At 37.6% G+C, this 72,089-nt stretch overlaps 2 protein-coding genes across 3 annotated transcripts; one reads left to right on the top strand and one right to left on the bottom strand.

The window, feature by feature from the left end:
• The first annotated feature begins 18,752 nt into the window (after positions 1 to 18,752).
• LOC149820724 (auxin response factor 2A-like) lies at positions 18,753 to 27,977 on the top strand. The gene is made up of 14 exons (XM_089982027.1): positions 18,753 to 19,087; positions 19,854 to 19,960; positions 20,173 to 20,268; positions 20,627 to 20,683; positions 20,765 to 20,917; positions 21,307 to 21,391; positions 22,147 to 22,237; positions 22,317 to 22,478; positions 23,229 to 23,348; positions 23,422 to 23,497; positions 23,636 to 23,807; positions 24,277 to 25,073; positions 25,259 to 25,449; positions 27,407 to 27,977. Exons 1-14 carry the CDS (start codon positions 18,997 to 18,999, stop codon positions 27,558 to 27,560), a joined length of 2,352 nt encoding a protein of 783 aa, XP_089838153.1. The 5' UTR covers positions 18,753 to 18,996; the 3' UTR covers positions 27,561 to 27,977.
• A 10,372-nt stretch (positions 27,978 to 38,349) lies between these two features.
• On the bottom strand, positions 38,350 to 68,940 carry LOC149820723 (putative mediator of RNA polymerase II transcription subunit 19b). Of its 2 annotated transcripts, none has more exons than XM_089983880.1 (7): positions 68,831 to 68,940; positions 61,465 to 61,506; positions 44,095 to 44,384; positions 43,764 to 43,994; positions 43,631 to 43,690; positions 42,950 to 43,086; positions 38,350 to 38,535 (listed from the first exon to the last, which is right to left on the bottom strand). In XM_089983880.1, the coding sequence occupies exons 2-6, from the start codon at positions 61,496 to 61,498 to the stop codon at positions 43,036 to 43,038; spliced, it is 666 nt and encodes a 221-aa protein (XP_089840006.1). In that variant the 5' UTR covers positions 61,499 to 61,506; positions 68,831 to 68,940; the 3' UTR covers positions 38,350 to 38,535; positions 42,950 to 43,035. The 2 variants fall into 2 exon arrangements, with proteins under 2 accessions (XP_089840006.1, XP_089840005.1); XM_089983879.1 differs by lacking the exon at positions 38,350 to 38,535 and adding an exon at positions 42,467 to 42,868.
• Positions 68,941 to 72,089: the final 3,149 nt, after the last annotated feature.

Genomic DNA, 72,089 nt, shown 5'->3' with positions numbered 1-72,089 from the left:
TTTGGGCCTGGTTGGATCGACCTGTTGAACATTGGCCCGTTGGGCCAATGGCCTGGTTCATGGGGCTGCTCTTGAAATCCAAGCCCGTTAAGAACCAGGCCACACTTAAAACCTGATGAGTCGAGCTCTAAACGGACCTGGGCCGGCCTGATGCCCACCCCTAATATAGATTGCAGCATGATTGGGACACACGAATGGTGCCAACATGTACCCTACCACAAGTGTGCCCAGGGTTGCTATTGACAAGTCATGAGATTTTTTATTTTATATTTTTTGATAATCCAATGGAAAAACCATCCATCACTAATCGCACATTGGTTGGCCTTTGATTGAGTACACCCATCTTTGACCTTGTGGCAATGGACGCCCATCGTGGGTTTCAAAACAAGTCATGGGAGTTGCTCTTCGGGTTTTTTGGGGGGAAATTTTCAAAAAGGCACATATCTTTTGAACAATAATAAAAAGGCGACTAAGTTTTGAATTTTTTTAAAAGTGCACCTAAAAAAAATTATGGTTAATTAAAAAGGCCCAGGAGTAGGGCTGGTAAACAAGCTGAACATGGCATGTTCAGGCTCTGCTCATTTACTAGTGGATTGAGCTCACTCGACTCATGTTCGTATTTAGCCGAGCCGAGCTCAACACCTTGTGTTCATGCTCGAGTCATTTAAGCTAAACGAGTTGCTCGTGGCTTGGCTTACAAACTATATGAACCAATCACAAATGAGTTCGTGATGAGCCGAACTTAGCCGAGTCACAAGCTGTTTGGTTCGTTTACCGGCCCTACCCATGAGTTTACTATCGTCAAAATTGTTGTTAAATGTGATATAGAATTACCATTTTACCCTCAACATCATATTTTAAAAAAATGCACCTAAAAAGAGTATTTGAATGGTTAACTACTAAATTAACTTTCTTAACTCATCTTGGATTAGTGATAACCTAGGTTAAATGGATGAAAGTTTGTTCTTGGTGCCTTTTAAAAAAAACTTTTTTTCTTCTAAAGTTTAACAACAAAAAAAAAACAAGATTAACAATAAAAAAACAAGCACCAGTGACGAGGAATGAATGTAAGTAGTATCCTCAAAATTTGGTGTGTTTCTACAAATATCAAGAAATATGTCAAAATTCTTTGTATATCTAAAATCACTCATTTCAAACTTATTTAAGACCATTTACCCTTCACACTTAATTTGTGAGAACCTTCACTTCAATATCTTGCGAACCTCTTATCCTTCACACAAATATCGTGTGAACCTTCTCAAGATTAAAATTCAATTAAATAGATTCACATGATAGTTGTGCAGACATTCTAACATTCACACAGATATCTTGCGAACATTTGAAAGACTAAAATCCAATTAAAGTGATTCACATGATATTTGCATGGACTTTTTGACCTTCATATAAATATCTTGAGAACCTCTAAAAAACTAAAATTGCAAACTAAAAAAGATTCACATGATATTTGTGTGGACCTCCTAGCCTTCACACAAATATCTTGGAAACCTCTAAAAGACTAAAATTCAATTAAAAAGTTTCACATGATATTTGTGTGGACCTCCTAACCTTCACACAAAAATCTTGCAATCCTCTAAAAGACTAAGATCCAATTAAAAAGATTTACATGTAATTTGCACAAACATCTTGACCTTCACACAAATATCTTGTGAACCTCAAAAAAATTAAAATACAACTACATAAATTTGCATGATATTTGTTGGAACCTATGAACATTCACATAAATATCTTGTAAACCTCTAAAAAATTAAAATCACAAACTAAGGAGATTCACATGATATTTGTGTGAACCTCCTCACATTTACACAAATATCTTGTGAACCTTTGAAAGAAAAAAATGCAACAAAGGAGATTTGCATCATATTTGCACAAACCTTTTGACATTCGCATAAATATCTTATAAACCGCTAGAAGACTAAAATCAAACTAAAAATATTTATATAATATTTGTGTAGACATCCTGACCTTAATACAAATATCTTGCGAACCTTTGAAATTAAAATAGCTAACTAAGGATATTCATATGATTTTTGTGTGTACCTCATAATATTCGCATAGATACCTTGCAGACCGTCAGAAAAGTTAAAAGAGAGATTTACATGATATTTATGCGAATGTATCGACAATTACACCTGAGCATCATTGAGTAAGCACCAAAACACATTGTTATGTGTATTTTCGCCTATTGTAGCCAATCTCACTACATATACAATACTTGTCAGATGTTCGTAAGATATTTATGCAAATATCATGTGAATATCTTTAGTTGGATTTTATTGTTTCAGAGGTTTGCAAGATATTTGTGTGAAGATGAAGAGCTCTGCATAAATATCATGTGAATCTCCTTATTTTGCAATTTTAAAATTTTAGAGGTTCTCTAGATATTTGTGCGAACGTCATAAGGTTTGTACAAGTATCATGTGATTTTTCTTAATTGAATTTTAGTCTTTTGGAGGTTCACAAGATATTTATGCGAAGGTTATGAGGTCCGCACAAACATCGTATGAATCTCTTTAATTGGATTTTAGTCTTGAGAAGATTCAAGAGATGCTTAATGATGTCCTTAAATAGATCTTAGACATTGATTTGCCTAATTAACACTAACTTTTAAAAGCATAATATTTTAAACTCTACTTATGCTTTGAAAAAGTCCAACTATGTAATGAAATCTTATCAGGTAAGGGTGACTTATAAACATCATTAAGTTGACAGAACATCACAAGTCTGAAATCTACATATGTGTGTCCTTTGTCATGAAGGAAAAGCTAGGTGTACTTCTTAGTGAGGAAGAAAGATCTATGGTTTTGAGCGAATAAACTTGGTGATTGAGACAATTTTTTTGCCGACTAAAGAAAAAAATAGTGGGGAGGGGTTGGTTTGGCATGTTAGGTGTAGCACGTGCTTTTTTTTGAGGGGGGGGGATGCTTTGGTTGTACTTTTGCAATGATATTTTCAGTAAAAACTTTAGAAAATCGACAACCAAATATATAAAAACCGACTTTCCACTTTTGTGGCGAGTACGGGTTGAATCTATAGGGAATGAGATAATATTCTAATTAAATCTAAATATTTTACTTTATTAATATTAAAAAATTGTTTACAACTACAAGTTACACTAACTAGGAATTAACTAAAGAAATCACAAAAATCTAAACTACGTTGCTCAAGCACTCCATGTCTGCAAGGGCATTTTCATCTTTTCATGACATATGCATTCACACTCTCAGCATATATGCACCTTTTTAACCTGCAGTATGCTTGTTAACCTATAAAAATAAAAATAAAAATAAAAATACTAAGTCAGTAATTAAAATTATGACAATTAATTCTAAAATTACACTAGAACTAATTCTAAAAAAATAGCAACTATTACTACTTTGTAATTACGATAAAACTAAACTAAAATATGAATTCTAATAAAAGTAATTAATTTAATCTAAACTGATTATGCTAAGCTCTAAAATTTAACTACGAAATATGCAGTAAACTATGAAAAACTACAGAAAATTAATTGATCAGTGAAATATCCGGTTTGCCCTCGCGATAATGCATGAATCACTTTCTGACAGGCTTTTAAAAATAGGAAATTTAAAAATCCAACACAGCTTAAAAAATCATGAAAAGTATTTTGTTAGATTCCTGACACATGCAGAAATCTGACCTTTTTTACGGATTTCAAAAATTCATCTCGAAGCTTCAGATATAAGCGTTTGAAGATCAATAAAAACCCAGAAATTTGACTGTCCCAAAATTTGAACTTCTGAAAAAATAGTTTTTGAAAAACGCTTTAAAATCCAACCAAATCAACTCCAATTGAGCTGAATTTTGGTCTGCAAACAGAGGATGCATGAATGAATAGAATAGAACAAGTTTTGCTTTAAAACTTGAAAAAAAATCACATAAAATAACAAGTGCTACATATTGCAAATTTCAGTTTTAAAATTCAATTCAAAAACAAAGAAAATAAACCAATGCAAGCACTAAAGGCACTAGACTGGTTTAAGAACCAGATATGACAGACCTAATACTACACTAAACTACAGAAAACAACATGTTAATGATGTATGAAAGATTAAATATAACAAAATAAATTATTGCAAAGGAATGAAACTACTTTAGTACACAAGTAAAAATTAACTATGTTAATATTAACAAACCTAAACTACTAAAAAAATTTAACTAACATGAACACACATCAAAGGGAGCGGTCTCTTATATGATATCTTCTTCAAACATAAAAAGAATACAAGACATAAAATAACAATGTGAATATAAGCAACTTAACTAACAATCTTAATTTAATGCAAATGCAAACTAAGGTGAGTCATCCCTTATGTGGAACCTACTTAATATTTAAGCAAGTAATAACATGAAATGAAGCATTTCATATAAATGCCTAACTAACCTAACTAATATGCAAGACTAATTATTAAATGACATGCAGTACTAAAAATGTCTAAGTCAAACTAACCTAAATGCTTAATGTAGGTTGGAAATTATATAAACTAGGCTAATCTATCTAATATGAAGGGTCCTAAATGAATAATTAGGCTACTTTGGAATTAAGGTGGGGCCCATAAATTCCTTAAATACAATTATATTTTTTTTTCAAAGTCAAAACTGCCAGCCTTACAGATCCCACACGATTTTGCATAAAACCCTCTAATTAAGAAGAAATCCTTTCCATTACTCATAAATTTACTTTTCTAAGGAAGGTGATTCAAATTTTAGATAGGAAAAGGATAATCCCAAGCTGGGTTACTCAAGAGGAGTCAGACTTTCCAAAATAGCATCTCATGAAAATTGAAACCCCAGTAAATTTTCAAAAATCGCCCAATACTTGAAAATCCACAATTGTCCTTTATTAACTCCCAGCTATAATCTAATTGAATTAATATCTAACTAAAGGCATGGGTAAACTTGAAAGAAAAGGAAAACAAATCGTGACTAGCTATTACTAAAAAAAATCACATGCTCATTTAGCTGATTATTGACTAACCCTACCCTTCATAAAACTTAGATATTTTCAAAATACATTGCACTAAACTAACTACAACCTATTCTTATTTAATCTCTAACATAACTAATGCTGAACCAAAACATGGAATTAAAAAAAGAAAAATGTGAATAGGTACTTTGACTAATTGAAAGTGCCTATATTAAATTACCTAAGTAATACTTAATAGAAAATAATTATGCCATAAATGTATTAAGGATCTAATTAAGAAATAGTTAAACCTAATTAAGACCTACTAAAACTTAAGAAAAGCTTTCTGAACCAGCAATGTTTGTCGTCCTCTTGGAGAAGATGACAACCCTTGCAAAACATTTTTACAAAAGACTAACAAAAAATGATTTTTAATTAAACTAATAAAATAAATCAAATACCGAATTTTATTTACACTAAATTATTAACTAGACTCGATCTTAGGTGATTGAAAACTGGGATTTGAACTTTTAAACTTGTTGTAAAAAAATCAGAACAAAAAAATAAATTTAAAACATCAAAACCGGCTAGACATTGTTTAGCCGATTTATGCAAAATAACAAATATGCAAAATAAAAACAAAAGCAATGAATCTTACTAGTTGATCCATGCTTGGTCCACGAGTTGAGGCCTCCCACGATCTATTCTAATCTTACTTAATGTTTGCAACTTCTGGCAGCTCAATGAACGAAACACTGGCGGTGGATCGAAGAATGGTAGATGTGAACGAAGCGTTAGCCTAGAAAATTTCTCGGCTCACATGAAGGCTCGAAAAGCTCCTCGACCGGATAACACCCAGAAAGCTCTTCAGTGCAAAGAGTAAGCTCCGTCAATAGCGCTGCCTTGCTGCTGTACACAAAAACCAGAGTTTAAAATAAACTTGACATAAAATAAAAAAAAAACTACAAAAAGGAATGAAGAGGAAGATGGTGACGCTCAGAAAACTCCTTGACGACGTAACACCCAGAAAACTCCATGGTGCAACGAAACAGAGGTGGAATGAAGAAGATGAAGGTGGCTGGTGCTGTAGATGTTTCTCAAAAATTTGGACAAAAGCCAAATGAGTCGGGCATCCCCTTTTGTTTGTTTCATTTCTGACAATTTTCAAAAACACTCTTATGAACAAAATATTTTCGCAAACACTCAAATTTTTTCAAAAATAGCTGGGCGCCCCCTTTTGGAAAATGTGGATGGATATTGGGTTGGTTCAGTGTGATCCAACCCTGATCCATGATCCAAAAATTGTTATGCTCATATGGGTCTGGATTTGGATCTCGCTAGAATTTGCTCTATTTCACGAAAATGCTCATAACTTCGCCAATTTAACTCAGAATTGGACAAAATTTGAAACGTAGATTCCTATGACTAGAATCAACATAAACATGAGTTTTAACTCTAAAAATATGAATAATAACATACATATTATGTTAATTATCGAATACATTTCATGCATTATCAGATTCTCCCAAGCTTGAATGTTGCTAGTCCTCGAGCAACACTGAAACTAAAAACACAGGAAAACTAACTAACTACTAATCAATTCTAGCTTTTATTTTATGTAAATGTAAGAGATAACATATGAAAAGAAACCACACCCCCACAGTACAAATATTTTTCTTAAATTTTTCAAAAATTTACGATCATTTACATTCCTTTTTCAGAAATTCGAACACCTTCATGTCATCATCTTTCTCTCCTTACTTGTATGATTTCTGCATAGTTAAAAAATTTTCTTTTGTTTTCTAAGCAATGATTTTTTCTCTTTCAAGCTCTTTTTTTTTAAATCAATTGAGCTTTACATCCATCATCAGACTTCGTAACCCTTGTAATGAGCATTGGGGTGATAACTCCCAGACCAGAGGACCTTAGGGTACCAAATAAACAGATTCCTTGGCCTTAATAGCTTGAGTTACTAGGTCCTAGACTTTTGTAGTATATGTAGCCTTTGTTGTGTGCAATGCCATCGCCTATTGGATTTTCTATTGGGTCCGTGTAGCGAGCTTTAGGTCGATGACTACCAAGCTAGGCAGCTTTAGGGCATTAGGTGTAAAACACTCCTCAGACTTACTTACTCAAACCCAACATGCCTCACTGACGATGTCTAATCAAAGTGTTCGACCTCCCAAGTTGCCCTCTTTCGTAGAAACGAAACACATCAACTGGTGTATGTCTCCACTACTCACGTGACAACTTAAAAGGCTTAGAACAACTACATTTGCTCCTTACATATATTTCTTTCAACAACAACAACAACTACACCTTCATCTCAAAACAATTGGGGTCAGCAATATGAACCAAAAAAGAAAATCATTCTGGGTCTTCCACATGAATCCTTCTCCTCCAATTATTTCTATCCAATGCCATGTCCTTGGTGAGGTTCAAAGCATTCATATCCTTTCCTATCACCTCCATCCATGTCTTCCTAGGCCTACCCCGACCTCTTTTAACTAATATATTTTCCCACTTCTCCATCCTTCTAACTGGAGCATCATTAGGCCTTCGCCGAATATGTTCAAACCACCGTAAACGATTCTCTATCATCTTATTTTCAATGGATGCAACGCCTACCTTCTTACGTATATCCTCATTTTGAATCTTATCTTTTATTGTATTTTCACACATCCATCTAAGCATATACATCTCATCTACACTCATTTTTTGAATATGATGTCTCTTGGCAGCCCAACATTCCGTACCATATAGTAAAGCGGACTTAATTGTCGTCCTATAAAACTTTTCCTTCAATCGCAATGACATTCTATGATCGCACAACACTCCAGTTGCACCTTTTCATTTCATCCACCCAACCTTTATCATATGATTTACATCTCCATCAATTTCTCCATACTTTGGAATGATAGATCCCAAGTATTTGAAACAATCATCCACCGGTATTTCTTGCTCACCAAGCTTCACTACACTCCCATCACTACTTCGTTGCTTACTAAACCGACATTCCATATATTCTGTCTTACTCTTACTCAACTTAAAACCTCTTGCTTCCAATGTTTGTCTATATAATTCTAACTTAGCATTAACCCCAGCTCTAGACTCATCAATCAAAACAATATCATCAGCAAACATACACCACAACACATTTTATTGAATTAATCTTGTAAGCTCATCCATCACTATAGCAAATAGGAAAGGGCTTAATGAAGATCCTTGATGTAACCCAACCGTTACAGGAAAATTGGTTGTCACCCCTCCACAAGTGCGAACATTGGTTACTACTCCTTCATACATATCTTTAATTATACTAATGTACTTGAGAGAACCACCTTTCTTCATCATTGTCCACCAGAGAACGTCCCTAGGTACTCTATCGTATGCCTTCTACAAATCAATAAAAACCATATGCAAATATTTGTTCCTCTTTCTATTTCTCTCAATAAGTAGTCTAGGAAGATGTATAGCTTTCATAGTTGATCTTCCAGGCATAAAACCAAATTGATTCTCCGATATCATGACAACCTTCATCAACCTAGACTCAATCACCCTCTCTCAAAGTTTCATAGTATGACTCATGAGTTTTATACCACGATAGTTTGTGCAATCTTGTATATCACCCTTATTCTTATATAGAGGCACCAAAGTACTCTTCCTCCACTCATTAGGCATCTTATTTGTTCGCCAAATCTTGTTAAAAAGACTTGTCAACAATTCTAAACCTTTCTCACCCAAGCATTTCCAAGCTTCGATAGGTATACCATCTGGGCCAACTGCCCTTCTTGATTTCATTTTCTTCAAGGCCTCTGCAATTTCTTTCTTTTGAATCTTGCGCATGAAGTTATGATTCATCTCATGAAAAGGAATGGAGAAGTCTCCAAGATCCTGAGCATGACTTTCATTAAATAGTTTATCAAAATAATTTTTCCATCTCTCCTTATTGTCCTCATCTTTGACTAAAACTTTTTGCGTTTCATCTTTGATACATCTGACCATACCCAGATCCTTCAATTTCCTATCTCTCATCTTTGCAAGCCTATAAATATCCTTCTCGCCCCTCTTTGGTATCCAACTTGTCATAAACCTCCTTATATATATTATCCCTTGCGTTTCAAACTACTTTTTTAGCTTCCTTCTTTGCTATCATATACTTCTTCAAATTCTCATTATCACGACTCTTACTTAGATTTCTATAACACTCTCTTTTAACCTTAATAGCTAATTTGACATCCTCGTTCCACCACGATGTATCCTTACCTAGCGGTGCACCGCCTTTAGACTCACCCAATACCTCCTTAGCCACCTTTCTGATGCCACCCGTTATCTTATTCCACATTGATTCTGAATCTTCCTCGAGACACCAATCAACTTCCTTAACTACCTGCTCTATAAAAATTCCTTGTTTAGCTCCTTTTAGTGCCCACCACTTAATTCTAGGATCTATCCTATGTCTACCCCTTTTGCGGCATTATCTAATTCTAAGATCTAAAATTAAGACTCTATGTTGTGTAGCTACACTTTCTCCTGGTATAACCTTACAGTTGATTTAACAACCCCTATCTCTCTTTCTAAGTAGGAAAAAATCTATCTAACTCGTATTAACCCCACTTTTAAATGTTACTAGGTGAGACTAACTCTTCCTAAACCAAGTGTTTGCCAAGATCATATTTTAGGACAAACCAAAATCTAAAATCCTTTCTCCACTTTCGTTGCTTTTTCTTATACCATAGCCTCCATGGATACTCTCAAATCCATCTCTACTAATGCCTACATGCCCATTAAGGTCACCGCCGATGAAAAGCTTTTTTCCATAAGATATCCCTTGTACTACTCCATCTAAATCTTCCCAAAATTGACGCTTAATGAAATCATCTAAACCTACTTGAGGTGCATAAACACTAATAATATTAATAATATTCATACCTAATACTAATTTAATGAGTAAAATCCTATCACCCTTTCTACAGACCTCAACTATATTATCTATAAACTCACAACTCATAACAATCCCTACTCCATTCCTATTCCTATTTATTCTTGTATACCAAATCTTATATCCCCAAGGTTCTATCACTTTTGCTTTCTCACCTACCCATTTGGTCTCTTGTAGACATAAAATATCAATCCTTCTCATACACATAACATCTACTAACTCTACCAACTTACTAGTTAAGGACCCTATGTTCCAAGTGGCTAACCTAATTTTATGGTCTTGGACTAACTTATTTACCCCCACCCGTCCAACAAAGTGAGGGAACCCTTGCCTATTTGACACCACACCCGGGCGCCGGTGTGACGCATTGCTTCCGGGCGACGACCTAGCAACCCTTGCCCATTTATCACTGCCTCCTGGTCTATAGAGTACAATGCGTCGCTAAGTAGGGAATGCCCCAACGAAATTCTCATATTGGCTCATATTCATAGGGTATGACTAAGTTTTTATGCTGGCTGTCATTGGCCTACTGCAACCCTCCTCCTTTATCCGGGCTTGGGACCGACAATGTATAACTAAACAGTTATACACAGGCGGAGTATAACTAACAATCTTAATTTAATGCAAATGCAAACTAAGGTGAGCCATCCCCTATGTGGGACCTACTTAATATTTAAGCAAGTAATAACATGAAATGAAGCATTACATATAAATGCCTAACTAACCTAACTAATATGCAAGTCTAATTATTAAATGACATGCAATACTAAAAATGTCTAAGTCAAACTAACCTAAATGCTTAATGTAGACTGGAAATTATATAGACTAGGCTAATCTATCTAATAGGAAGGGTCCTAAATGAACAATTAGGATACTTTGGAATTAAGGTGGGGCCCATAAATTCCTTAAATGAAATTAGATTTTTTTTCAAAGTCAAAACCGCCAGCCTTAGAGATCCCACACGATTTTGCATAAAACGCTATAATTAAGAGGAAATCCTTTCCATTACTCAATAATTTACTTTTCTAAGGAAGGTGATTCAAAATTTTGAATCACCTTACTTAATTAGATAGGAAAAGGATAATCCCAGACTAGGTCATTCAAGAGGAGTCAGACTTTCCAAAATAGCATCTCACGAAAATTGAAACCCCACTAAATTTCCAAAAATCGCCCAATACTTGAAAATCCATAATTGCCCTTCATTCAACATTTGAATTTGAAAAATTTAATAACTCCCAGCTATAATCTAATTGAATTAATATCTAACTAAAGGCATGGGCAAACTTGGAAGAAAAGGAAAACAAATCGTGACTAGTTATTACTAAAAAAATCACATGCTCATTTAGCTGACTATTGACTAACCCTACCCTTCATAAAACTTAGATATTTTTAAAATACATTGCACTAAACTAACTACAGCCTATTCTTATTTAATCTCTAACATAACTAATGGTGAACCAAAACATGGAATTAAAAAAAGAAAAACGTGAATAGGTACTTTGACTAATTGAAAGTGCCTATATTAAATTACCTAAGTAATACTTAATAGAAAATAATCATGCCATAAATGTATTAAGGACCTAATTAAGAAATAGCTAAACCTAATTAAGACTTACTAAAACTTAAGAAAATCTTGTTGAACCAGCAATGACTGCCGTCCTCTTGGAAAAGATGACAACCCTTGCAAAACATTTTTACAAAAGACAAAAAAAAAACAATTTTTAATTAAACTAATAAAACAAATCAAATACCAATTTTTTTTTACACTAAATTATTTACTAGACTCGATCTTAGGGTGTTGAAAGTTGGGATTTGAACTTTTAAACTTACTGTAAAAAAATCAGAACAAAAAAAAAAAATTAAACATCAAAACCGGCTAGACATTGTCTAGCCGATTTATGTAAAATAATAAAAATGCAAAATAAAAACAAAAGGAATGAATCTTATCGATTGATCCATGTTTGGTCCACGAGCTGAGGCCTCTAACAATCTATTCTAATCTTTGTTAGTGTTTGCAACTTCTGGCAACTCAACGAACGAAACAGTGGCGGTGGATCGAAGAATGGTAGATGGGAACGAAGCGTTAGCCCAAAAAATTCCTCGGGTCGCATGAAGGCCCAGAAAGCTCCTCGACTGGATAGCACCCGAAAAGCTCCTCGATGCAAAGAGTAAGCCTCGCCAATGGCTGCCTTGCTGTTGCACAAAAAAACCAGAGTTTAAAATAAACTTGACAAAAAAAAAAAACTACAAAAAGGAATGGAGAGGAAGAAGATGGTGACGCTCGGAAAACTCCTCGACAGCACAACACCCAAAAAACTCCACGGTGCGACAAAACGAAGGTGGAAGGAAGAAGATGAAGGTGGCTGGTGCTGTAGAGGTTTCTCAAAAATCTGGACAAAAGCCAAATGAGAGGGGCGTCCTTTTTTGTTTGTTTCATTTCTGACAAATTTCAAAAACACTCTTATGAACAAAATATTTTTGCAAACACTCAAATTTTCTCAAAAATAGCTGGGTGCCTCCTTTTGGAAAACGTGAATGGATCTTGGGTTAGTTCAATGTGATCCAACCCTGATCCATGATCCAAAAATCATTATACTCATATGGGTTTGGATTTGGATCTCACCAGAATTTGCTCCATTTCACAAAAATGCTCATAACTTCGCCAATTTAATTCATAATTGGACAAAATTTGAAACGTAACTTTCTATGATTAGAATCAACATAAACATGAGTTTTAACTTTAAAAATATGGATAATGACATGCATATTATTTTAATTATCTAATGCATTTCATGCATTATCATGCTTCATAAACACTAACCATGGGTTAACCCGCAACCAGGAATGTGCTTTTAGTTCAATGTTGATGTTTCAATTTTAATACTAACCTTGGTTAACGAGCATGCTCATCTTAGAGAAAGACCAACACCTCTAACAAACGGTGTTAAGATTTTGTTACGGGCGATGCGAGTGCCCTCTCTGAGGGTTCAATAACGATTCTTAACTATCGGTTTTTCCCGCGTGAAATTGTCACTTTCAGTTTTTAAAATTGGCGAGTTTAATGAGGGCTAATTTCTGAATCAGGGATATGCAACACGCTAGTCTGCAAATAACATATGAGGAGACATGACACAAGAGTCTATTGCTGCCATAGTATGTCAACTGAGCTCCCTACCCCACCCCAAGGGGTTTGGTGTAGTGGGAAGGGGCCTTGGCCACTAGATGGGTGGTTCAAATTCCATTCATATGGGCATCCTCTTTGCATATAAGAAGTGACAATGACATTATGTCCCTTGCTTATGCCGAAGCAAGTGGGTAAAGGGTGCACCACAAGTTTACACTATTGAGAAAGTGATTGAAGGGTAAGGGGTACACCACAGGTTTACACTATTGAGAAAGTGATTGTAAGTACCACATGCATAGCCAGTGTCACCAAGGATGAGGGTCAATAGCAGCATTTTTTCTCATCGCTATTTTTTTTTCTTCTGGTCGCTATTGACCTATAACATCGAGAATTCTTGTCGTTAAGTCACTGTAAAGAAATGACCATTGGTAACCAATAACAACGATATTTATAGGTCATCGTTAAAGGTGACCCAACATCAGCGAGATTACTCATCGAAATTGGAGAACACTAATAACAATGAGGTAGCCTATAATGGCGACGAGATCTTTGGATCACCATTATAGGTTACCTATAGGTTATAACATTATTGTGTTTTCGTTATAGCTTATAGCGGTGAGCATTATTATTGGATCACACTGCTTTTGTGGGCCTTTTATAATAATGGATCTGATTGGATATTGGATCAAACGATTTTTGTGGGTCTATTATAATAATGGGTCTAATTGGATAAGCACAATGCATACATAACAGATACAATTTGCAAGGCAGAAAATGGTGAGGCTGCATTATTCAGCCTTTTCATGATCTACTTTGGCAATATTTCTCACAGCACAAGATGACTGCAAAATTCGTCCTAAAGGGATACCTGTCAAGAGCCAACTGGGCCCCTAGTGGCCCCATGTTTGCCCTCCAAGAAGTGGGGCTCTACGAAAGGTTCTCATATAAAAGCCCTGTAGGGGCCCATAGTAGGCAAAATGAGGCCTTTCATTTTCCATAGAGAACCGTTTATTTGATCCATCATGGAACCACGAACTATTTTCATACGAAACGGGTCATTGCACAAGAAACAAGTGGTCCTAGTTGGCAACACATAAAGTTTATACAAAAGAAAATATAATCCCCCACCAAAACAGGCAAAGACATGCACAAAGTTCAAATATGACACTAGTGTGGACATGGATACAAGGATACAAGACCTCTCCAGCCTTGAAGTAAATGGCATATTTGCTTAAAAACAAAGCCATGCCATGTCTATCCTGTAACAACATAAGAAAACTTGTCTTTCACAAAATTGAAAGAAACAAATAGGGGAATGTTTCAACTAATGAAAAATCACAGTCAATCAACATTTGCAAATCATTTTTTTTGTGCTCTACAAATCACAAGTCACGAAGAGTATGAGCATGAGGAGTCATTCTTTTGATCTCAATGACCAAGACACCAAATAAAAGCACCTGTGAAGAGTGCATAAGAATAATTTCATTATAGTGAAACATGTCTCATTGCATGGTGAAAACATTGCTGCACCATGATCCATGTTAGAGGACCAATGCTGGTAAGCCCCATAAAAAGCAACATTAAAACCAAATAGGCAAGGAGAACAAAAATGGAATTACAGCAACCTCTAGTTACCTTTATCAACAAAATCCTCAGGCTAAAAGATGGATTTATTTGCAAAGAAATCAAATTACAAATCACTGGCAATCTAACATGTATGCTATATATGCTCATGACCAACTAGGCTCATGCACCAATACAAGATGATCAATGAAATCCTCATGTAAAAGAACAAGCATGACCTGCTGCTATGAATGATCCCATTGTTCCAGTATCATCATTAAGACCATCATTCGCAACCATTAACACCAATATTAACATCACATCACGACCTTTGTTCTCTTCTTCCAACCAGGCTTGACATCAATGGTCAAGATTTCTTCCACAACTGCCACTTTACTGAAAACAAAAAAGCATAACTATATCAAATACTAGGGAATTATAGGAAGCATTTTCATTCTTCTATAAGAAAAGTACCTACTCACTATTTAACCAAGAATAAGTACCTATCTAGTAACATTATAAACTGGCATTCACAACACTCTAATTCCAATGTTATGATGGTCAAGCCTCGTAAGCCCACCAAACAGAATGTCATATTAACTTCTAAGTAGAACCAAATTAAAAAGATACTATGATAACTGCTAAGTGCTAACTAACATCAAATTCTAACATAAGCAAAATAGCTCAAGCAACAAAATGAGTATCTCCAGGTTCACGAATTGCAGGTTGTAAGTTGATAGTATGTAGCAGTTCTACATGTGTGATCCTATGCCTATATGTGCCTGACATGGTGCAACACTCTTTATGTTGAAACTTCAACTGGCATTCACAAGCACATTCATGGGTCCAGGTCACAGGTCATGCTATGTAAAAATATGTATATCTGGCCACTATTACAGTAAAGTTTACATGAATTTTCCTCCTCTGCAGACTTATGTAAACTTCAATTTGTGATTAGTTCAGTCCAGATACAGTGAAAATTAAAAGAACACTTAAAAACCATCAAATGGAAAAAAGGATAAGGCATACATATTCATGCAAGATGAAAACTGGAAAAGCAGAAAGCAAAGAGTTCAATACAAATGCAATCCTACAAATACAAATTCTTCAATACAAATGCAATCCTACAAATAGTTTTTCCTCTGCTTTTTTTCAGGCTGGGGACTGGCATTGGTAACATGTCAATGGCAAAGTTAAAAACTTTTCCTGCAACATGTGTTACTAGAATTCATTTAAATAAGCTTTTGACATTGATGCATTCTTGTGACAACTCTAAGTCTTCATTAGCTATAGACAATTAGTTTTCATTTGTTCAATGATTCACAATTTATCCATTGGGTAAGGGATGAAAGTTTCAGCCCACACATCAGATTTGAATAAGGTTTCAACAACCCAACAACTTTGATGAAACAAACCAAGCTGGGGCCAACTCTAACTGGGCCTGCTAATTTGCCTGGTTAAGACGATTAAAGGGATCCTGACCCCTAGGCCAAAGCTCAGTCCAATTGTTCATTAGGCCTATGTAACAAATAGTGATGTTAAGTGCCAACAAAGCCATGGAGGGAAATGAAGCTTTATTCAGTCATAATGTATCCAATAGAAGAGTAATTAATCAGACCTAATATGTAAATTGCTTTTAAGATTCCAAATTACTATCATATGCAAGGTAATCACAGTTGTCAGTATAATGGAAACAAGTGCAAAGACTAATAGGAGTTTGAATGAAACTTGGTGATTCTCTTATTGACATAATTAGTCAAACATATTTCTATACAGATTTATGGAAATACAACAAAGAACAAATGCAATTTATAGCTGCAAGCAAGCCCCTAAAACAAACTATTGCTTGACAAATAATTTATGGTATTAAGTTTTGTAGGACATGGTCAGTAGGGCTTCAACAAAAATGTTGGCCCAAGTTATATCCCTCATGGAACAGGTATCTGGTTGACTGGCCTGGCTTGATGCATTCAACTCTTGCTGTAATAGACCTAACTGTGGAAACAAATATCATTTTGGACAAAAATTTGATAACCCAAATCTGCCTGATAAACCTCAGCATGGCAGGATGGTAACCTCAACCACTAAAACTTGTTCAAGACATGTTTTCGCATAGGACATATGAAAAATAAACAGTTTTGATCCAGATGCAACACATGTCTAACATGAACATACTGATCAAATCAAGCTCCTAATTCATCAATATATATTTAGATAGATTCAAAACAATTAGCTTCAATTCCACAGACAGATTCAGTTTTTTTTTTTGAAAAACCGATTGGATTCAAAAACCGATTATTAACATATCAACAAGGACAAAAACAAAACCAAAAAAATTGTCGAGTACCAAGGAATTCAAAATCAAAGCTACCAAAAGAGCACAAACAAAGAAAAGCCTAGATCATAACGGAACATCTTAACCTAAAAAAAATAATAATAAAGAAAAAACCCCAAATAAAATAAAGAAAACCCCCTAACCATCGAGAGAGAGAAAGAGAGTATGAAGCTCACCCTGCCGTCGATGGTGAAGTAATGGTGTTCACAGAGGGAAGACGATGGTGGGGCTGTGGTCGATGGTGTTCACACAAGCAAGACACGAGAAGCATCATGAAAGTAACCCTAATGCCACATTTTTATGTGGTATATGGGTAATTAACGGGGTAAGATGATGAAAAAACTCTCATCCCGCTCTTTTCTACGGGAAGGAGCTTGTTTCTCCTTCCTGAAATCTCAGTCCTGAATCACTGTAAAGATGTGAAGGAGTTTTATTTAAGGCTTTCAAACTCCTTACCATCTAGAAAACGTGACCTAAAAAATGTCATTTGCAAAAAAGCCACAACTTATCAGCTATATGTGTGTGTGCAGGCACGTGCATTTGTGTGAATTATCTCCTCGAATCTCATTCGGTTCATGTGGACTAACTTGAATCCCTTTCGTTAGTGCTCGACATACATAGGCAATGATTTCATTTTATGATTATCTCTATTAAATGGTTGGCTTTAGAAAACAACTTTTATTTCACGCAACGATCTACATGCGACTTATTTTGTAAAAAAAATGGTTTACAAAACGATTCATAACTTATCTGCCATTTATAGAATACTGCCTAACATTTTGATTATTGCATTCATTTGCCCAATTTTTATGCAACTTGTACGAATCCATATAAAAGGCAAATCCTTTATGATACACCTCAGTTATTGATATGTACCCGCTGAAGATATAACAAGACATTTTTATTCTTTTCATACAAAATATCTCATCTTATGTCTAGGGATGGCACTGGACCGGGCGCCCCCTCTCAAAATTTTGCCCTTCATCCACACACCAGTTTTGATTTTAACTTTCATCTTATGTCTAGGAGAAATCGCATACGAGACTGGAGACAACGTTGTCAGCCGTGTAAAATGGCTGACCCTTCTAAAGCTTATTAACCAAAAATTTCAAGACCAGTTGTTGATCAAGACCTTGTAAGTTCCGCTGGATAATGCAACATGTCCCTCTCATCTCTCTAATCTCATAGCATTTTAGGTTCATTTTTACTTGTTATGTTAGTTCTTTTTGCGGATGCACACAGCTCTGGATACAAGGTTGTCATTTTCAAAATATTTTTTAAAGGAAAAGAAAACCCTATATAATCAGATTCTTAGGGGTCATTTGTTTCATCCATTTACACACGAAAATGGGTGTTTTCTTATGAAACCCTTCATTTTCTTATGCAAGTGAAACAATCAGGTCAACTCCCTTTTTCTGTGAGATCCACAGTCATCATGTATTTCTTTTCACTTTGATCATGCATTTCGTATGAAATCCATACGCACCACCCTCCTGTGAATGGATTTACGAGGATATATTAGCAAAATTAGAAAAAAGAGGGTGATCTAGTCAAGTAGGCCGTATCAGAACATCAACCCAAGTCTATCCGAGAATCGGGCGCCCATGAAATCCGGTTCCCTAGAGACAGATGTTGACTTGGGAGAAATTCTAACCATGGTTAATCAGTGGGGTGCCTGCAGATCTGACTCGCGGTTAAGTGGTTTCCGTGAATCTATGATTCTGTGCCAATCAGGACGCGGTACGGTAGTGCAGCAGAGTTTAGAGAGAGAGTCTAGAGAGAGACAGATAGCAGCGCATACTCTCTCTCTCTCTCTCTCTAAAAATGGGGAAGAGTGTCTCGATTGAGGTGGAGGGTGGCAATTGAAGAGGCGTTATGCCACATGCAGGGAGGAGAGAGCTTTGCTTCTCATATAAAAACCTGCGGGACGTTGTTGGTGTAACGGTACTGTTTCCGGGAGTCTCGTCTTCACTCCTTGGCCTTCTCTTCTTCTTCTTCTTCTTCTTCTTCTTCCTTGAATTCCTTCCGTGGTCGGTGTTGGTATTCAGTGTAGAGAGAGAGAGTGAAAGATAGAGAGAGAATAGATAATGGCATGGGGTGGTGGGGAGAGACAGAAGGGCACTGGTTGTGGGGATAGTTTGGCTTCTGAGGGCGTTAACTTTGTTGGAGGGATGAATGGTAAACGTTCTTCCCTTCTGAAGTTTGTGTTTATGTGTGGTTCATTCATGGGTTTTGATTGCTGACGTTGAGATGGGTGTTGTTTGTTTAGTTGGGTTGTTTCTTGATTGTTTGTAGTTTTGTGGGGGTGTGGAAGTTTTGTTGGTTATTGTTTCCCACTGTAATCTATGTATCCTGTTTTCTTCTGTTCTCCTGGTTTTTCTGATAGGCATTTACTGTTTATTATTTGGGCTCTGTTCGATGTTCACAGGAGTAGCATTTCTCACCCTTCTTTTGTCTTTGTTTGTTGGAGGGTGTTCTTGTATGCATTTTCTGGGTTTTTATCTGGTTATTGGAAAAGAAGTGCCACCAGAATCACTACTTTTTTGGGGGTCCTTATAACTCTGTCATGGTTGCATTGTTGGACTTTATCAAGTTTCCTTTTCATGGGTGGCATTGTTGCTGCTTTTGTTGTTGAATGCTGGTGAGGCTATCCTGTTGGTAGCTTAGATTTTGATTTCAGAAGGATTATGAAAATATGTGTTTTCTACAAATTTTCCATCTAATTTGGTTTTCCTACTTATTTTCTCAGAACTATTTTGTTTAAAATTATTAATATATATTCCTTATGCCACCGAGGGCGTATGAACTTATGTCTCTTTTGCTTAAATAATGGTACAGTGAGAACATGCGTTCTTGTCATTTATTTTTAAAATTTTCTCTCATCAATTTTCTTTTTTCATTCAAGTGATTCGAAGTAGTAATGCATATGATTTTTTACATGCAGATGATGTTCTTTACAGTGAGCTTTGGCATGCCTGTGCTGGTCCCCTTGTTTCCATGCCAAAGGTTGGGGACCTGGTCTATTATTTCCCTCAAGGACACATGGAGCAGGTACTCTGTTCACTGGTAGATATTTGTCTATGTTAACTTTTCTTTTAGGTATACAAAAGGCAGAGGATTTTGACAGAATCTGATTCTTGATCTTGCTATTGCCATGTTTTTTCTTACTTTTATGCGTATGCTTGTTGCCCTTCTTGTTTGATCACATTTGTAGCCCATTTTTACACTTTTGTTTCTTTTTCCCTGTTTCTTGATATTTACAGCTAGAGGCTTCTACAAACCAGGGAACAGAGACGCAGTTACCAAAATATGATTTACCTTCCCGAATTCTCTGCAGAGTGATGGATATCAGGCTATTGGTCTCTCTCTCTCTCTCCATCTATCTGTGGTTATTTTCAAACAATGGCTGGACGTTTTGCATGCTTGGCTGCATGCGTGCATAGAAGGATTCACACATAGCACACATGCTTGTACATTATGGTCTTGAAGCTGGTTTAAGTGGATGTATCTGCATGAATGCTTTTGAGCACACACAGTGTGCATGTGCACCTAATTAGTCACAGCCTGTAGTTGGTTTTGCTCCAAAGTTTTTAATTTGTGGAGAAATTCTATTTATGCTTGTTCTTTCTCTTCTTTTTCAATTTCTTGGTGTTGAGTGTGGGTGGTGCAGCTTCAGCATTGCAAATTATGCTTGCTGATTGGAAATGTTCTTTGCAGGCTGAAGCAGACACTGATGAGGTGTACTCACATTTCACATTGATGCCAGAGCCAGAGGTGAGCATTTGTATAGAATATTGTGTTTTTATGTATCTGAATTTCTAACTGATTGTATTTGGTGGTTGTTTCATATAACAGAAAGATGGATTTGTGAAAGAAGAGACTGAAAAGCCACTACCTGCTAGGCCACGCATATACAGTTTCTGCAAGACATTGACTGCCTCAGACACGAGCACACATGGTGGATTCTCTGTCTTGAGACGGCACGCTGATGAATGTCTTCCTCCACTGGTAGTTTTTTTTTTATCGAGGTTACTTGAGCTAGTTTGTTCTATTCTCTCATTCATCCTCATATCATCATGCCCATTGAGATAATCGATTATGTTGAGGCCTTACTCAATTGTCAAGATGAGTAAGGTGAACACTAGACATGCATTTCATGTTAAGTACCTAGTTTTTGAAACCAAAGGAATTTTTGCAACCCATGATTTTCCACTGTTTTTGATAAGACCTCAGCTTTTTCTTTTGTTTTTTTTGATGGGGTTTGGAGGGGTTGTTATGGTGGTATTCCTTGAGGTATTGCAACTGTTGTTCTGGGTTTAACTCAGTCCATCATGAGTTATAGCTTGTTGACATTATATAAATGGCAATTCTAACATCCTAAAACATTGCCCTTACAGGACATGTCTCAGCAACCTCCAGCCCAGGAGCTTGTAACAAAGGATCTGCATGGCATTGAGTGGCGATTTCGTCACATATTCAGGGGTAAAACATGAATCTAAATCTGGTTCAGCAGTTTTATTTCCAAATCAGCTTGCTTGTACAATATGTGCAATTTTGGGCACGTTCATGTAAAAGTTTAAAAGAAATTTGTGCTTGTGGTAGACCTGGTGCTTGAGTTTCCGATCTGTAATATGGATAGACTATGGCCACCGTGGCAATTTTTTTTTTTTGCATTTGTTCACATCTTAATATGCATCTCAGATACCTTATCACTTCCATGTTGATGTGCTTGCATGCGTATTCATCTTGTCTTTGTCTGCTTTAGCATGTACTGAATTGTTCCCTTTGGTGTTTGTTCAGTCTAACTCAGACTAGGTCAACTTTGGCTTGAATCTAAAATAAAATTTGGTGGCATGTTATATCGCTTGCACAATAAGTTGATGATCTATGTGTCCTGGACTGGTCATCCATCAGGCTCAAGAGGTGCCCTGCTTCAAGGCACTGTGGAGTTTAATTCAGAGACGTCGGTCCTTCAACTTTGTGAATTGGTGTCTATAGAGACCTAGTGGTGCCTCTGAGCATTTGATTTCTATTGATAGAATTTTATGAAGACAGGCAGTTTTTTATGTTTGCGATCGTTTGATGCATGTCATAGCCTCCCATACTGATACTCTAATGATATCTCATGATATGGGTTTACCAGCTCCTCTCTATCTTGGCATTCCAGTTTAAGGAATACAAAGTTGTGGAGATCTGAAAACATGGTTATTGTCAATGATGTTATTTTCAATTTCCAGGCCAGCCAAGGCGCCACCTGCTTACCAGTGGTTGGAGTGCATTTGTGAGTGCTAAAAGGCTGGTTGCTGGGGATGCATTTATTTTCATTAGGTCAGTTTAGCAATCTAGTTTCATCAATGGAATTAATTTTCCTTGTATTACAGTGCTAAGAACTGTTTATCTTTTGCAGAGGCGAAAACGGGGACCTCAGTGTTGGGGTCAGACATGCATTACGGCAACAGGCCACCTCTTCTTCTGTCATATCAAGTCACAACATGCACCTTGGTGTACTTGCAACTGCATCCCATGCAATTGCTGCTGGAACCATTTTCAGTGTCTTTTACAAGCCTAGGTAAGTGGTGTCAGATATGTGGCATCATGTTTAGGTAAATTACACTGCTGCTTATCTAGGTTCATAAAACTTTAATTGGCTTTAGATTGGTGGTAACATATGTCTACTTAATTAAGTTCTGAGAACTTTAATCAATCTTGTGAAACCAGCATGCAGTTGTACAGATAACATGCAACCAATCATGGTGTCTTTTTTTCTTCTTTCATTTTAAAAACTGAGCACACAGAGACAGTTATATTTGATTTCACTTGGGGGCATAACGTATTCTATCTAATGTGATGGCTGGGTGTTGTTTTGACAAAATATTCCTAGTTTTAGTATGAAAGTTCACCCAATGTCCATTTCTAAGAATTTGTGTCTTGCTACACACACATAAGCCTTTTCTTTATTAGGTTCCTCTTAGTCCAATGTAATGACAGATCATTGTTTTGATAAGATATTCATATTCCTATGTAACTTCACCTGGATCCCATTGCCTTAGAGTTCATGCCTTATTCAATGCAAAAGCAAAGACAAAGTAAAGTGAAGGTTAAGACAAAAAGAATGAGATGTCACAGAGGATCCTGTTCCTTTGAAAACATGATGCACATCTCTGTATGTTGGAACTGGATGATGTCTTTTGTGCCAAGAATTATCTCCCTCTTTGATATTGAGAGGTCAAACACAGCTCTGAATGTACTATTTTCAAAACATGTAGGCATATTAAAGACTTTTTTTCTTTGTCACATGGAATGTGGTATATCTTGACAGGATGAGCCCTGCTGAATTTGTAATACCATACGGAAAATATGTAGAATCCATGAGAAATGCCTACTCCATTGGAATGAGGTTCAGAATGAGGTTTGAAGGTGAAGATGCTCAAGAGCGGAGGTGCAAAACGCATTTTATTCAAACTTAAAATTTTGATGCTTTTCAACTCATTAACGCATGTTTCATAAAGCAGGTTTACTGGCACCATAATTGGCATTGGAGATACTGATCCGATTCGGTGGCCAGGGTCAAAATGGCGATTTCTTAAGGCTCTCTCTCTCTCTCTCTCTCTCTCTCTCTCTCTCTCTCTCTCTCTCTCTCTCTCTCTCTCTCTCTTTCTCTCTCTCTCTCTCTCAGAGCATATATGGCTAGTCATGATCTGATGGGAATTTTCTTCTTTGGTGCAGGTACAATGGGATGAAACATCTGCCATAGCTCGCCCAGACACAGTTTCTCCTTGGAACATTGAGCCTTCTTTTGCCTCCAATACATTTAACCCTCTGCCAATTCCAGGACCCAAGAAGCCTCGTTTGAATGTAACTTCTTCAGCTGATGATCTTTCTGCCCTTGGTAATGATGGTGAGTTTGTTGCCACTCTTTGATAAGCCGATCTAGTGGCAGATGCGTATTGTTGAATAGTCAATTTCTGGAGTTAGCTTTTCAATTTTCATGCATGTCTAATCTAAAACCTTATGTTAGTAGTAATCCTTTTTAATAGGATTGGTGTTCCTTGCATGTCCTTCGTACAGTATTATGTATATTTGCCCATAAGAAAAAATGAAGAAACTCGGTTTTGTGTGGTTTCACCTTTTTGAAATGTATCATTTCATTATTTCTGCAAACTTGCTGAGCTTTTTTCATTCAAAGAATTGTGTTACCAATCATATTGTAATATTAATCAATGTCATTATCATTGCTGGTATATTATTTTTAGTTCTCTTTGTTGCTGATGCTTTTTCATGTATTACAAGTTAACTCAGTCAAAATGCATATCATGTTTCTGGAAAAGTGGGCCTTGATTTTTTCATGTGTGTTTGCCATGTTTTAGGAATGTCCCCAGCTGAAGGTTATCAAACAGCCTTGCAAGGTCATGAAATGGTGACCTTAGGCCGCTGTTTCAAGGGCCACAATGCTCATGATACAACACAGAAGCTGTTTCCATGGTCTTTGGGAGCAGAAAGCCAAGAAATTGATATTAATGAGAGCCAGAAGGAGGTTGACCTAGACAACCGGGTTCCTTTGGGTCACGATCCTAATAACTTGGGCACCTTTCCTGGTGAATGCTATCATCCAGTTTCTGCAAATATTCCAGAGCTTGCTGGTTTAAATTCCACATCAAGCCCATGTATGGGATCATTCTCCCAATGTCCAGGAGATTCAAGCTTGAAGAGGCCTATGCGATCAGGCGAGGTAGGATTTATAAACAGAGATGTGAACCCAGCCAGAGATCCAAGTGATGGAGGAAACTTGGGGCAACTTTTATTGTCTTCACATTATGAATGTGGTTCTGTGCCCATTGTTAAATTGAATAGTAAAGGCTTTGACAAGTGGAAGGGAAGCACCTCTATAGATGATTCACCAGCGCGATCAGTTGGGTCCAGTACAGTAAAGCTTTTTGGCCAAACATTGGTAGGCTCTCGAGATTTGTTTGGTAAGGTGGCAAGGTCAGAGCTGGCTTCCCCTTGCTTTGGTGCCACTGCTGAAACTCTGAGAACTAGAACAGTGCCTCCATCAGCAGTGCACTTGCCTGCTTCAGACCTTGACCAGTTTTCAGAACGGTCAAAATTGACAAAGTCAGTGGACAGTTGGAAAAATCCCAGAAGTTTGGTTAGGAGCTTCACCAAGGTAAAATTCTTGACTCGATTTGTCATAGGAGCCATGGATAACCTTTCCTTTCATCTGAATTCCATAAATGAGTGTGTCCTCCTTGAGTTGGCCAGATAATTCCTGCTATCCCTTTTATCATGAATTTGATTGGTGACTCTCTTGGTGGTCTTATTTGTTCATATGTCTATTGTTTCTTTTGACAGGTTCACAAGCAGGGTAGTGCTCTTGGAAGATCTGTGGATCTCACGAAGTTTGATGGTTATAAGGAGCTTCTCCTGAAACTTGATCACATGTTCAACTTTAATGGGGATTTGGTTGATCCTAGCAAAGGGTGGCAGGTTGTGTATACCGATAATGAAGGGGACATGATGCTGGTTGGAGATGACCCATGGCCGTAAGTTTTTACTCTGTTTTCTTTCATGCTCTCTAGACTTTTTCAGAGAGGGTCACACAAACAATCGAGTTTGTCATCTCAGGCTAAGGTGGTGCTTCCTTTATTTCTTTCTACTCTGTCTTAGAGAAGAACTAGAAATTGATAAAATTATTAAATTTGAAGTTTACAGTGATGTTGAATCAGGTTCGTTTATCAATAAATTTATATTGGCTAATCCCCTAGTTATCAGACAGCAACCAAAGACCCAGAGCTCTTGGTAGCTTGACCCAGTTCATTCATGGTCTGGTATAACATCTGATGTATGCTCCCATGTGGGACACATCTTCTAATTCCTTACCATAGGTCATCCCATGCCATACTTGAGTCCTCTGAGCTTCTGAATTATTGGTGTGTTTGCCTGCAGTATCATACTTGAGTCCTCTGGCTAATCCCCTAGTTATCAGACAGCAACCAAAGACCCAGAGCTCTTGGTAGCTTGACCCAGTTCATTCATGGTCTGGTATAACATCTGATGTATGCTCCCATGTGGGACATATCTTCTAATTCCTTACCATAGGTCATTCCATGCCATACTTGAGTCCTCTGAGCTTCTGAATTATTGGTGTGTTCGCCTGCAGTATCATTTTCCTAAGGGCATGTTTGGAAGTGAGAAGGATGTAGGAAAAGTGATTCAAAGTGAAAAATCTGTACGGTTTTTCTGACGTTTCCAAACTAGAGAAAATTTCTCTCTGAGAGAATTTTTCTAAAAAGTACACTTTTTGATAGGAAACATTCCTCCCGGGGGCGGAGAAATATTTCCAAGAAAATTTTGTAAGCTTTCTCTCTATCTCACCACCATCACCACCCGTGGTCATCCATCTCACCACTACCAACACCAATACCATCATCACCATCACCACCACTCAACATCACCTACCTGCCGCCTGTTAGGAAAACCGTAAGCAAGAAACAACTGATGGAAACAATAAACAAGAATGATCAAACCAAATACAACAAGAACACACAGATTTACGTGGAAAAACCTCCCCTCAAATATGAGAGAGAGTAAAAAAAAAAACCACGGCCGCCCAGAGAAAAACTTTATTGCTCTTTTTCGACTGTTACAAGAGAGAAAGATAAAAAAAAATTTATAAGGCAAGGGCGATAACCCTAAACCTAAACAAGTCGGGTATAATCCATAAGAAACCGGGTCTCAAACATAAGCCCCAAAAAAATTTTCTTCCACGGGGCGCTGCCCCCACGACCCCCCCGCCAAAGGCGCCCCCCCCTGGACCCCCGCCCTCTGAATGAGCAGCGGGACCCGCACCGGAGGGAGCCCCCGGACCCCCCTTCCTGCAAGGGCAAAAATTCTGAATCAGGCTCCACAACTCATCACCGCCCTCCCCACGATTTTTCACCATCTGTCACCACCACCCCTACCACCCACCTCGCGGATAACCGCACCGGAGAAGCTCCACCACCACCACCACCACCATCACCCACCTCCCAAAAAACCATCCTCCCCACCATCCATTACCACCATTTATCACCACCCACCATCACCCACCTGGAAAACGGCATCGAAGAAGCTCTACCACCACCCCACGATGATCTTTCATGACCACCATCACCACCACCTACCTCCCAAAAAAACGTGCCGGAGAAGCTCCACCACCACCACCTCTCATTTTTTTAAGATTTTCCATTTTATTTTTCTCATGCTACCCAAACAAGTGAAAATTTTTCATTTTTAGAAAATATATCATATCAAAACTTCTCATAGGCAAAATTTTATTTTTCTATAAGAGTTTTTATTGCTTCCAAACGTGCTCTAAAGCTTTACATTATTTTTATGCTAAGTTGAGATGTTTTATCATTAGCAGTTGAAGGCACTATTCGAGTGAAACTGTTATAAGGTTTTTGCTGTTTTCCTCTTTGCTATCTATGTTTTTGTTGTTAAATAATGCCATAAAAGCAGGGAATTTTGTGTAATGGTTCAAAAAATCTCGATCCACACTCGTGAGGAAGTGCAGAACATGAAGCCACGTGCTCAGAATCCAAGTTGTAGTGAGGGGTCGGATGAACTGGCCTCTAAGAAGACACAATCTAGCTCTGATACTAAGAGTTCCTAGCTTCATATTATTCAACACTGCTATTCTAGTATTGGATACTCGCCTTTTGTGTTCAAGGTTGTGCAGTAGCTGTAAGATGAGGTTTCTGGCTTCTTTGGCAGACGGTTTTGGTTGCCTTGCTAGTTGGAACTGCAGCTCCAATTTTTCAGCATATTGGAAGGGAGATGGTGCAACAGCTTGCTCCAAATCCCAGTTTTGCTTCAGTCGACCTACTATTGCATATGTTAGTTCCCATACAAGGGAAATCTTTGTAAATTGCTGAGAGTGCCACTGTATAGGTTATATGATAAATATATGAAAATGGTATACATAGGCATGAATATATGTTTTCAGTTCCATTTTCTTCTGTTGTTTATACATAGTCTGAATAATTTTTGTTCATGTGTCTGTATATATGAAGAAAAGTATTTGATTTCATTTACTCTATTGATTTTTTATTGATCTTGGATGTGTAATGGTATTCTTATGAATATTAATTGATAAAAAATACAGTCCAATTTGAGGCCTTTCATCGTATTCAGTATTTGATTATTATCAATTTAACATGCATGCAAATGTTGCCTCCATAAGAGGGGTAGCTCTGCGCAGTACTAGTTTGATGCTAGAGGTCTGTATGTCTCTCTGATGATTAGAAAAAGGGACTACATTTGGTCATGTGAACATGTCATTACCTACAAATAAGTTTTCTTATTTCCTTTTTTTTTGTTTTTCATGAAACTAACATTACAGATGTGATTTACATGTTTAGGTTAGTGGGAAACAGCTTTTATATAGTTAGACTATGACACATAGGCAGGTTTTTATAAGACTATGTATGCTAATTTCCCAAGTCATAAAATAGTGTTTTTCTATGTCACATAGGTGAGGGTGCAGGTGGGGATGCGGCATTTTAAAAAAGTTTGAGTATGGGGAGGGTATATTAATTTTTAACAGTTTTAAGTTAACACTAATGAAATAAAAACAATTATCATATTATCAATTCATCATGCAATAAATTAAATTAATAATCTATAATTGCTATTCCTCATCAATAAAAAATAACACTACACTGGTGTGGAGGTGCATATATAACTGAAATTCATTAGGGTTAACTGAATCTATTTTTTGATAGAAATGGACCTCAGTGTGGTTGACTTCATCTGACACAAAGGAAGCCGTATCCAAGTGTTGCACCTGCATGGGTGCGAGTGCTGTGCCCTGTTAGAAGAGTCATGTTACATAGGTGTTAGTCATGTTACATAGGTGTTTCATAAAAAAACGTCATCCAAAAGCTATCTCCCACTATTTTGAACATGTTGAATCCATCCATGAGGTCAGGTTGGATCAAAACAACCTGCACCACAGGGATTCAGAGGTATTTGTATGTAATGGTGCCATTACCAAATGTTGTCCCTTTGAAAAAAAAAACAAGATATGCATACTATGCAAGACCTTGGAACACTCCCACAAACACTTTTGTTAACCAAGTGTCACTCCCATCATCTGCTGGTTCTTTTCAAGGTGTCATGGTTTGGTTCAAATCCCAAAGAGGGTCTTACCAAAGGAGGGAATTACGCTGCTAAGGCTAGTGCACTATAGATATCTATTGACTGTTCATAGGGGACTGGGATTGAAGCTAGAATGAGACTTATGGTTTTCTCTATTAAATGTATCAGCACTTTTTTCATCCTCCGTAGTCTCTCAGTAGTGTTAAACAGTGGCACAGTAATGCCTTTTGAATTAGGGCACTTGTACGACAGGCTTTCATAGATAAAAAAAAATCAAAGAAAGAAGCTCTAGCAAGCACAGTTGCCCTGCAAAAGTCACTATCAAACTTTTTTTTTTCTGATGAAGACCATCAAACTAGTTGCGCCTACTTTAGTGAAAGAGGCTTGCGGACTCACAAGAGTCCATCACCATCAACTCATCAGAGCAATTCTGTTGGGGAATGACAATGGTGGTATGTGAACCTAAGATCCTTTGGTTTTGTAGCAATGAACTTGTCAACTTGGTAACTGTTTCATGTTCAAACTCATGTTGCCATGAGCGAGGCTGGTAAAAGAGCTGAATGAACCGAACAGTGGTTGTTCTGGCTGGGCTCTTTTACAGGGAACCATTGGTCCAGCTTGGCTTGTCCGGCTTATGCAAGCTGAGCCGAACTCAAGCTCATATGTGCTTGAGCCTGATTGTTCATAAGAGATCGCTTTTTAGAAGTCCATAGTGCAAATGGAACCCCGGACCTATTGGTTCCAAACATACTCATCCAAGCAATTGAGCTACCATATACTTTTTAACATGATACAAACACCCTTTGATTGTGCTCAGCTTGATTATGCTATACAAGCTGCTCGTGGCTCTGCTAATCAAGCCAACTTGACGATTAGGAATGAGTTTCAGACGAGCCAAACCGAGATGAGCCATGAGCTGATTGGTTTATTTACCAGACCTAGTTTTTAGGCATGCCAGTGACTTCCCTAAAGTTTGGCAAGGACTTGGACAACTAGTTCATTCAACCTGAGCTCTAAGTAAATCGACTTGTGCTCAGTTGAACATTGTGTGGGGCTGATTTAGCAGAGTATGAATGGACCCAGTGAACTCATGCAACTTGCTTCGGGTTTTTTCTTGGCATTGGTTCACTTGTTCAATTTCAGATTTTTTATGAGCTTTCCTTTTCGTCCTTGCTGGTAATTCATTCCCTTGAATGTGACTAGTGTTTCATTAAAGGCGTCAACGTCAGATATCAAGTTACCAAGACTCTTTCTCGTGTATTATTCCAAAGTCTTTATTGTCATTTACTCTCTCTCTCTCTCTCATGATAAAAATGAAGAAGAAAATTTTAATTGGTACAGTTCAAAAGTCAACTACTATTGAAAATTGGGTTTTAATGACAGCTTCTTTTGTGGTGAGGTTCTATGACTGACTCAAGTTTGGTCATGATGAAGTGACCTGAATTTGGCCTATACTTTGGTACCAAGCCTTTTTCACTCACAATGAATATACTGAGTCTTTGCAGAGTCCAGGACTCAGTAGCAGAGAGTATTAGGTCATTGCAGACTGCAGGACTGACTCGTAGAGTGAAAATGGATCGAGTCGGTATCCAAGTTTGATCCACAAATACTGGATTCTGATGGACTATAGGTGGATGTGATAACTCGGGGGTCGGGTTGGGCAGGATATAGTTACTGGACTTGGACTCATGTTGGCTGCCCCGAACACCTAAACCTGCAATGTGGATGGTTTTGTATTTTATTACGGTTGGGTCCAACGAGGCACTATCGTTTGATATGGATCTAGTTTTGGACCCAGCACTCATCTGGAGTCTGATGAGGATCCATCAAGATTGGTCATAGGTTTATGAAATTAAGTCTGGAGGACTCATTCAACTGGTGCAAGTAGATCCAGATTGCAACCTGAAGAGCCTCTTTTTTTTTCCATTCCCAAGTCAGATATCCAGTGGATATTGTGACAGATCCACAACCAGGTCAGGGTACCCAATCAAGGTCGGGTCCAAAAAAAAAATGCAGATTACAACAACCTGGCCCTATAAGGTGTGCTGATCCGGGTCTTAAGCCCGACTCATCAAGAGACTTGGAAGTCCCACCTTTTTGTAGCTTTCCAAACATCAAAACTGTCCAAGATAACTTGCTGGATTTAATCCAATCAAAGGCTCCAACTGAAAGTTTCGGACCAAGGGAGCCCAACCCAGCACCAGACTATTTGAACCGATTCATGGGTCCCAGTAAGAAAGTACCCCATCATGCCACCCGCTCAAATTGGAGGACCCTCCCTTTGCCCTTGGGAGACTCAAGGAATCTCATGAAAATTTGATACCTAAGTAACTATGCTCTCTTTGAGAGCCTTAAATTGGAAAATCCTCTCATGTTTGGGAGGAGTGGTATAGCCACTGCGAGTTGGAATTGGCAACCCCAACATCACATGTCAACACCATTCACAAGAGGATATTTTTGGCAACTCCATTCTTAACGCCATATGTTGGCAACGTAAATGTTTTTGGCTCAACCAATATTGTATTGTGGCTTGAATCGATTTTCCTAACTAACCTGATTCAGACTCAACCAACTCCAGCTGAATCAATCAACTTTTAACTAGCAGATGAAGTGTCAATAAAAATATTAAAATAATGTTAAAAATATTTCAAACTACTTAAAACTTTTTTTAGAGGAAACTGTTTTAAACCTTTTAAAAATTATTTTGAAAAAACAAATCAGCTTGTGAATTGATTTTGGGCTGGCCAATTTGCAACATTACTGACAACAACGGCAAAACCAAATTTTAGCAAGAGTAATGATTTTTTGAAAGATCGAGATTAGAAATTTTTTATTTTTCAGAGTTTTTGTTTTAGTAAATCAACGAAAATGATTTTTCGAAAAGAAAAAAGACAAATCGATACCCTTGAGCGTGTTAGCATAAAAATCTTCATTTTACACTAGATTGAATCCTCGCAAAGCTTTCAGAAAACCATATGCATTAAAAAGAAATAACGAGTTTATACAAAAATGAGATTTCCTGAGAAAACCCTTATACAAAATGCAAAACTTTAAACTGTATCCTGAATGCAGAACGCCATAAGAAACAGTAGGATCTTGAAGCCATCTTACAATCACGTAATCGCCCGTCTCGTAAACCTAATCATCACCTGTACTCATAAAATATGTCATTTTTATGAAAAACTGGTAGGTACGCAAGTAAGATAATATGAAACAAAAATTAAAGCAAAACATATTATTATAATTATGATAAGTAGTTTAATTCAGTCACAGGCTATAACTAGCATGAACAATTAACTAACACTGGATATAAGCATACACAATAAGCAAATCATAAATTTCAAAATGCACAACCAATCAATATTGTGAACATGATAATCTTTGTTTCGATATTAACTGGTCTGCGGATACGCACAAGGCACGAAATATAGAAACAACTTAGACTAATCCGATAGTTTATTATGCTATGTATTTTTTATACCTCGATTAGTTAGTTGAGTCTACTCCTAAGAGGATGATCAATGACAGAGAGAATTTCTCAAAGGTCACTCGTTCAAAGGATGTATCCAACTTCTACAGAAGTCTATGGGATCTACCACCTAGGATAATTTTTGGTAGTCTCGTTCTCTAACTCCGATTACTGGGGACACCGAGTCATTTGCCCGAGGGGTGGTTGTTAACAACCTATCCATCAGAATTTTTGTACCATCACACCTCTCCCTTGACGGAAAACAACAGGTGTGCATCGGGTTTTATTTAACTGCTGACCCATTTTACATGCTTTGGTCTTTAAACTCACTCGAGCATCTTGCCTGTGAAGGCGAATTATCACCATTTATGTGATTTTTATTTCATCATTGTGCCTTTGCACGTTGCGAGGTTATCATAAACCTCTCATCCAATCATCGTAGTAAAACATATCGTAAATGTCTAAAAGTACGACTACGATGAGAGGGGTATGAGTTTCTCAAAAAAAAAAACCCAACTTTAATGTGTTGTGAAAGAAACAATATAATCATTTTAATTTATATTTGACATGCTCTGGTCCTTTAAACCAACACGAGCATCTTGCTTGTGAAGGCGAAACATCACTGTGTAAATGATTTCTATAATGTGTCATCCGCACGCTTCGAGGTTACCACAGACATCTCATCATACTCATCGTAGTACAAATATACTATACTTGTCTAAAGGTATGGCTACGATGATAGGGGCATGGGTTTCCCAAAGGATAACCCAACACAAAGTTTCACAAGTACATGATGTAAGTAATTCAAAATTAGACATGCTTAGTCTTGCGAAACAGAAAACAACTTGCATGATTTAGAATCTTCATGGATCTGAAATGCTTCTCCTAAGTATACTGGCTTGGGGGAAATCTAGTTGCTAATTTGCAACTCACAACATTCTCTAGATTTGCTTTGCAAGACTGCGTACTCGAGAAGCCGAGATCCGTGCAAGAAATCTTCTCCTCGAGACTGTAGCGCTTGTACACAAATTCACATCTTTTCAAAAAGAGCAAAAATGGTACGTGATCCTGTGCGCCCTGCAAGACTTACATTTAAGGAGTCACAGTGCCAAAAATGTAAGTCTACGCGCTAAGTGTGACGGCAAGAAAAGACAAAGAGCAGTAATGAGAAAGCAACAACATGTGCACTAAAATGTGTCGGTAAAGCAAATACAAAAATAGTAAATGCAAAAGCAAGCATGTGCACTGAAGTGCGGCGTCAAAGTAAATGCAGTAAGCGGGAAAGACAGAAAGCAGCAAAAAACAAAAAATAACTGCGAAAGTAAAAGCATGTGCACAAAAAGTGTGATGGCAACAAAAAGCAATAAAGACAGAAAAGTAAATATGAAAGTAAAAGCCTATGTACAGAAAGAGTAGCGGCAACAAAAAACAGTAAAGATAAGAAATAAAAAATGACAAGGATCGCAAAACCGCATTCTTGAGTTAAAGGTATACGTATACATATATATTGTCCTTTCTTTTCCATTTTAATTTTAATGTTTTATTTTAGTTTGTTCATTGTCTTTTGCGTAACTTTTCCCTACCTTGGAGAGTTGCGGTGTTGTGAATGTCTTCGAGTGTATGTGATGAATGTCTCGAGAAGCAGGGTGCGAGCGAGATTCGTCGTGCGAGCTGTGAAAGGTAAAAGGTGAGTATCATGCTTAAAATTTAAAAAAAAGAAGGGGGTTGAGACCTCAAACACGGCAGGGATGCATCCCTGTCGACCAAACAACGAAACAATCGACAGAGAGAGAAGGGATATGAGTGCAACCCCAAAACAGAAAAGGAGAGGGAGAAGCAAGGGAGTAGCCCCTGCCCCACCTGACAGAAGGGCAGGGGCGCAACCCCTGCCCCGCCTGACAGACGAAGACAAAGGGGCAAGGGCACAACCCCTGCCCGTCGTCTAGACGAAAGGAGACAAAGGGGCAGGGGCACAACCCCTACCCATCAGCCTAATCGAAGTAGAGGAAGAGGCAGGGGTGTGTCCCTACCCCAACAGACTGACAGATGAGGGGAAAGGGACAGGGGCGTAGCCCTGCCCCGCCTGTGAGAAGGGGACAGGGAAGGGGCACAACCCCTTCCCCAACATTTGAGAGCCGAGGGAAGGGGCCCCTTCCCTGATGTCGAAGAGTAGAGGGATGGGGTGCCACCCCTTCCCCGACACTGGAGAGCAGAGGGGAGTAGGGAGGGGGCATCACCCCTCCCCTGTTAAACCAAATAAGGGGTGAGAGAATAGGGAGGGAGGGCAGAGGAGACCTCCCATCCGTTGTAACAGAGGGAGAAAGAAGAAGACAAAGAAAACTGAGCTAGAGAGGGGTGAGGAGTTACCTGAGAGGAGGGCATCGTCAGCGAGGGGCATAAACAGCGAGGGGGGGGGGGGGGGTGTGGGGTCGGGGTCGCTGGTGAGATGGGGCTCTGGCAATAGAGGGAACTCGAGAGGGTGGCTTCGAGAGAGAGAGAGAGAGGGTATAGTCGGTGAGAGCCCCGACGAGGTGAACACCGCAGGGGAGAGAGCATGGAGTAGGGCCTCCGGGGGAGCAGGGAGGCTGGAGGGTGGCCGGCATAAGGGGGCTTAGGTAACCAATGCAACTTGGGCAAGGGTCGGGGTTCGAGAAAGGGAGTCACGGTGGGGGTGGCTGCCAATGTGGGGCTGGCCGAAAAAGGGAAGAGAGCTGGGGAGGGCAGCTCTGGTGAGGCTACCGACGCGTCGACGTTGGGTGGCCGGAAAGGGAGAGAGAGACGAGAGAGGGTGTCGAGGGGGGGGGGGGGAGGGGAGGGGGTCTCCTCTTCTACATATGAGGAAACCCCTCCCTGCGTGCGTATTAATACACATGGGGGGAGGGGTGGGGGGTTAAGTGGGGTACCTGGGTATGGATCCGGATCTGAATATTTTTTTTTAAATCACAAGCTTTGCATCCTACCCTCCTTAAAATAATTTTGTCCTTGAAATTTCTTTTAAATGTTACCTTGTAGAGATCATAGTCTAAGTTAATCGATGTCAACAAGGATGCACAACATGTGTGCGTATTCAACATATAAGCTTTTAAAGTGATCATGACTACTCACAATGAGTTTCTGAGAAAGATAAATAACTCGGTTAAACAGAATATATGTGTGATTTCATTGATAAACTTCTGTCTTCATACTAAAACACAAAAAGTCTCAACCTAAGACTATTAGAGTGTCTATTCGCTATTCTTTACGAAGGAATAGACACGGTCTGCTACTTCTCTACCTTGTTTTTAATTTTTTTGAATGGGGGTCTCTGCATTTTATCATTATCAGGTCATTGTTTGTTGCCCTCATTATTTCTAACAGATTTTTTATCCTAAATAACCTTAACTTACTCTCATTTCTCAAGGCCTTGTGCGATCAACTGTCTCCTGTTGTGACTTCGCTTAATGTGTCATTTTTTTTCAGAACAACTCACCTTTCTACAAAAGACACAAACATAAACGCATATCAAGATCTAAAATTAATAAGGATCCGATTCTCTAATTGTGCTATAATAGAAAAGCCAAATTTATAGATTCATAACTGGCTATCTCAATCAATCTCAGAAGATCACCACAACTCACCATAACACTTTATTTAATAAAAATTTACAAGATCCACACCAGATCACCTAATCTGGGAAAATGTACAACCTCACAAGAAGTTACCGCCCTAGATGGTCTACCTGGTCTTGGACAATACACTTCCTCACAGGAATATACCATTTTTGTGGCTACTCGCTCTTGGACAATGTACTTCCTCTCAGAAATTTACCGCTCTAGCCGAATTACCTGATCTGGTCATATATACCCTCACAGATAATCCTTTGAGGATAGTTTCTCAACAAGTACCATATTCAGTGATATATGCATCAATACAAATGATCACTCTCAGGGTCGATAGCCACCAACACGGGCACAAGCATGTATACCATCAATATGCATCACATCACTTCATATGTCACTTAAATCATAAATCACACATTTAACCAATAAGGTTCCATGAACCATAATTCACTATTGAACTTAAACATTTATTGCATACATTCATAATTTCAAATCATGTGTCATTTAAATCATATCATACAGAAACATATTATCCTACGCATCATATCGCAACAAGGAACATTGCATTTCATAAATTGAACCTTGAAGCATGCATAAACAAAGCATGAGTTTTATGCATGCATACATGAACATGCACATTTCATAATACAAAGCAACTAAACCTCAACATACGTAACTTCTACGTAGATCGAGTTATGCACACAGGATTCAAGTCATATATGCATCTAAGACATTCAGATCATTGCATCATTTTCATGTGCATTCATAATTCTTATATATAATAAGTCAAATCACATTCGGTCATTCCAGCGTAAAACACACGCACATACCTTATAAGTAATTTAGTTAGATATTCATGATATTCATCAATCATGCTATAAAGGTATGATATATTCACTCAGATAATTATAATGCAATAATTTGTAATGAAGCTATGTAGGTGTAATGTATCATTCACCTAATAAGTCAAAACTAATCATTTGTAAGTGTGATGTGTCATTCACCTAATAAGTCAAAATTAATCATTTGTAGATGTGATGTGTTATTCACCTATATGCTAACATAAGCATCACAATCATAACGATATCGTGGCACATTTGTCCCGAGAGAGTCTTCCTATCGTCCAGAACTGACAAAACGTGGAACACGGATTACACCTCTTTGACCCAGTTTTCGGCCATATCTGGGTCGATCTTACCAGCGAAAGTCGAATGATCAAGTTTTAGGAACTTTTCATATGATGTTGTCGTATGCTGGCTCAGCTCAAAAAAGGAAGCTTGATCTCATTGCGAGTGAACCTGGCTTTGTATCGCCTCAGCCATGGTACTAAGGGATCATGAATCCCTGTTGTTCTGACCATTCGTCTGTCGGATCATTGTACGTACTCCGCACCATCCTTTATATGTCAAAGGATGCACATATCAGGATTAAAGGAACTCAAAAGAACGAAGTCAAAAGCAGGGTTCATATTTGTATATTTTTTGTAGATAGCATACAAAATCCCAATAGAGCTGGTAGATATGTAGAAAGGGAAAAATTATCTGCAAAAGGAGTTCATAGACTCTTCTTGTGCATTTAGGGGGGCCTTCCACCTTCAACGCACCAAATGCGCCATTGTGGTTGACCCGAACACGTGATGGCACACGACCGTCCTCCCAAAAGTGTATTGTTGCCCCAAGCATTAGTGACCTGTCAACCCAAAAAGTTCGTCCAAGACATCATACGTCCGTTCCTTTCTATTACAGAACCCTTACCCCTTACTGAGCGGCCACACGTCTCAAACATGCCTCTACCTTCGCCACTTCAGGCATTAGCAAGAGGGTTCATATTCTTAAGCAGAAACTTCAAACAGAAATATGAAACTCATTTAGTCTAAACCATGTAGTAAATCAAAAACAAAAAAGGCTTTACTTACAGCGCGATGCGGATGCTCGATGGTCAAGAGTCACTATTTCTCAAAGCTCTAATACCAAGTTGTTTTTACATAAAGACAAATTGGTATCTCAAGATAATCTAATCTAAGCTCTGATACCAAGTTCTAATGCCCTAAAATTTTAAACTTGTAAACCTTTCAAAATATTTGAAAGAGACTAGAAAAACTTTTATTTTTTTAGAGTTTTTATTTTAGTAAATCAACGAAAATAATTTTCGAAAAGAAAAAAGACAAGTCGACAACATTGGGCGCGTTAGCATAAAAATCTCTATTTCACACTAGATTGAATCATCGCAAAGCATTCAGAAAACCATATGCATTAAAAAAAATAACGAGTTTATACAAAAATGAGATTTTCTACGGAAACCCTTATACAAAATGCAAAACTTCAAAATGTATACTAAACGCAGAATGCCATCAGAAATAGTGAGATTTTGAAGCTATCTTGCAATCGAGTCATTGCCCTTCTCGTAAACCTAATCATCACCTGTACTTATAAAATGGATCAGTTTTATGAAAAACTGATAGATACACAAGTAAGACAATATGAAACAAAAATTAAAACAAAGCATATTATTCTAATCATGATAAGCAGTTTAATTTAGTCATAGGCTATAACTAGCATGAGCAATTAACTAACACAGGATATAAGCATACACAATAAGCAGTTCATAAATCTCAAAATGCTCGACCAATCAATATTGTGAACATGATAATCTTTGTTTTGATATTAGCTGACATGTGGGTACGTACAAGGCACGAAACGTAGAAACAACTGAGACTAATTCAGGGGTTTATTATGTCATGTATTTTTAATACCCTGGTTAACTAACTGAGTCCGCTCCTAAGGGGACGACTAATGACCGAGAGAGAATTTCTCAAAGGTCACTCATTTAAATAATGCATCTAACTTCTGCAGAAGTCCATGGGATCTACCACCTAGGATAATTTTTTATAGTCTCGTCCCCTAACTCCAATGATTGGGGATACTGAGTCATTTGCCTGAGGGGTGGTTGTTAACAACCTATCCATCAGAGTTTTCGCACCATCCTATCCTCTCTCTCTTGACCAAAAACAGTGAGCAAATGGGTGCGTCAGGTTTTATTTAACTGCCGACACATTCTACATGCTCTGGTCTTTCAACCCACTCGAGCATCTTGCCTATGAAGGTGAATCATCATCCTTTTGTGATTTTCATTTCATCATTGTGCCTTTGCACGTTGCGAGGCTACCATAAACCTCTCATCCAATCATCGTAGTAAAACATACGTATATGTCTAAAAGGATGGCTATGATGAGAGAGGTATGAGTTTCTCAAAAAGGAACCCCAGCTTTAATGTGTTGTGAAGGAAACAATATAATCATTTTAATTTATATTTGACATGCTCTGGTCCTTTAAACCAACACAAGCATCTTGCCTGTGAAGGCGAAACATCACTATGTAAATGATTTCTACAATGTGTCATTTGCACGCTTCGAGGTTACCACAGACCTCTCATCCTACCCATTATAGTACAAACATACCATATCTGTCTAAAGGTACGACTATGATGATAGGGCATGAGTTTCTCAAAGGATAACTCAACACAGAGTTTTACAAGTACATGACATAAGTAATTCAAAATTAGACATGCTTAGTCTTGCGAAACAAAAAACAACTTGCATGATTTAGAATCTTCAAGGATCTGAAACGCTTCTCCCAAGTGTACCGACTTGGGAGAAAGCTAGTTGCTAATTTGCAACTCACAACATTATCTAGCTTTGCTTTGTAAGACTGCGTACTCGAGAAGCTAGGATTTGTGAAAGGAATCATCGACTCGAGACTGTAACGCTTGTACGCAAATTTGCATCTTTTCAAAAAGAGCAAAAATGGTACGTGCTCCTGCGTGCCCTGTGAGACTTGCATTTAAGGAGTCATAGTTGCCAAAAATGTAAGTCTGCGAGAAAAAGATTCCTGTGCACTAAGGCGCGTAATACAGTAATGCAAAAACAATATCTTGTGCACTAAAGCATGTCGACAAAGCAAACACAGAAATAGTAAATGAAAAAGCAAGCATGTGTATTGAAGCACGGTGGCAAAGTAAAGGCAGTAAATAGTAAAAACAGAAAACAATAAATAACAAAAAATAACCGCAAAAGTAAAAGCTTGTGCATAGAAAGTGCGACGACAACAAAAAGCAATAAAGATAAAAAATAAAAAAGGACAAAGATCGTGAAACCGCATCCTTGAGTTAAGGGTGTGTGTGTGTGTGTGTGTATATATATATATATATATATATATATATATATATATATATATATATATATATATATATATAGTGCTTTGTCCTTTCTTTTCTATTTTAATTTTAATTGCTTTATTTTAGTTCGTCCATTATCCTTTGCACAACTTTCCCCTACTTTGAGGAGTTGCAGTGTTGTGAACGTCTTCGAGTGTATGTGATAAATGTCTCAGGCCACGGGACATGAGCGAGATCTGTTGTGCGAACTGCAAAAGATAAAAGGTGAATAGCATGCTTAAAAAAAATGGGGGTTGAAACCCCAAATAGGGCAGGGATGTGTCTCTACCCACCAAACAACGAAAAAAGAAGTGAAGGGGCAGGGGTTGTGCCCCTGTCCGTCGATCGACAGAGAGAGAAGGGGCAATAGCGCAACCCCTACTTGTAGATCTGATAAAAAGGGGAAGGGGAAGGGGCAGGAGCTGCGCCCCTGCCTGTAGTCTAGTCCGAAAAAGAGGCCGGGGCAGGGGGACATGCCCCTACCCACCAACCTATTGAAAGGGAAAAAGGAGCAGGGGCAAGGGTGACACCCCTGCCCATTGACTGCCAACAAAACAGAAAAGGGGAGGGAGAGGTAGGGGCGCTGGCCCAGCCCCGCCTAAGAGAAGGCGAGAGAGGGGGCAAGGGCGAAACCCCTGCCCCGCCTGATAGACGGAGACAAAGGGGCTCCAGACGGAAGGAGACGAAGGGGCAGCCCCTGCCCATCAGCCCAACCGAAATAGAGGAAGGGGCAAGCACGCAACCTTGCCTTAATAGCCTGACAGATGAGGGGCAAGGGCAGGAGTGCGGCCCTACCCCACCTGCCAAAAGGGGACAGGGAAGGGGCACAGCGCCTTCCCCAACATTTGAGAGCCGAGGGAAGGGGCGCCCCTTCCCTGATGTCAGAGAGTAGAGGGAAGCCCGACACTGGAGAGGAGGGTGTCACCTGTTAAACCAAACAGGGGGTGAGAGAGAGCAGGGAGGGAGGGCAGAGGAGCCCTCACTATAACGGACGGAGAAAGAAGAAGACAGAAGGTGAAGAAGACTGAGCGAGAAAAGGGTTACCTAAGAGGAGGGTGTCACCAGCGAGGGGCAAAAACAGCGAGAGGGCGGGGGGTTCAGGGTCGTTGGTGAGACGGGGCTCTGGCGACAAAGGGAACTCGAGAGAGGGTGTCCATTAAGAATAGTATGTAAGGTAACATGACAGGAAAAAATTGCAGTATCCCTGTGAGATAGTCTGAATGTCCAATCCACGTATAAAGAAGGTAAAAAAGTTCACACTTCAATGTATCTAGAAAGAATGAATCACATCAGGTTAAAATCCAGAACGAATCATTAATGATTTCTGCACTATCCAAAGTTCGTGATTTTTTCCCGTTAGGAAAAACAAAACTGCAATCACAACATTGAGAGATTACATATTTCCAACAACAGATAATGCTCCCCTTTAATTTTTTCAGATGTTTATATTTTTTTATTCTGTGAAGAGGCTTGCCTGCAATGGTAGAACTGAACACACTGGAAACACCATTCCCAATATTCAAACACCACGCTTAATCGGTTGAAATCGTGAGACCACCGATTGGTTAACCAAAACAAGTTCAAGGATTGAATTTATGGTTGTACTTGTCCAATAGAACCCAAAGAACACAAATTCCTTGGCAGGAAGTTTCGGACAGAAGACCAACTGATGGAAGAATTTCTTACATACACAAATCCAATCAATCTTTTTAACCACAAAAAGAAGACTGACCCACTTGTAACAGAGAACATGGTTCACATTAGAGTTCTCATCGAAATTGCTTCCATAAACGGCTACAAAATGACAAAACAAATCTTGATAGTAATGAATCCGTGTAAATATCAAAAATAAAAAAATGAACAAGCAAGTATCTGGAATATCCCAAGAAAATTAAAAGCTGCTATTATTCTCATTACTTGTCAACTTATCTTCAGTGCTGGACTCTTAAAAATAAAATAGAACAAAAAATAGCCTTCAAAGTTTGACAGCTACCCTCTGAAAAAGTTGCACTTAGGCAAAACAGATTTATAGGTAAAGAAAATATATGTTTTCCCGAACCAAAATCATTCAACTAATAAAAAATATATATAATTTTTTAGGTTAATGACCAACTCATTGGAACCCAACAAATGCACCTATGGGCGACTCAAATCTTAAAATTTCACATAGAAAGGGAATAACCAAAGAACACTTGATACATCATTGCAATGAGACTATTTCCAAAGATAACATGGCCATTTCACTTGTATGTGTTACTTATTATAATCAAAAGATGGAACCATGGATATGAGCAGCTTGGGCTACATATGACCAGCCCAATTCTAGATCTCAGGTGAGCCTATGCAAGCTGGACTGAAGTGGATGTGGTTTCTACAAACACGACAGTGAGCAACTTGGAGTACGTATCTCCAGAACGAACAAACATCGGGAAACCAGAGATTGGTTAGTATTCATTAAGCCCAAGGTAATCCCAACTAGCAACACAAATGCACGAGTTGCCTTTGGAACAAAGACAAGCAGAAAGAATGATTTATTATTTCCTGAAAATAAAGGTTATCAGTTCATTAGAAGAGTACATGAAGACTACAACATGGAGCAAAGAATATATACAAAGGAGTTACCTTGAGATTTTTGTTCCAAGACAATCCCTTCTCCCAACCTCCAGTGTTGCCAATATGCATGACGAGAGCCTTCCTACTGAAAACAATCAGCTCTTCTCCTTTGTTAGTCCTACATCATCACCCTTGGAGTCTCTGTGCTGCAAGTTCAAAGTAAAAAAATGTCATGGAAATTGCTTTGTTTATGCAAAGGAAACATATCATTGGTATTATGTAAGATCTACTGGTCAGGTTTGACATGTAAGAACAAACTAGACAGATAAACATGAAGTCTCACAAAAGATCTTCCCAGGGACCACTCAACCGTTTGGTACTGCAACCTCATGTACAAAGCCAGTCTTCCTGGTGCTAGAAATAGTATTGAACTATTTGCGTAAGTTCAACCAAAATTGCAGTGTTGAAGCACAAAACATGACACTAAATATCTGGGCTGGCACAAAAGCAGTTCTATGAATCAAATAATAGGTGCTCATCCAAATTGCAAAGTTCAGTAAAACCAACGTTACATGCTCCAAGTACTGGAACTGTGAACACGGTGAGACCACCAATGTCTACGGTGTATGTCGCTCAGTTTGAACAAGTCCAAAGTAAAAGCATTTGTCTAATAGAAATGATATTTAGATGGACAGTGCAATGAGGATGAACTCTCGCTCTCGCTCTCTTTGTGGCCTAACTGAATGTTACCTTCTTTTTTTTGTGCCTGTGAGCATCGGCAGCATCTCCATTCTCCTCGTGCCTTCTTTTCTGAAGCAGAAGCAGGACTAGCATTTAGACGTAAAAAGACAAAATAAAATTAGAGAATGACCAGCCTGCTAACCTTCTCATGATGCTTCTTAGAGTGATCATCACCACCTTCATGGTTTCCACTTCCATCTTTCCTACTCTTGTCTTTATCTTTGTCTTTACTCCGATCCTTGTCGCGATGTTTGTGTTTTTTGTGCTCCCTGTCTTTCTCTTTGTCCCTGTCCTTGTGTTTTTTATGTTTCTTTTCCTTGTCTTTTGAATCAGTATTCGATTTCCCACCAATAGTAGGAATTCCCTTTTCAGCCTGTCAAAAAGGAGAAAAAGAAGAGGAAAGATGAGTGACAAAGCTCAAAACTATGAAACCCCAAAATGCCAATGAAACCCACATAAATGATGAGACTCACAGCAGGCAGCTCGATTGGTTCAGTCTCTCTTAGTTGGAAGGCCTGTCTAAGGGTGTCCAAGTCAAATGGTCGAATACGTGAATCCAAATTTTGCATATATGATGTATTATAAGAGAGCTGATCCAGTTCCATTCCTTCTCCCTTTCTGATTTCTGTGTCACCCACCACATTGTAAAGGTAATGTGTGTCCGAAACTGCTGAAGGGAGGTTTCTCTTGCAAAAGAAATTGTGGTGAGGCAACAACTTGTAGTGATTCAGAAGATCCATGGCACCCGTTAGTTCCCTAGGTCCTGAAGATCCAAAATAAAATACAAAGTAAAGCATACAAAAATACATTCACGAATAACCTCTTAGAAATACAATGTTTGTAAAGGTAATGTGGTCAGATGCTAAACTTTGTATTGTAATCTATGTCACAGGGATTCGGCTAGCAGGGTGCCGCACCCGCGTCGACGCGACTCGACGCGGGTGTGGTCAACCCGATCCTGGGTGCGTTGACCGCACCCAGGATCATTTAGGTCCATTTTTTTTTGGATTTTTTTTTTTAAAAAAAATTGCCCTATGAAATGGGCTGCGGAATTTAAAAAAAAAAATTCTGCTGACAGCTGCTTGCTGCTGCTCTTGTTTTATAAAGAGGCACTTTTAAAACCATCTAAAATTGAAGAGCCTTTTCAATCCAGATCCTTCTTTTTCGTAAAGGATTTTCTCTCTCCATAATAAATGATAATGATGGTGGTAGCCTTGCTGGCTATTAGTATTCATTGTTCTCCTGACGAGATGGGTGCTCTAGCTGTAGCCTTGTGTAGACGTCTCTTTTCCACATGTCCAATCCAATAAATTTCTTTTAGCTATCGTGCAGCTGTATATAAAATGAAATTTGAAGAATCCTATGGCGTGGCAGTGGAGTTGTAGGCCTCATGAAGACTCTCTCTCCAACAAACCACATCAAACCTTGGGCTTATATTTTTTTTTTCGTGAAGACCAGGGAGTTTCAGACATGATTGAATCATGACAGTCAGTAGAACGCAGCAGGCTGGGTCGATCAGATTGCCAATCCTTTCGTTTCATCAATTTTGTCCCGTTGCCTCAAAGTACACAACAAGCAGAACGTGGGTAACAAGTCTTCAAACAAACACACCAGCAAAAAAAATTGGACCCCCGACCCGTGTCGGGGGAACCCCCGGACCCCCTTATATATATATATATATATATATATATATATATATATATATATATATATATATATATATATATATATATATATATATATTACATTTTTGCCCCTGCCGCACCCCCGCACCCGCACCCATGTGACATAGATTGTAATGTAATATGCTGAATGCATTAAGGGTAAATCAATCTTTTGTCATACCAAATCAATACATGATAACGGAACAAGAGAGAGTAGCTGCCGCAGAAAAATAAATATGCAGGAACCAAGGAAGAAGAAAAAGTGCAGAAAGAGCACATAAAATTTCCAAATAAACCCATATGTAAATTGCACACTTTATCATATTTGGCTCTAGATGCTTCGTATAAGAGAGAAAGAAAGCAAGGGTTCCCTTCTAAGCACAATATCCCACATACAAGTCTCGTAAGACCACAAATCACACACTTTATTATATTTGGCTCTAGATGCTTCGTATAAGAGAGGGAAAGAATCATTTAGCTTGGTATCACCACACCAACCATAATGCCAAAATAAGGTTTTAGTCTATGTCACATGGGTGCGGGTGCGGCGCAATTTCAAAAATTTTGGACACGGGGACTCGGCTATATATATATATATATAACAATAATTCTAGTAAACAATTAAAATTAAGTAGCCAAAACTATATAAGATAAAAGGATATTATCATTGTACAGATATAATTTAAATTGACTTGTAATAGTAAACTTCAAGTCTGCAGTAAATTAAGTAGCCAAAACTATGACCTTAATTTTTTCGAAAGTTTCAATTTGGCACTCCCATTTCTTTATGGTAGTTCTTAAGCTAGCTTTTCTAATACTTGTGAAACTAGTATTTTTTTAAACTGGAAAAGAATTTATTTAGCTACCTCAAATGGTTGGGTTACCTTTTATCGTGTTTTATACATATTTTTACATAAGTTGTGAAACAGTCACACAGACTGTGCACACAGTCTGTGCAATGCAGTCTGTGACTGTGCAACTGCATTGCACAGTCTGGTTATATATTAAAAAAAAAGATATATAAAAAATGTTTTTTTGTTTTTTGTCTTAAAATGGACATTTTTTGACTCGGTCAAAGTTGACCGAGTCCAAAATGTGGATGGACTCGGCCTTGACTCGTTGACCGAGTTCGGGCCGAGTCTGAAGCCGCACCCGTGTCGGGGCGTGTCGACTCGGGTGCGGCACCTCCCTAGCCGAGTCCGTGTGACATAGGTTTTAGTTCAGTTTCCCACCGTTATCCGAATCATGTTGAAGTGTTCCAAAGCCACCACCCATACCTTCCAAATCCTGGATCCTTTCTTCCATTTGTGATTTTCGGACCAACTCCATGGCCAACCAACCAAGTCATACTTTTCCATGTATACTAGGCTAAGATTGTCCTCCCTCCTACATAACCTCCATAGCCATTTTGACAAGAGAGCAATATTGAATTTTTCCAAGTTATGTATTCCCAAACCTCCAACATGTAGAGGTTGTGAAACAAACAACCACTTGATGGGTGGCCTAGATTTCCCTTCAATCAATCCATGCCAAATAAACTTTTGAAATAAAGTATTGAGTCGTTTTTCAACCTTCTTGGGCAGCTTGAAAATTTGGAGGAAGTGTATCACCGTAGGATAGATGTTCAATCAGACAAGATTAATTCTTCCCGCTCTAGAAAGCAAGCGAGAAGAGCATGATTGGATTTTTTGACAAATTCTATCTTCCACCGAGCTCCAATGTGACTCTCTAGAGACCCTCAAATGAAATGGGAGACCCAAATATTTCAATGGAAGGGTGCCTTCTTTATAATTAAAGATTGCTGAAGCAATTCTTTGCAATTCATTGTTGTGGTCATTGAGCACCATGATTTGACTCTTGCCCTCATTCTTACAAAGGCCCGAAATCACTGAAAAGCATTTAAGGATCACACATAAGGCACACATATTCTCCTCCGAAGTCTCTCCAAAAATCAATAGGTCATCCGCAAAGAGAAGGTGATCGATATTAACAGATTCCGACACTTTACATCCACGAAATATCCCTGCCTCCTCCGCACTAAATAACATCACCGAGAGTGCTTCCATATCCATGACGAAAAGAAGAGGGGATAGCGGGTCCCCTTGGCGCAACACCCTCTTTGGTTTAAAAAAGCCACCATTCTCCCCATTGATTGTTACCGCAATTGAAATTGCGGAAAACAACCCATCCGCCCATTGTCTACACTTATCATCAAACCCCATACATTGCATACAACATAACAAGAATCACCAATCTAGGGAATCAAAAGCTTTCTCAAGATCGATTTTGAGGACAAAAAATTTCGTACCTTTATGCTTGATGGAGTGAATGGTCTCATGTGCCATGACACATGCATCATATAGCCGTCTACAAATTGTTAGCTGATTGATTAATGTGCATATGAATTGATATTGATATTCATGTATTGGGATCTCCTCTGTCTGGTTGTGTCTGAAAAATCCAAAATTGAGAGACACTTTACTCCATCCAGATATGCCTGACGACTATGTCACATAGGTGTGGGGGGAGTTTACTCAACCTGATTAAGACCTGGGTCAAAGCAAATCCAGGTTTGAATCAATCTGAGTCTGTGTTGAATCTTTTGAAAGTGTATATATATATATACCCTCCCGCACCCAAGTTTTTTTAAAGTGTCGCATCGTCTCACCCACACATGCACCCGCACCTATGTGACATAGTCGTCAGACATATCTGGATGGAGTCATATCTTTGGCATATATTGGGACACGGTTTTATGACAAAATTGCCTTTAAAGGCTTTCCAATCATTTCTTTTCAAGCTTGGGTTGATTGTGTTCAAGCTTGAAGGGGAGTGTTGAGGAAATGCCATGGTACCTTTTTATGTGATATCATTTTCATTTAAGTATCTTGTACATACATTTCTAATAGAGGGGTATTTTTGTAACATAGGCATTATAGTCAATTGTTTTTCTTCTTGTGTAACCCTAATGAGATGTCCCCTATATGTTGTATTCTAAATCCTTTTGAAACGAATAAAGTTTACTATTCTTCTTTGCTCTCTCTTCTTCTCCCTTGTGTGTTTGCCCTAATCCTTGGTGCTCGTGATAGCCGTGAAAGAAATTGGCAAACAACAGAAGAGAAGGTCGTGGCAGATGCCGACACAATTGAGCCGGAGGAAGAGGCATTCTTCCCCTTCCACAAAATACGCAAAATGCCACGCAAGGAGCCAGTCGAGTTGTTGGTTAGAATAATAATCAACAGAGGAATGCATTGCAATGTCAATTATGCAAGAAAAGAGGACACACATATGATAGTTGTTGGGATTTACTGGCTTATGGTATTGTCGCTAGTGCTAAGAAAATTAATTATAATGCTAATTACGTTCAAGCTCAAGAGGGTCGTGTGCAACAAGTGTAGCAAAGCAACGAGGTATTAACAACCACTCTAGAAGGGTTAAAGTTGGACCAGCATGCTTCCTAAGGTGAATGGTACATTCATTCGGAGGCCAACAATCATGTTACTGGCAATTCAAGTATGATTTTTTATCATGGTAGAATTATCACTGGAGATGTAACTCCTCACCCCATCACTCACATAGGAAATGCCCAAGTAGTGTGTAAAAACGGTCACTTGTCTTTACCAAATACCTTTCTTGTTTCTTGTATTAGGAAAAACCTTATTTTTGTATCCCATTTGTGTGATCAAACTACCTCTTATGTTGTCTTACTCCTTTTGTGCATGTGAAGGACCTTTGAACAAGCAAAACGTATGTTGAAGGAATAAGACACAGGAATTTATATGTCATTAAGGAAGCTCATGGTAGTCCTAAGGAAGCTCATGGTAGTCCTTCTAGTTCGTGTTTTCCTAGTCCCAGTGTAATGGAACAGATAAAGGGCCCACACACCTCACAAGAGGCACAAACACAAGCCACTATGGGCACAAGCACAAGAGCCACTAAAGGCCAAAGAGAGCACACACAAATACTCTTAAAAAATAATATTTTATTAACACACAAATGCACAAATAATGCCTTCGTATACAAGGGACATAGTCCCATTTATATATAAAAGGGAAAGGAAAGCTAGCCATTATAGCATCCTAATGGCTAGAATAACTAGCCGTTAGGTAGTTCTAACAGCTAGTTGGCGAGCCCAACTAAATGACAAAAATGCCCTTCAAAGGACATTAAAAAAATAAAAAGAAAGAAAGAAAAATACATGTATATATATATATATATATATTTTTTTATTTATAGATAAATCTTAACACCCAATCCAAGTTCGAGTTTTGAGGTGTTGATTTCCAAGACCAAGCCCAATTCGAAGGATGTTGATATTTAGCATCGTCGTCTCGCCCATTGCAGTGTTTCGTTTTTTAAGTCATTGTCCAATAAAGGAGTCATATCCAATGTGTTGTAATAAGTTAGTGAATGAATCGTTGTATCCAAGTTGTCAAATTTGTAAGAGTCACCAACTTCCATTCAACAATTAAATAAAAGAGATTTATTTTCTTTTGAAATTATTCATTCTGATGTATGGGTGCCCGCACCCAAAAGTTCCTTTTCATCTAGTAGATACTATGTCACTTTCACCAATGATTACAGTAGATATATTTGGATATTTTTCATGAAATGTAAATATGAGGTATTTAGTCTGTTTCCTCAGTTTTACTCTTTCATTCTGAGTCAATTTGGGCAAAACATAGTCAATTTTCAAAGTGATGGTGGGTGGTGATTATAGTTTTCATGCATTCAAGGATTTTTTGCATGAACACGATATACATCATAAAAAATCATGCTCACATATTCTGCAGCAAAATGGAGTTGCTGAGCGAAAACATAGGCATATTGTAGAGAGTGCACTCAGAATGATACACACAAGTGGTGCACAATTGGGGTTGTGGACACCGCTGTGCATGTCATTAATCGGCTACCCATGAAGATCCTAGGAGAGAAAACACCATGTTACATGTTGTATGGTGTAGATCTATCGTATGATGAGTTAAGAATATAGGGTTGTGTGTGTTATGTCCACAGATGATTCGCAAAGGAATAAATTTTCTCCAAAAGTGCAAATCCGTCGATTTGTTGGGTATGCAGATGGATATAAAGGCTATAGGTGCTGGAATCCAGAGAAGAGGTGCATAATCACATTGAGACACATCATTTTTTATGAAAAGAAATTTGATATTGGTAAAACATTAAAGTGCAAACAGATGCATGATGGTGACTCCCATATATGTGCAGATGAGTTTGAATTTTGGTCGGATATATCGTTGTTGCAGTGTTTGAATGGTGAATGCAGTCTTAATTATGATCAGTCCATGTAAAACCATGAGGAATTATCGAGTGGTACTATTTATGCAGAAATCCCAGCAGCAGAAAAACTGAATGTAGATGACTATGTTCAGCCCTTTGCAGAAAATCCAAATATTAGCAGTTTGACTCAGCAGCCTACAAGTGTACAGCAGCAGACATTAATCAGTATGAGTGAACAAAGTACGGACAGGTATTATGGCCAGACTTACCAAAGGAGAATTCAGCTTGGTAGAGTTGATGCAGGTGAACAGCTGCGTGATGAGCAGACTGATAAAGCTGGACAGATTGCACAGCCCCAAAATTCAAAGGTCAACTAGAATAAAGCATCCGATTGATAGGTGGGTTTCATATTATACCTTTAGCATGGAACATCATGCTTTCTTCAATGAGATTCAATGTGAGCAAGAGCCTATTTCCAATGCTCAAGCAAGCAAGAATTATTGGTGGATTGAGACAATGAACAAAGAGATGAGTGTTGTATCATTGCCAAATGTGAAAAATTGTTGATAGACCACTAGATAAAAATGTAGTTAGGTGTAAATGGATATATAAAATAAAATACAAAGCAGATGGCAGTGTAGAGAGATACAAGGCATCTAGTTGCTAAAGGATATACCTAAGAACAGATATTGGATTATGATGAAACCTTTACTCCATTGATTAAAATGGGGACTATAGGGTTGGTTATGTCCTTGGCTATGATACACAATTATGAGCTGTATCAAATGGATGTAAAGAATGTGTTTTCACATTGAGACCTAAAAGAGGAAGTCTACATGGAGCAGCCACCGGGATATACGGAGGGCGAACCTCATCGAAAGGTGTGTAACAGTGTTATATGTATCGTGTCGTATCGTGCGATACATATCGTTACTTTTTGAAAATATGATACGATACACACTTGTATCGCGATACGAGTGTGTATTGTACCCGTATCAAGTACGATACACCCTTGTATCGCATTGTATTGTACGGTATAGGTGTGACACACTTAAAAAAGACTTGAAACTTACTTTTTAAGTTTTGGGTTTTAAAGGCATCTTGAAGGCCAACTTCTCTATTTGTCTAAAGGCTATTAGAAGGGAACCCATGCACCCTAAGAGTCGTGAGATCGATTTGGAGGCCAATTTGTGCACAAAGGAGAAGGCTTCTGCAATTTTCTCAAGTAAGAGTACATTTTCACTATGTTTTCACTCAAAGAAATGGACTAAGGTGAAAAATCCCTATTCTTTACTTATTATTGAGTTTTTTGGGGGGGAAGATGGCATTAGAGGATCCGACATGGCAATGGGGCACTCAAGTAATGAATGAAAATCGATTAAAAATCATGTGCAACTATTGCCAAAATTCTTTTTTGGGTGGCATCTCTTGGTTGAAGCATCATTTAGCCGGGACACATCATAATGTTGTCACATGCACGTAAAAAAATTTGTCGGATGCCATGAAATGGCAATGCCAACAATTACTTGATGATCTGAGAGAAAAAAGACAAGAAAGACAAATGAATGAGGTAGAAATGGGGTATCCAGAGCCCTGAAAGGATGTGTAATATGAAGATGAGCTCCCTACATTTGATCCTACAGCCTCTAGCATAGAATCAAAAGTCAAAATTCTATAGCGAAGGAGAAAGGTGTGGTTGGTGCCAGCAGTAGTGTCACTGCAGGTACAAAAAGAATAGGATGAGGAGAAAGAAAAAAATAGAGCTCTTCGAGAGAAGGTAAAGTTAGAGGTTCTATTATGAGTTTTTTCCTCTTAAGATTGTCTCTAGGGCGCAACCCAACATTAGTACTGCTATGACTCTTCAGCATTTAGTCGAGCGGGCGAATGTCGCGGTTGAGAGATGGTTTTATGACGTCTGCATTCCTTTCAATGCAGCAAATTCCTTTCATTTTCAGGTTATGGCAGATGTCATAACCAGTATCGGGCCTAGATATAAAATGCCTTCATATCATGATTTTTCATTTTTTTTTTCAGACACGTGGTATGCCAGGTTTGGAAGTGATGTTCCAAATTTGAGAGTTTTTGCCATTCACATTTTTAGCTAAACATATAGTGCAAGAGGATACAAAAGAAACTGGAGTGTCTTTAAGCAAATTCATACCAAAAGAAGAAATAGATTAGAGCACAAAAGGCTCAATGACCTCGTCTATGTTCGCTTCAACTTACGACTGAGGCAGAGATATATAAAATTATAATGTTTATTTATAATTTTCATATGTTTATTTAAAAAAATTTATATGATTCAAAACTCAACTAATTGTAATTTTTTCATGTAATCTTTTTAGGCAAATCAAAAAGTTATCATCAAGAAGGCACAAAGTAAAATTTGATCCATCAGTTTGGAATATTTTGATGAATTTGATGCATGGGTTGAAGAAGAAGTAGGGGATCTTTTGAACAAAGAAGACATCCAGTGGATTAACGTAGAAGGAGCACAAGAGGTAGATGATGAAGACCCCACGTATCTTGGAAAACGATGTAGAGGTCGAAGGAGGAGAAGAAGAAGATAATGATGATGAAGAAGATGATTATGATTATTGAGGTTTTATATAATATATTTTAAAAAAAATGGTTATTTAACTCTTAATTGTTCATAAACTTAGTTATTTTGTTTTTGTTTATGTAATATGAAAGTACGAGTCTTATGGCATATTCTTAATTGCAAGATATTTAATATTTTGCATTGTTCTTATGAGATATGCATGCAATATTATCTATGATTCTATATTAGTTGATGTTTGATCATGTCTTGTGCAGCTCATAGAAACATAAATGTTTCATATATGATATTATGGTTGTATTTTGTGCAATTCATCATTGTTTATGTGAAATGATTTCTTTAGAATTTTTGTTATTTTTTATTTTTTTAGATTTTTTTTAAAAATTTATTAAAAATTTACGATACGATACAATATGGTCTTACTTTGGGCCTGATCGAAACGGGTAACGATGCGATACTTACAACCTTGGTGTGTAAGCTAAAGAGGTCCCTATATTGTTTGAAACATGTTCATGAGATTCGGACATATGGTTTTCAACGAAGTCAAGTGGACTACTCGTTATTCACTAGCATTGGGAGTCATGGCATTACCATTTTATTGATATATGTGGATGACATTGTCATCATCGGGACTTCTATATATCATAAAAATCTCTTAAAAAATTATATGCAAATGTGTTTTCAGATGAAAGATTTGGGAGTGTTGCAGTATTTTCTTGTAGTAGTAGACCGCAACAAAGAGAGGATGTTTTTGTCGCAGATGAAGTATGCCATAGATTTGCTCCAAAGAAGTGGTATAAGAGATTGCAAGCTTCCACACTTGTATCCATTGGTTCAAAACTGAAAATGGATGAAGAAATGCATGTAAGGACCCAAGACAATACAGAAGCATAGTGAGCGCACTTTTGTATTTAACCTTTACGTGGCCAAACATCTATGCAGTCAGTCAAGTATCACAATATATGCATGATCCTAGAGAAGGTCACTTGGAGGCATGGCAGTGAAGCATATCCTGAGATATATCAAGGGTACCATGAATGATGGGTTGAAGAAAATCAAAGAGAGCGATAACCCTTTGATTGTCGTTGGTTTTACAAATGATGATTGGGCGGTGATCCTGATATGAGAAGACTTGTATCAGGATATTGTGTGTTTTTTGGTAAGAATCTTACATCCTAGAGCAATAAGAAACAAATAATTGTTGCAAGACCAAGTGCGAAAGCTAAATACCGATCCATGGCAGCCTTAGCATCAGAAGTAATGTGGATTAAGCATCTACTTGTCATCTTAAGACAAAGCGAAAGTCCCTAATATATTGCGACAACCAAAATGTCATCAAAATATCCATGAATCTCGTTTATCATGCGAAGACCAAACATATTTATATCGACCAACATTTTATAAAGGAAAAAATAGAAGATCATGACACAGAAGCAAGGTTTGTTGGTTCTGAAAATCAGGTGGCTGATATATTCACGAAAGGATTATCGAAGGCGTGATTTTGATTTTTTAAAAGCAAGATGTCCATGATCACGAAGATATGTACAACTTGAGGGAGGCGGTAAGAAATATCGTGTTTGTATGTAAGGGTAAAGTGGTCAGATGCTGCGTTTTGTATTGTAATGTAATACACTGAATGTATTAAGGGTAAGTCAGTCTTTTGTCACACCCTAATACAATGTTTATATGTTAATTAATGAAAACATAACCCAAAAGGGAAATTTGTGGGATTCTTCTGTACACCTTATCTTCTTCCTCTCTTCCTCTCTCACGTATATGCAGATCTCGGTGAAGGCACAAACTGTTATAACCTCCACTGCCCAACTCAAGGTCCTCTTGGAGAAACAAAAACCAGGTCTTAAACATGGACATAAAAAAAGGAAAACATTTTTTGTATCTATCATCTATAGTCCTAAATTCCTTCAAAGCATGTGCAGAAGACAGATGATTCGCTAATCTGAGAACAAAGTTCCCGAAATAGAAAGATGTTCGTCTATTCACCATACAACACAGAGACTATTGTTCTCCACAGGTATTCATGCACAATATATACTGCTGAATAGTCCATACTGGCAAGCAAAGGAAGTGGTTTTCAAATGGCAAATCAAATCAGTACCTCCAAATAGGAGTGCGCATCAGGCCAGCCCGGCCCAGCCCGTCTAGAGCTCAGCCCATCAGGTTTTAAGTGTGGCTGGCCCAGTTCTTAACGGGCTCAGATTTGAAGAGCAGCCCATGACCCGGCCCATTGGCCTAATGGGACAATGTTCAGTGGGCCAGTCAGAGAGTGACCGGAAGCTTCATAGATAAGTGAGAAGCGCACTTCCCAGAAACTCGCATCGGAAGCACGAAACTCCTCGCTTCCGAAACTTGATAGGAATCTCGATTCTCCTACACTTCTCATATGCTTCCCACAGGTTTCTTCCCTGTTTCCCTACATGATTCCTATGTGCTTCTCTCATGCTTCTTTTCATGTTTTTCATGTGCTTCCTTTCACGCTTCCCACACACTTTTCATATACTTTCTTTAAATTGGCAACCATCATTTTAGATTTTGAGAAGAATTTAATTCTTATACTACAAAATCACAAATTTTAAGAAGTCATTTTTATTTTAGTTTTTATTCCCTTCTCCTTTGGTTAGTATTTTGCTTCCCACTCGATCCCATATCACTTTTTTTTTCTATTTTGCTTTTAAAGTGATTCCTCACTTCTCGCTTCTTATAAATATTAAAATATCACTTATCGTTTCGTTTCCCGCTTCTGCTTCATAATCTGGCAACCTCGGTCAGTCCAGCCTAGTCCAAACCCATTTGTAGGTTATTTTCGAATGAAGTTCATAAATTAATTCCTATAATATCAAAAGCAATGAATTAAATAAAATATTAATGCACCCATCTAATTATCTTCATATTTCCCATATCATCAATGCAACTAATTAGGTAAATAATAATAGTTACCAAGTTACTATGCAGCCAGCTACTATAAAATTAATTAGGTAGCTCAGGCCCACCGGGTCGGCCTGGTAGCCTGTGGGCCGACCTGGCCCCGACCCATGTATATAACAGATAGGCTTTTGGACTGATCAAGGCCTAAAACCTTGACCCAAAGCCGGGCCATGGTTGGCCGGGCTGCCCGGCCCAAAGACCACCCTTACCTCCAAATACAACTTGAGAAATGATGATGAATTATGGTTGCCCTTTTTGGAATGATTGGACTAGCTCACAAAAAATGTGCCCGATTACATTTCCTTATTCTTAAATGACTGAGAATACCACTAACTATAGAGCAAGGCAATGTTGTTTGTATCGTACAATACATATCGTATTGATGCAAGAGATCGATACAATACACACCCGTATCTCGTAGGTGTATTGCATGTATCATACGATACGATGCCGTATCATACCGTATTGTACGATACGAAGCCTGCAAACTTAAAAATAAGCAAATTTGTACTTTTATGTTTTGGGGTTTTAAAGAACTTTAGAGGGTCGACACCCTCATTCGTATAGAACATACTGGAGAGCTTCTCATGCACCCTAGGAGCCGTGAGACCGTTTTGAGGGTCAATCTTTGTGTCGGGGAGAGGGCTTTCGTGATTTCGTCAAGTAAGAGTGCATTTTCAATTTTTCACCATTTTTTCACCCAAAGAAGTAGGCTAATGTAAAAAAAATGCATTTCCACCATTTTTCACTTAAGAAAAAAAGTTAAGGTAAAAAAAATATTTATTTTATTATGAGTAAAATTACAAAGCTACTCTCCAAAAAAATTTTGCCTTGGGTTGGATCCGCAAAAAATAAGGATTTATATAAAAGATAAGATACCGTGACATGGCACTTTGGATGTCGTACCCATGTCGACACGGGTACGGGTACGGGTACGGGTACGGAACATGCATTTCGCATGCCCTACATTATATTATATTATATTATATATTTTCAATATATAATATATATTTCTCAGTATATATTTTAGATATATAATATATATTTTCAGTATATATTTAGTCATGTCCCTGTACCTACTTTTTTGGGAATTGTTGTATCGTACCCTCCGTAACCATACCTCTATCTGCACTCGTACCCAGGTGACATAGTATCAAGGTAGAAATCAAGCTTCACACTCCAACAAAGATGGCAACAGATGATCCGACATGGCAACGGGGCACTTAAGTAATGAGTGAAAACCGATTGAAAATCGAGGGAAACTATTACCACAATATTTTTGTTTATGTAACGTGAAAACATGAGTCTTGTGGCATGTTTTTAATTACAAGATATTTAATATTTTGCATTGTTCTTGTAAGATAATTGATGTTTGATGATGTCTTATGTAGCTCATAGAGACATAAATGTTTCATATGTGATTTTATGGCTGCATTTTGTGCATTTCATCATTGTTTCATGTGTTGTGATTTTTTAGGATTTTTTTTTTTTTTTAATTTACAACTTTTTTATGATACAATACGTATCTTATTTTGAGCCCGACCAATACCGGTTACAATATGATACTATCTTGGAGCCAGGTAGTAGAACAAATCACAATGAAAATATACCCGAGGATTTTTTCCCAATGTTGTAAGTATTATACCGTATTGTAACAATGGCCTAACTCGATACGATATACGAGTGTATATCGTATCTGTATCAGTTGTATCGTATGATATGTGTTTGACACACTTTAAAATGGCCGAAACTAGACTTTTTTAATTTTGGGTTTTAAAAACCTCCCTATGGTTGATTCTCTCTTTTATGTAGAGGCCTTTAGAGGAGAACCCACGCACCCCAAGAGGCATGAGAGCGATTTGGGTGCCAATTCGTGCGCAAGGGAGATGGCTTTTGAGGATTTCTCACATAAGACTGCATTTCCATCAATTTTTCACTCAAGGGAGTGGGCTAAGGTAACAAATATGTATTATTGGTTTTCCATTGTATTTTTTTTAGGAAATATGACATCAAATGATCTGATATGGGAATGGGGCACTCAAATAGTGAGTGAAAACCGATTGAAAATAGAGTGCAACTATTGCCATCATATTTTTTCGAGTGATATCTCTTGATTGAAGCATCATTTAGCCGGGATACATCACAATGTTGCCTCCTGCATGTCACGAGATTTATCGAATGTCGTGAAATGATAATTTCAGCAATTACTCAATGTTCTAAGAGAAAAAAGACAAGAAAAAGAAATGAGTGAGGTAGAAATGGGGGATGCACAACCCTAGAAGGATGTGTATGACGAAGATGAGCTCCCTACTTATGATCCTAAAGCCCCTAGCAGAACATCACGAGAAGAAGCATAACATCAGAAGAAGAAGATAATGATGATTAAGGTTATATTTTCAAAAAACTTGGTCATTTAACACTTAAGTATTAATAAACTTGGTTATTTTGTTTTTGTTTATGTAATATGAAAGTATGAGTCTTGTGGTATGTTCTTCATTGCAAGATATTTAATATTTTGCATTGTTCTTGTGAGATAAGAATGCAATATTATCTATATTAGTTTATATTTGATGATGTTTTATGTAGCTCATAGAGATATAAATGTTTTATATGTGATTTTATGGTTGTATTTTATGCAATTCATCATTGTTTCATGTGTTATGATTTTTTTTAGAATTTTTGCTAATTTTTATTGTATTTTTTTTGGAAATTTTTTGTTAAAAATTATGATTTTTTGCGATACACTACGATACGTATCTAACTTTGAGCCCGACTGATATGGGTAATGATACGCTACTTACAACCTTGGTTTTTCCAAAAAAACAAAGTAGAAAGGAATCACAGAGGTGGTATTGCATATCATAATGGTAATGTAGTTGAATGGTTCTTTCCTATGGGAAGCCAGCCTCATGGCTTGGATCAAGTAAAGATAAATGGCAAAAGGACAATGAAGTGAATCCCTTTGCAATACTCTCACACTAAATCTTCAAGACAGTAAATAAGTGCATATTACATAAGTTTTCATATGCTGAGATTCGCTCATACGAGCAGGCAGGATAAGAATAATGAGCAATATTCTAATCATCCAGAAATGAGAAGCAATGCTTTATGGAACAACTGTGACATAATAAGATGATTTCATTAAGGGATTGATCTCTTGGACTACAAAGACCTGTGATGGTTGATTAGTGAAATAGATTTCCCAGTGCATCAATAGTTTGGATTAAAATGTTGTAAATTGTATGTTCATATATCATCTAGATTCTAGATGGATATAAAATAGAAAATTGGCATACATGATGTTAACCTTGTGCTGGAGGCAGACAATTAGATTGTTACCAGGTGTCTATGGGTTGCGGTAATTCTTTTCTTTCATTATCTTTACAAACTAAAACTCTTCCACCATGTGTAATAATGCTACATTTCAAACTTCTTGCATGGAAAATATTAACATCTCTTGTATTATTTCATATTATCAATAAAAGCTTCATGTCATCATGAGTCCTAGTCATTATTATAGTCGATACATAGGAAGTTCAATGTTAAATTTGAATTTTTCATGCACTATTACGATATTTTGTGATATATCCTTGCAATGTTCACTATTAAAAGTTCAGTTTACCCAAATCCCAATTAATTTTCCCAATAAATTTGCTGAGACTTCCCATTATTCTTTCCTAAGAGAAACAAATTGCCTATAAAAACTCTAAGGAAATTGCCATGTTGCCATAATAGTAGGGCCGTACATGAGCTGAGAGAAGTCTGAGCATGGGCCATCCAAGTTCGGCTCAGTGCAGCCTAAAAGGCTAAAACAAGCTTGTGCTACCAGTGATCTGTTTAAAAAATAAAATTTCTTGACATAATCTGTATAAGAGGGGATGGGACACAAACCTGCCTCTTAGGAGGACATCTACCCACTAGAGCAGTGCCTTATTTATTGAAATGAATGCATCATATAAATATTGTAACTCTGAAATATGGATATATACATTTACTGAAAAAACAAAAGAGCCTAAGTTCAAATTTAAAGACGTCTGTAACACAATATCCTTAGGGTGTGTTTGATCGCGAGTCCTACAGGATGCTGTGCCAATCAAACCCTGGACGCGGCGGAACGCGCTTCTGTGGAACGGTGATTCACCCCCCCCCTCCCTCGTTACACTGAGAACGGGGATGAGAGGAACATGGGTTGAAAAAAACAAAAAAGAAGTGTCAGGGGGAGGGGTCTCTCTCTCACCCCTGTGCAGCGGCCAAGCAGTGAGTGGCCACCGGCGAAAGGCCCATGCTGGCACCCTGGTCTCTCTTGCTCTCTCTCTCTTCTTCTTGTTCTCTCTTACTATTTAATTAGGGTTTTGATTAAGGCTCTGATTAGGGATTCGATTAGAGCTTTGATTAAGGCTCTGAATAAGAAATTTCTTTGATTAGGGATTTGAATCCAATCTCTTTAATTAGGGTTTTTTATATTTAGTTTGTTGTAGGGTTTTTCTTTGATTTAATTAGGGTTTTTTTATTTGTTTTTTATTAAATCAAATATCTTTAATTAGGGCTTTTGATATTTAATTTGATTAGGGTTTTTCCTTGATTTGATTAGGGTTTTTTTCTTTGATTTTCTTTGATTAGGGATTTGTATCAAATTTCTTTAATTAGGGTTTTTTACAGTTAATTTGATTAGGGATTTTCCTGTATTTGATTAGGGCTGTTTTTATTTAATTTTCTTTGATTAGGGTTTGAATTAGGGCTTTTTATATTTAATTTTATGGTTTATTTATGGTTTCTTTGATTTTATGGTTTATTTTTCTTGTAGTTTAGGGTTTTTTGTTTATTTATGGTTTATTTATGATTTATTTTCTAGCATTTTAGAGTTTTATGATTTATTTATGGTTTTCACATTTGTATATTAAAAAAATATGAATTCTTATTTTTTCTCAAATTACCCAAATTTTAAACAATTTTTGGTACTTGGATCCAGTTAAAATCCATATTCTGGTCTAAAATCCATATTTTTTTGATAAACTTTTATAATTAGATCCAACATGACACTGATTAAAGAATTTATATATCAAAAAATATCAATTCTTAATTTTTCTCAAATTACCCAAAATTTAAACTTTTTTTGGTATTTAGATCTAATCCGAGATCAATATCCGGGGCTAAAACTCATAATAAACATGAAAAAACACTCATATGGTGGGGTGGATCAGGTCATACGATCAAAAACGAAGTTATCCGACCCATTATCCATATGTGTCCAAGTTATCCGCACAGCGTAAAAATTAAACGCCGGACACAAGGAACACAACTTCTTGTCCAGTCGAAACAAATGCTGGATGTAGTACAGTTGTTACAGAACATGTGTTATGTCTGTTATGTTATGTTGTTCTGTCCAATCTTGGACAAGCAATCAAACACACCCTTAATGTGCATATTGTCTAACATACCTCTTCCAAACTTCAAGCCTTCTGCATCCATCATTAGCGTATCTGCAAAAGGTAACATGTCATATTTCTTTAAAACAAAAGCAAATTTCAGGAAGCATCGCACCCAGTAGAATGATACACTATCTGATCCACAAACTTCTCATCACATACTTTCATCCACAAGCACTAATGATAGGCTGTCAACTTTGTTACTATATCCTTCAATTTGTCAGACTGTACTGCATCGGTATAACCAAAAGCACCACTAGGAAAAGCAAAATAAGTACTAAAACGCTACATTTTTTTCTCACATGTCAATCAACAAGCATCCATCATGTTTTCAGATCATTCAAGCAAACAAGACATTGTGGTGACTTAGATGGGTACACTGAAAATGTGTATGCAAAATCTAAGACTAATCTAATCCCTGGAATAGGAAATAAGCACATAGAGGAAAAGTAAACTAAAAATATATAAAATAAGCACCATATTAAAAGTTAAAACTAATTAGAGTATTGGGGAATAAACAGAATGGTAGTTATCCTAGTAATTAGAGTTACAATAACAAATATACTTCTTCTGCATCATTTCTGTCATGCATGATATATCATATGGTTAGGATACATGAGATGCCAGTATTAGAGCTACAAACTGCATCTCCTCTATGCATCTATCAAGAAGGTGTCCATCAATGGCATGGTTGGGGCTACCAGAGAAGTTACAAAAGACACGGCAGCAAGTGATGCCAATGTTTTCCATGATGTGGCCATCCCTAGATTAGCAGTGCATTTGAAGTTAAAAAGTGAAATGGCATTAGTTGCTGCATAAACATGGTAGCTGGGAGCACAAAGAGAGATGCTAATTTTATTTGTTCACCACGAAAGAGGCACAAAAAGCCCGTATATAAAGCGCAATATGAGAAGTGGACAATGGTTGGAAGCCAACTAGCTGCAGGCAGAATAACCCAGCCAGTCCCAGGTTAGGGCAGATGTACCCAAACCCAAATAGGACTAGCCCTGGGCCTGCCTGCTCCTTTAGTGGGCCATGGCAAGTCTGATATCAGTTGTTGCCCATTTTCCATGAATGGGGAAAAAATTACCCATCTTTTCAGAGGTTAAGGTTTGCCTTTCCTCTGGCAGTTTCACCTCCCTCTTTCATTATAGAGCTTATGCTTCTCTCCTTGAGCAACTCCGTAACAGCAAGAGCCCAACCTAGTGACTACAATGGATGACATCCAAGTGAAAGTGGATCTGTAACTCCTCTATCTCTCGCACACAGAAGGGAAAAGAAAAGGGCATGCAATTTTGGTGCTGTTTTCTCGATTTTAGGTTTTGATTTGGCCAAGTGTTATGTATCTTGGTTGGTTGTGACTAATGGATGAACATTTCTAGTTGAGAATAGTTTGAGGAATTGCAGAACAATGGGAAGTGTTGCTCCTTAGTTTCAGTTGCTCATTGATCTAGGGTCACAGCAAGAATGGCTGAAAACAACCATGATGAACAGGTGAAATGATCTGACATAATAGCAAATTGGGTAAAGTCTAAATCCTGTCAGATTCGAAACTAACCTGACCCATGCCCATGAATTACCGGTACAAATACCAGAATCCGCATTGGTATGGGCATCCTTCTAGAAGTACCCATGTTGCATAGAACTCAATGTATACAACTAAAGTGGCCAAAGAAGGAAACAGAATAAAAAAGGGATGAAGGAAACAAAAGCGAGAAACAAGGTGGGAATTGAAACCAATGAAGAAACGAGCTACGTAGTTCTTTAGAATGCATAAATAAAAAGAGTAAAAATTGTTGTGCTATATGAGTCTGATAAAGATCAAAAGCATTCTACATTTTAAGGGATTTTAGAAAATGTTTTGCCAGAGACAAAGTTGTTATGCTATATGAGTCTAATAAAAATTGAAAACATTTCACATTTTAAGGGAATATAGAAAATGTTTTACCATTTAATATTTATTGTTCAATCCAATTAAAATATGTTAACTATGGAGCTGTTATTATGAGAATCACAATTTTCTAGTTGCATAAATGATTATTTTTTTAGTGAAAGTTCAACTCTCATAGTGAAAATTATAGTGATATCTAATGTTCTTGAAAGCACACTTCTCATGATAAAGGGACCGAATTTCAGAAGCACTTAACTTCCAGCTTATAAAGCAACTTCACAACTATGTAGTCAAAATCCCCAAGTAGTCCGCCTAGTCGATCTAGGCTAAGTAAAACACATAGTGTTTGCAATTCCTAGGTGGGTACCTTAAAGGGGTACCAATTTTTTTGACTATGGCGCCTAATCGACGACTAAGCTGTCTCTGCCTAGGCATGAGGGTATTTTAGTTATTTATTATTCATATATATATATATATATATTATATATAATTATATGTATATGCGTGTGTTTGTGTGATTTGTTCTGTGAAATCATGAAAACATGCTTAGTTATTATATTTATATATGTGTGTCTGTGGGATACTTTGCTTTTGGGATTTTTTTTTGTGAAACATTGAAAGCATGTACAATTAATTTTAATTGATTATGTTTTTTATATATGTGTGTGTTACTTTGTTTCTGATGAATTTTTCTATAAAAGCCTAAAAGCATGTTTAGCATTATGAGTTATGTAATATGTTATTTATATATGTATGTATTTTTGTGCTTATGTGAAAGGTTGGAAGCATATTTTGTTTATTATACTGAATATGTTATGAATAATTGAAATATAATATTTGTGTGTGTGTACAATTATATATATGTATATTCTAGTTATGTATATTAATATATTTTGTGAAAGCATGTGTAATTTTGTACTTGTGTAATGAAATCGTCTTATTAGTAAAAGAATTAAACATATTTTTATGTATATTTTGTGTACTTTTTTATATTTAATTGGGGTACCTACTAGTCAACTCCGCCTGTGTAGTTATACACTGCCGGTCCCAAGCCCGGATAAAGGAGGAGGGTTGCGGTAGGCCTGTGACAGCCAGCATAAAAACTTTGTCATATCCTATGAAAATGAACCAATATGAGAATTTCGTTGGGGCGTTCCCTACTGAGCGACGAGCTGTACTCTCTAGGCCCGGAGGCAGTGATAAATGTGCAAGGGTTGCTAGGTCGTCGCCCAGAAGCGACGCGTCACACCGGCGCCCGGGTGTGGTGTCAAATAGGCAAGGGTTCCCTCACTTTGTTGGACGGGTGGGGGTAAAGAAGTTAGTCCAAGACCATAAAATTAGGTTAGCCACTTGGAATATAGGGTCTTTAACTGGTAAGTTGGTAGAGTTAGTAGATGTTATGTGTAGGAGAAATATTGATATTTTATGTCTTCAAGAGACCAAATGGGTAGGTGAGAAAGCTAAAGTGATAGAACCTTGGGGATATAAGATTTGGTATACAGGAATAAATAGGAATAGGAATGGAGTAGGGATTGTTATGAGTCGTCAGTTTATAGATAATGTAGTTGAGGTCCGTAGGAAGGGTGATAGAATTTTACTTATTAAATTAGTATTAGGTACGGATATTATTAATATTATTAGTGTTTATGCACCTCAAGTAGGTTTAGATGATTCCATTAAGCATCAATTTTGGGAAGATTTAGATGGAGTAGTACAAGAGACATCTTATGGAGAAAAGCTTTTCATCGGCGGTGACCTTAATGGACATGTAGGCATTAGTAGGGATGGATTTGAGAATATCCATGGAGGCTATGGTATAGGAGAAAGAAATGAAAGTGGAGAAAGGATTTTAGATTTTTGTTTGTCCTATGATATGATCTTAGCAAACACTTGGTTTAGGAAGAGGGAGTCTCATCTAGTAACATTTAAAAGTGGGGTTAATACGAGTCAGATAGATTTTTTCCTACTTAGAAAGAGAGATAGGGGTTGTTGCATCGATTGTAAGGTTATACCAGGAGAAAGTGTAGCTACACAACATAGAGTCTTAATTTTAGATCTTAGAATTAGACAATGCCGCAAAAGGGATAGACATAGGATAGATCCTAGAATTAAGTGGTGGGCACTGAAAGGAGCTAAACAAGGAATGTTTGTAGAGCAGGTAGTTAAGGAAGTTGATTGGTGTCTCGAGGAGGATTCAGAATCAATGTGGAATAAGATAGCGGGTGGTATGAGAAAAGTAGCTAAGGAGGTATTGGGTGAGTCTAAAGGCGGTGCACCACTAGGTAAGGATACATCATGGTGGATCGAGGATGTCAAATTAGCTATTAAGGTTAAAAGAGAGTGTTATAGAAATCTAAGTAAGAGTCGTGATAATGAAAATTTGGAGAAGTATATGATAGCAAAGAAGGAAGCTAAAAAAGTTGTTCGAAACGCGAGGGCTAAGGTATATAAGGAGGTTTATGACAAGTTGGATACCAAAGAAGGTGAGAAGGATATTTATAGGCTTGCAAAGATGAGAGATAGGAAATCGAAGGATTTGGGTATGGTTAGATGTATCAAAGATGAAACGCAAAGGGTTTTAGTCAAAGATGAGGAGATTAAGGAGAGATGGAAAGATTATTTTGATAAGCTATTTAATGATAGTCATGCTCAAGATCTTGGAGACTTCTCCATTCCTTTTCATGAGATAAATCGTGACTTCATGCGCAAGATTCAAAAGAAAGAAATTGCAGAGGCTTTGAAGAAAATGAAATCAAGAAGGGCAGTTGGCCCAGATGGTATACCTATCGAGGCTTGGAAATGCTTGGGAGAGAAAGGTTTAGAATGGTTGACAAATCTTTTTAACTTGATTTGGCGAACAAATAAGATGCCTAATGAGTGGAGGAAGAGTACTTTGGTGCCTTTATATAAGAATAAGGGTGATATACAAGATTGCACAAACTATCGTGGTATAAAACTCATGAGTCATACTATGAAACTTTGGGAGAGGGTGATTGAGTCTAGGTTGAGGAAGGTTGTCATGATATCGGAGAATCAATTTGGTTTTATGCCTGGAAGATCAACTATGGAAGCTATACATCTTCTTAGACAACTTATTGAAAGATATAGAGAGAGGAACAAAGATTTGCATATGGTTTTTATTGATTTAGAGAAGGCATACGATAGAGTACCTAGGGACGTTCTCTGGTGGACAATGATGAAGAAAGGTGTTTCTCTCAAGTACATTAGTATAATTAAAGATATGTATGAAGGAGTAGTAACCAATGTCCGCACTTGTGGAGGGGTGACAACCAATTTTCCGATAACGGTTGGGTTACATCAAGGATCTGCTTTAAGCCCTTTCCTATTTGCGATAGTGATGGATGAGCTTACGAGATCAATTCAAGAAAATGTACCGTGGTGTATGTTGTTTGCTGATGATATTGTTTTGATTGATGAGTCTAGAGCTGGGGTTAATGCTAAGTTAGAATTATGGAGACAGACATTGGAAGCTAGAGGTTTTAAGTTGAGTAAGAGTAAGACTGAATATATGGAATGTCGGTTTAGTAAGCAACGAAGTAGTGATGGGAGTGTAGTGAAGCTTGGTGAGCAAGATATACCGGTGAATGATTATTTCAAATATTTGGGATCCATCATTCAAAAGTATGGAGAAATTGATGGAGATGTAAATCATAGGATAAAGGTTGGGTGGATGAAATGGAAAAGTGCTACTGGAGTGCTGTGCGATCGTAGAATGCCATTGCGGTTGAAGGGAAAGTTTTATAGGACGACTATTAGACCCGCTTTACTATATGGTACGGAATGTTGGGCTGCCAAGAGACATCATATTCAAAAAATGAGTGTAGCTGAGATGCGGATGCTTAGATGGATGTGTGGAAATACAATAAAAGATAAGATTCGGAACGAAGAGATACGTAAGAAGGTAGGTGTTGCACCCATTGAGAATAAGATGCGAGAGAATCGTTTACGGTGGTTTGGACATATTCGGCGAAGGCCTAATGATGCTCCAGTTAGAAGGTTGGAGAAATGGGAAAATATATTAGTTAAAAGAGGTAGGGGTAGGCCTAGGAAGACTTGGATGGAGATGATAGGAAAGGATATGAATGCTTTGAACCTCACCGAGGACATGGCGTTGGATAGAAATGATTGGAGGAAAAGGATTCATGTGGAAGACCCAAAATGAATTTCTTTTTTGGTTCATATCGCTGACCCCAATTGTTTTGGGATGAAGGCGTAGTTGTTGTTGTTGTTGTTGTGGTACCTACTAGTCCCGCCTAGTCCTCAACTAGTCTTTTTAGGGGTCTACCGACTAGGCACCGCCTAGCTATTTTGACTACATAGCTTCACGAGAAACGAGCTTCCTAAGATAGGCAGTGCTCTTTTGCTCACATTGTCATTAGATGTCATGAAAGCAATAGTTTCAGTCCCTGGGGTTGAACCTCCCATCCCTCTTGTTATCGCCCAGCAGAACCCTACACCTTTAGGACTAAAACCCATTATTGGAGAGTTTCTTTGCACTTTGGTATATCCTCTTAATAATAGATTCATTTGCTGCTTCAATAGAGATTCGATGAAACCATTGTTTGGCATTTTTTGACATTAGCAATCCACAGATTACGTGATGTGTTCATCGATCAGTTACAATTCAGAAATAACAGCATGTTCTTGGCCATCACTCATAAACTTTTGCTAAATCACTAAACATACATTACTTAGGACGGTGAATAGAGGCTTTGTTCAAACTGCCACCACAATTCAGAAATAACTCATCGATTTGGTTGGCTACAAAGACTCATCCAAGCTTGGGAAATATCCGAGACGGGTCATGCTTATTTGATGAATCGAAGAAATCATTTATGAGATTGCCATTGAAAAAAATTGATGGCTTTATGCATACTGTAAAGACTCGAACAAATTATTCAAACCTAATACAAACACATAGAAATATAGCCTACAGGTCAATGGACTGTTAAGACTTTAAAACATCCAACCCAACCCAGTAAATAACAAATAACAAAGACTAACCAACTGCGGAGACTTAAAAGGATCGTCTAGATCTTGCCAAATTTTACAACCAACAATCAAATAGCACAAGAAAAAAGAACTAGACTCGACTGTGTGCACAGAAGAATTCAGCCGTTAGTTTAAGCTCGAGGCCACGCACAATGGTTACTAGCATCATTGTTATAACACTAAATTTAAAAACAATCCAAACATCATACATCAAACAAGGATAGGAGAGACACCCACAACGTGTAACCCCAAGAAACCCAAAAGTACACAATGTGAAGAACCAAAACAATCGCCCAAAGGCATTATGCGATTTAAATGGGTCTCATGGCGAGTTCAAGCAATAGCTCACACAGACCAAAGGCAACTCATAAACACCTGCATCGTTCCGTTTGTGAGCAAAAAAAAAATAGAGAGAGGGGGGGAACCCAATTGGTCTAAGGGGGGAAACTGGAAGAAGAGGAATGTGGGTGATACCTGTTTTATTTACTCTCTTGAGGGAGTGGCTGGTGGTCGCCTCGATTCAGCGGAGCAACGAAACGATGGTGATCGAAATCTAGAGAGAGAGATGGTGGTCGCCTCGATTCAGCGGAGCAACGAAACGATGGTGTTCGAAATCTAGAGAGAGAGAGAGAGAAAATAACTTGGGACAATGAAAAGTGAGGTTGGATTGGTCCGTGTTCAAACATATACCAATCTGGGTTTTACTTTTCTAAAGACTTTTTTTGTTTTCCTGTTGAGAAAATTTTATTTAGTGCCTAGCTTTTGCCCTAATTTCAAAAATGGGTTTCAGGTTTCTGAAATTTCTTATATGGGTCTCTTTTTACTGGAAACTGCCAAAAGAAACGCTAACTCATACCTGACCCGACCTGACGAACCGATTATACCCAGCCCAACCCAATTTTAGTGGACACATGGGTTTGGGTCTGATCCAAATATAGAATCATAATGAAAATGGGTCAGGTCTTGAACATTGTAAATAAATACCCGAACCTGTTTAGACCCTACCCTTTTTTTATACTTGACTCAAATGGTTCTCCGTAATGTAAATTGAACCGACCCCATTACGTACCTGAACTTGTTTTATTCTTGAACTGTCCTGCACCCGAATTTGATTTACACCCAAACCTGATTTATACGTGAACTGACCCGAAACATTTAGAATTATTTCAACTTGAAATGATTGGTTGGTATCAAAATATTTTTTTTATATTTTGATTTTGGCATTATTTAGAATAGTTAATAAACTTTTCATTTGTTAACATGTAAATTTTTTAATAAATAGTTGATTTCATTAATTTATAGATTTTTTATTGGTGGGCAGGCATAAAATATCAATCGTTTCAAGACCCAAACTTGTTAATCCATATGAGTATATTTTTTTCTGTCATACCCAATTCCCCAAACCCGAATCAAAATGAATAAGGTGTGAGTCTAATTATTAGACTTGATTAAAAAAGGGTCTATTGAGGACCTGATCCCATGCATACCCAAACCTGTTAACCTATATATGGTCTACAAATTCTAAATGTACCCAAATTAGATGGGGCCGGTTTGTAGACTTAATTTAGAATCGGGTATGATAAGACCCAACCTGTTTACACCCTTAGATTAGAGGGATGTGTAGCTTCTAGATTCAGACCCTTAGAGTAAGATCAGAATGTGGATGAAATCAAAATTCTTTTGAATTTGGATTATGTTTCAGTTTGGATTCAGATCAAAGCCCGATCTAGTTGCATTTTTTACATGTAAAGAGCTTTTTTTATTGCTTTGTGTTGGATCCAATATTGGCACATATATTTCAAATTAAATTCAAATTCAAATCTGTTGTTTATATTTTGAATTCATATTCGGCTTTAACAAGATCCAACTCATATCCGACCTGTTTAAACCCCTACATTCAGTTGACCTTGGTTTGTCAAATCTAGTGATCAAGATTGCCCTCGTTTGTTCAACATAAGATCATAAGATGAGTTGCTATATGAAAAGGAGAAAAAAATGTCATTTACGCCATTTAGATAAAGCAGGTGGTCTTTTTTTTTTAAAGATAAAGCAGGTGGTCCAATATAGTAATTCAAACAATGGGTTTTTACATAAACAATTAATAAGTTTAGGGCTTTATGTAAATTACCCTTTTTTAGGGTATGATTCCCTTGAATAATTAGAATATGAGAACTATTGTGTGAACATTGATTTTCATGGATTTTTTGTTCTTTTCTCTTGAATCTAAAAGTAATGATGTGATCTACATGCTTGGTTTTATAAGAATTTTGAATCATCAGATTTTGATGAAAAAAATAAGATTTTTTTAAGGTTTTGAAATCAAATGACACATAATCTTCATAAATGTATCAGTATTATAAAATAACATTTTTTCATCTAAAATACACGATCCAATGGTTGATTCCTAGCAAATCCATCATGTCAAGCACATCCACAGGGTTGGATTTGAAAAAAAAAGTGTTGAAAGTTCTCATATTCTAGTGACTCTTATTCCCTTATTGGGCCCTAAGTTTGAATAGGGTAAAATATTGACTACTAATGGAGGTAAGGAACTAACCACTAGAAATCACTTTTTTCATAAAAAAACATCTTTTTTTAGATCAAATGTCACAGATGTGATCTACATGGTTTGTTTAATAGAAAACTTGTTTTGAATCATGTGATTAAGATAAATAATTGGATTTTTAAAGGGGTTCAAAAATCATTGGTCCACGATTTATAACTCAAAAAAACAGGTTTTTACATCAGAAAAAGCATGACCCATGGCTGATCTTAGCACTCAAACCATGTTGAACACATCCATGTGGTTAGATTTAATCTATACAACTTAGACCTATGATTTCTAGCACCTTAGTTTCTTACTTTCATTACTAGCAAATGTTTCTCTGTTTGAATAATAAGTCTTGAATTTATCTGCAGGCTACATCTGGAGATTTGCTTCTCAAAATTCCCTGCTACCGTCTCCTTTGATAAGTTTTTTTTTTTTAAGACGGACCCCACCAGTAATTATTCAATGTACCATTGGATTTTGAATATGCAATGTCCCACCGCAAGGAGACGTGCACTGATAGCTCGTACCAACCACCGAGGGAGCCACATTGAAAGCTCCTTTTGTCAGCTTTTAAGTGTGCGTTCTGGCTGTCCCGAACTGAGCCTTCGGAATGAGGGCAACCTCAGATCATTAACCTCAACATTTGGGTCCATTTTATTGCTAGGACGGTTATGTCTAGCGATGTCAATGAATCAGATTTTATTCAATATTCAATTTAATTAGATTCTGTTTAATAGAATTTGCTAAGCCAAAACCATATTGGATTAGATCTTGATTATTTGCTACTGAATTTAACAAATATTTGAATTTAACCAATATCTGTGAATCCTTTTACGTGTAAACTTGCAGCCAACTTCCAATTAGTTGAATATGGTATTGGCTACATCCAATCTGAATCTGAACCGTTTACATCCTTAATTTCACCTCGTCATGCATGAGCTTCACGATTTCGCATCAAAGAATGATGTACTTATTTCTCCAAAGTCGAAAGCAGAATGAAGTACAAAAAGAGTGTTCTTAGACTATTGTGACCGACAACGCAAAATCCCCTTTATGAAAGCTGATATTAAGGTCCGATTAATACATGGACCCAGGTATAGTTTGTGAAATTTTATGCCAGACCTCGACCCGAGTTCCGATTAAGACCCGCATTTTTTCAATGTAAAAATGATAAAGAAATAT

This window comes from Nuphar pumila, chromosome 12 (assembly GCF_984573655.1).
Source record: "Nuphar pumila chromosome 12, dmNupPumi1.hap1.1, whole genome shotgun sequence".
NCBI classification, from domain to species: Eukaryota; Viridiplantae; Streptophyta; class Magnoliopsida; order Nymphaeales; family Nymphaeaceae; genus Nuphar; species Nuphar pumila.
The sequence above is the reverse complement of the archived record's forward strand: the minus strand, read 5'-3'. Positions and strand labels throughout refer to the sequence as shown.

Bases quoted from the DNA above. Each gene is read 5' to 3' on its own strand.
- LOC149820723 (XM_089983880.1), bottom strand. From the start codon at position 61,498: ATGATGGATGCAGAAGGCTTGAAGTTTGGAAGAG. The intron at 44,385-61,464 runs GTATGTTAGACA...TTGGATCTTCAG, and splicing joins AGGCTTGAAGTTTGGAAGAG to GACCTAGGGAACTAACGGGT. The intron at 43,691-43,763 runs GTTAGCAGGCTG...CTTCTGCTTCAG, and splicing joins CTAAGAAGCATCATGAGAAG to AAAAGAAGGCACGAGGAGAA.
- LOC149820724 (XM_089982027.1), top strand. From the start codon at position 18,997: ATGGCATGGGGTGGTGGGGAGAGACAGAAGGGCACTGGTTGTGGGGAT. The intron at 22,238-22,316 runs GTCAGTTTAGCA...TATCTTTTGCAG, and splicing joins GATGCATTTATTTTCATTAG to AGGCGAAAACGGGGACCTCA. The intron at 23,498-23,635 runs GCTCTCTCTCTC...TCTTTGGTGCAG, and splicing joins CAAAATGGCGATTTCTTAAG to GTACAATGGGATGAAACATC.